Here is a 66,252-nt window from a genome sequence, read left to right as displayed (position 1 = left end):
CTTGAGGGCAAGAGCTGAGAGCCAGGGCCCAGGGCCGAGACTGGCCTGCGTGCAGGCACGGCTGAGAATAAGCTGTCCTGATAGAACTGTATCCTGAGTCATCCTGAGTCATTCCTGTTACATCCAAGTTGATCCTGATCCTGAATTGTCATTTGTTACTTCCCTAGTAAACCCTATAATCGTGAGTATGGGTATGTGAGTTCAGTGTGGCCATTGCAAGGAATTATCAAACCCAGCAGAGTAGAGAGTGTTGTGGGAGGGGCAGCTGGTGTCAGAATTGGTAAAACGGTTGGAGGGTCTGTCCTCCACCTCACAGGAATCAGCTTTGTGCTGATGCTGATCTTGATGGTTCTCCTCCCCCCTTCCAAAGTTAAACAAAGAGGTCTGACACCACGCCGTGCCATTTTTACACAAGGGTATTCCGTTGACAAAGAAGTGAAACGCATTGCTCAAGTGGCCTACCAAGTGAACTGTGGTGGCTCTGTGGCCATCTTTGAGGAAGAAATTGAAGAACTTCTTAAAAGCCACAGAGAAACACCCATTAAAAGCTTGAGGAGAGCAACTAGGTTACATAACAATGTGTGTATATGTTTTTGTATAAGAAACTGACTTGAATTGTAAACTTTCACTTAGAGCACAATAAAAAAAAAATAAGCCAAAAAAAAAAAAAAGCTTCAGGAACTGACAAAATATTCCGAGAAAACAAAAATAAGATGAACAAGAACAAAAAATCAGTTGAAATTATTAATTTGTTGAAGCGTTACATGCTGCAGAATACCTGAAAGATTTAATTTCTGAATAAAATCCCTCTATGGAGAGAAACCTGAACATCACATGTGGTTAAACCTAAACATTTGTAATTCCCTATGACCCAGCAGTTCTTTTTTTTTTTTTTAATAGCTTTATTGAAATATCATTCATATAACATAAAATTGACCCATTTAAACTGTACAGTTCAATGATTTTTAGTATATTCACAACTATGTACAATTATCACCACAGTCAATTTTAGAATATTTTAATTAACTCAAGAAGAAACTTTATGCGTATTAGCTGTGTCCTCCTATGCCAACATTCCACTCCCCTCCTGCACTAAGCTGTCACTAGCATACTTCCTGATTTCCCTTTTCTGGACTTTTATATGAATGGGATCATGTAGTATATGGTTTTTTATGATTTGACCCAGCAATTCTACACATAGGTATGCACCCAACAAAAATGAGTGCTTAGTCCACCAAAACACTTGTATAATAATGTACATAGTAACTTTCTTCATAATTGCTAAAAACTGGAAACAACCCAAATATCAATCAACAGTTGGATAAATTATGGTATAATCATCCAATGGAATACTGTACAGCAATGAAAATAACAAGCTAGTATTACATGCAACAAGGAAGGAGCCCTGGTGGTTCAGCAGTTAAGTGCTTGACTGCTAAAGGTCGGTGGTTTGAACCCACCAGCTGCTCTGTGGGAGAATGGTATGGCAGTCTGCTTCTTCTGTAAAAGATTTACAGCCTTGGAAAACTACAAAGTACTAGTGCAAGAAAATAAAAAGGACCTACATAAGTGGAAAAACATACCTTGCTCATGGATAGGAAGACTTAACGTAGTAAAAATGTCTATTCTACCAAAAGCCATCTATACATACAATGCACTTCCAATCCAAATTCCAATGACATTTTTTAATGTGATGGAGAAGCAAATCACCGACTTCATATGGAAGGGAAAGAAGCCCTGGATAAGTAAAGCATTACTGAAAAAGAAGAAGAAAGTGGGAGGCCTCACTCTACCTGATTTTAGAACATATTATACAGCCACAGTAGTCAAAACAGCCTGGTACTGGTATGACAACAGGCACATAGACCAATGGAACAGAATTGAGAACCCAGATATAAATCCATCCACATATGAGCAGCTGTGATATTTGACAAAGGCCCAGTGTCAGTTAATTGGGGGAAAAGATAGTCTTTTTAATGAATGGTGCTGGCATAACTGGATATCCATTTGCAAAAAAATGAAACAGGACCCATACCTCACACCATGCACAAAAACTAACTCCAAGTGGATCAAAGACCTAAACATAAAGACTAAAACGATAAAGATCATGGAAGAAAAAATAGGGACAACGTTAGGAGCCGTAATACAAGGCATAAACAGAATACAAAACATTACCAAAATGACAAAGAGAAACCAGATAATTGGGAGCTCCTAAAAATCAAACACCTATGCTCATCTAAAGACTTCACCAAGAGAGTAAAAAGACCACCTACAGACTGGGAAAGAATTTTCAGCTATGACATCTCCGACCAGCACCTGATCTCTAAAATCTATATGATTCTGTTAAAACTCAACCACAAAAAGACAAACAAACCAATCAAAAAGTGGGCAAAGGATATGAACACGCACTTCACTAAAGATATTCAGGCAGCTAACAGATACATGAGAAAATGCTCTTGATCATTAGCCATTAGAGAAATGCAAATTAAAACCACGATGAGACTCCATCTCACTCCAACAAGGCTGGAATTAATCCAAAAAACACAAAATAATAAATGTTGGAGAGACTGCGGAGAGATTGGAACTCTTATACACTGCTGGTGGGAATGTCAAATGGTACAACCACTTTGGAAATCTATCTGGCGTTTTCTTAGAAAGTTAGAAATAGAACTACCATACAACCCAGAAATCCCACTCCTCGCAATATACCCTAGAGAAATGAGCCTTCACACGAACAGATATATGCACATCCAAGTTTATTGCAGCTCTGTTTACAATAGCAAAAAGCTGGAAGCAACCAAGGTGTCCATCAACAGATGAATGGGTAAATAAATTGTGGTATATTCCCACAATGGAATACTACACATCGATAAAGAACAGTGAGGAATCTGTGAAACATTTCATAACATGGAGGAAACTGGAAGGCATTATGCTGAGTGAAATTAGAGGCAAAAGGACAAATATTGTATAAGACCACTGTTATAAGATCTTGAGAAATAGTATAAACTGAGAAGAACACATACTTTTGTGGTTACGAGGGGGGGAGGGAGGGAGGGTGGGAGAGGGTTATTTACTGATTAGTTAGTAGATAAGAACTACTTTAGGTGAAGGGAAGGACAATACTCAATACACGGAAGGTCAGCTCAACTGGACTGGACCAAAAGCAGAGAAGTTTCCGGGATAAACTGAATGCTTCAAAGGTGAGCGGAGCAAGGGCAGGGGTTTGGGGACTATGGCTTAAGGGGACTTCTAAGTCAATTGGCAAAATAATTCTATTATGAAAACATTCTGTATCCCACTTTGAAATGTGGCATCTGGGGTCTTAAATGCTAACAAGAGGGCATCTAAGATGCATCAATTGGTCTCAACCCACCTGGATCAAAGGAGAATGAAGAACACCAAGGTCACGCGATAACTATGAGCCCAAGAGACAGAAAGGGCCCCATGAACTAGAGACTTACATCATCCTGAGACCAGAAGAACTAGATGGTGCCCAGCCACAACATGACTGCCCTGACAGGGAGCACAACAGAGAACCCCTGAGGAAGCAGATCAGTGAGATGCAGACCCCAAATTCTCATAAAAAGACCAGACTTAATGGTCTGACTGAGACTAGAGGAATCCCAGCAATCATGGTCCCCAAACCTTCTGTTGTCCCAGGACAGGAACCATTCCCGAAGACAACTCATCAGACATGGAAGGGACTGGACAGTGGGTTGGAGAGAGATGCTGACGAAGAGTGAGCTACTTGTATCTGGTGGACACTTGAGACTGTGTTGGCATCTCCTATCTGGAGGGGAGATAGGAGGGTAGAGAGGGCTAGAAACTGGCAAAATTGTCACGAAAGTAGAGACTGGAAGGAGGGAGCGGGCTGACTCATTAGGGGGAGAGTAAGTGGGAGTATGGAGTAAGGTGTATATAAGCTTATATGTGACAGACTGACTTAATTTGTAAACTTTCACTTAAAGCACAATAAAAATGATTAAAAAAAAAATTTACAGCCTTGGAAACTGTATGGGGCTGTTCTACTCAGTCCTACAGGGTTACTGTGAGTCGGAATCAACTCCACGGCAGTAAGTTTGTTACATGCAACAGCGTAGATTAATCTCACAGACGTTATGTTGAGAAAAGAAGTCAGACACAAAAAGAGTACATACTATATTGTTGTTGTTATTTGCCATTCAGCCAATTCCAACTCATGGCAACTCCATGTGTGCAGTGTAGACCTGCTCCATAGGATTTTCAAGCCTGTGACTTTTTAGAAGCAGATGGCCAGGCCTGTCTTCCCAGGTGTCTCTGGGTGGGTTCCCACCATCATCAACCTTTTGGCTAGCAGCTGAGTGCTTAACCATTTGCACCACCCAGGAACTCCACATACTATATGGTCTCATTTATATGAAATTGAAGAATAGACAAAACTAATCTATAGTAACAGAAATCAAATAGGAGTTACCATTGGTGGTATATATTGGGTAAAGGGCAAGAAGAAACTTTCTGGGATGCTGCAAGTGTTCTTTACTAGATCTTTATCATTGGTAGCCACATGATAAAAAGTTCATTGAGCAATTCAAGATTACCAAAAGAACCTAAACCCATTGCTGTCTAGTCAATTCCGACTCATAGCGACCCTATAGGACAGAGTAGAACTGCCCCATAGGGTTTCCAAGAGTGACTGGTAGATTTGAACTGCCGACCTTTTGGTTAGCAGATCTCTTAACCACTGCACCACCAGGGCTCCAATTTTATATATATGTTACATCTCAATAAAAATGTTAAGAAGTTAAAATTACTTGTAGCAATATGGGATATATGAGTTATTATCAACACATGTTTGAGCAGCTTAAGATTCAGTGGCAACAATTGCTCATACCATGTTTTAAACAATCAGAGTAACTGAATCTGTGGGGCCAATTTCTCAAGCTGAACCAGAGTCAGCCATGACTTAGGCTGGCTCTCTGTCCCTCACCCCTTCATCCACTAGGTGATCACAGTGTCCGGTAGTAATATTTATCATAGGCTGCTATCCAGAGTCATGGTATCATTATTATTGTTGTCACTGACTGACAATAATATCCAGGATCGGTGAGTGAGAAGTGTTCATGTTCACAGCTTTCTTTTTAATCAAAATATTGTAAAGTTATATTCTGTATATCATTGTACGCATGTTGTTGTTGTTGTCAGGTGCTGTCGAGTTGGTTCTGACTCATAGCGACCCTATGTACGACAAAATGAAATGTTGCCCAGTCCTGCAGTATTCACACAATTGTTCTTATGCTTGGGCCCATTGTTGCAGCCTCTGTGTCAACCCATCTGGTTGAGAGTGTTCCTCTTTTCAGCTGACCCTCTATCCAGCATGATGTCCATCTCTAGGCACTGGACCCTCCTGATAACATGTCCAAAGTATGTGAGACGAAATCTCACCATCCTTGCTTCTAAGGAGCATTCTGGCTGTACTTCTTCCAAGACAGATTTGTTCATTTTTCTGGCAGTCCATGGTGTATTCAATATTCTTTGTCAACACCATAAATAAAAGGTATCAGTTCTTCTTCAGTCTTCCTTATTCGTTGTCCAGCTTTCACATACATATGATGCAGTTGAAAACACCGTGCTTGGATCAGGCACACCTTAGTTGTGAAGGTGACATTTTTGCTTTTAACACTCTAAAGAGGTTTTTTGCAGCAGATTTGCCCAATACAATGTGTCTTTTGATTTCTTGACTGCTGCTTCCATGGGTGTTGATTGTGGATCCAAGTGAAATGAAATCCTGGACAACTTCAATCTTTTCTCCATTTATCGTGATGTTGTGTATTGGTCCTGTTGTAAGGATTTTTGTTTTCTTTATGCTGAGGTGTAATCCATACTGAAGGCTGTGGTCTTTGATCTTCATCAGTAAGTGCTTCTAGTCCTCTTCACTTTCAGCAGTGTCATCTTCATAACGCAGGTTGTTAATGAGTCTTCCTCCAGTTCTGATGCCACATTCTTCTTCATATAGTCCAGCTTCTCAAATTATTTGCTCAGCACACAGATTGGATAAATATGGTGAAAGACTCCAACCCTGATGCACACCTATCTCCTTGTTCTGTTTAAATGACTGCCTCTTGGTCTATGTACAGGTTCCTCATGAGCAAAATTAAGTGTTCTGGAACTCCCGTTCTTCACAATGTTATCCATAATTTGTTGTGATCCACACAGTCAAATGCCTTTGCATCATCAGTAGGACACAGGTAAACATTTTCCTTATATTGTCTCCTTTCAGCCAGGATCCATCGGACATCAGCAATGATATCCCTTGTTCGAAGTCCTCTTCTGAATCTGGCTTGGATTTCTTGCATTTCCCTGTCAGTGCACTGCTGCAACTGCTTTTGAATGATCTTCAGCAAATTTTTACTCGTGTGTGATATTAATAATATTGTTCAATAATTTCCACATTCTGTTGGATCACCTTTCTTTGGAATGGGTACAAATATGGATCACTTCCAGTAGGTTGGCCAGATAGCTGTCTTCAGAATTTCTTGGCAGAAATGAATGAGCACTTCCAGCGCTACATCCGTTTGTTGAAACATCTCGATTGGTATTCTGTCAATTCCTGGAGCCTTGTTTTTCGCCAGTGCTTTCAGTACAGCTTGGACCTCTTCCTTCAGTACCATCGGTTCTGATCATACACTACCTTCTGCAATGGTTGAACTTCGACCGATTCTTTTTGGTACAGTGACTCCCTGTGTTCCTTCCATCTTCTTTTGATGCTTCCTGAGTTGTTTAATATTCTCCCTGCAGAATCCTTCAATACATATAATGCCACTTTTTTTTTTTTTTTTTTACTTAAAACTAACATATGCTGTACATAATACATGGGGTAAGTTAAGGGATTTTCAAGGATGATTTTGACTACGTGACATAATTGTGACCTTACCCCTCATGACCCTCTATCCCCAAATCATGTGAAGCTTGTAGCATAGTGTCTGGCACACAGAAAGTGCTAGTCCAGCCCCTGCAGCCTGGACTCCCACCTCACAATCCCCACCCATTCTCTCACACCAAGGTTTCCAGTGACCTCTTGTAATTAAACCTAAATTTTCTGCTGTGCTATAGCCTCCCTGACCCTCTTCTCACTCTATGCACTCTGCCTGGATTCCCTCATTGACCCTCATAGTTCAGCTCCTGACTAGAGGCTGATGCCTGTTATGGATATATGTTTTGTAAATCCTAACCTCTGTGCCCGTGTTTATAATCCCATTTGGGAATGGATTGTCTTTGTTATGTTAATGAGGCAGCGTTAGTGTAGGGTGTATTTTGAGTCAATCTCTTCTGAGATCTAAAAGAGATTAAACAAGCAAGCCAGTAAGCAGAGATGGGGGAAGAGAGATGCTAAGCCACTTCAAGATTGTTCAGAAGCAGAAGCTCAGAAGAGATGAGGAGCTTCCTCCAGAGCCAGCAGAGAGAGAAAGACTTCCCCTAGAGCTGGTACCTGAATTCGGATTTCTAGCCTCCTAAATTTTAAACTGTGAGAAAATAAAACTATCCACTTGTGATACTTCTGTTATAGCAGCAGCTGATAACTAAGACAGAATTTGGTACCAGAAGAATGGAGTGCTGCACTAACAGATAACTAAAATGTGGAAACTGTTTTGGAATTGGGTAATGGGTAGAGGCTGGAAGAATTTTAAGGTGCTTTTAACAGTAAAAGCCTAGACTGCCTTGAAGAAACTGTTGGTAGAATTATGGACATCAAAGGTGATTCTGATGAGGACTCAGGAGAAAGTGAGGAAAGCTATAGAGAAAGCCTCTATCATCTCAGAGAATGCATATGGCACCAGCAGCAGAATGTTCCTAGAAATGTGGACATTAATTGTGTTTCTGGTGAGGCTTTAAAACAAAATAATGAATATGTGATTAGACTATGGAAGAAGGGTGATACCTTTTATGCAGTAGCAAATAATTTGTCTGAATTACCTTCAAATGTTTGGTGGAAGGTAGAACTTGTAAGTGCTGAACTTGGATAACTGGCTGAGAGATTTCTTTAAATAACATCTTAAAGGGACTGGATGGTTCCTCCTTGTCGCTTATAGTAAAATGTGAAAGAGTTGGACTTAAAAATGAACTGCACAAAATGAAAACAGAACTTAAAGATCTGGAAAATTCTGTCGTACAAACTAAGGACACATGTCCTAGAATTTTTACCAAGGATGTGGCTACGCAATTTTTTGTTAGAGATTAAACCTGTGACTGATGGATCTAACCAACTACCACAGCAGAAAACCCATCAGCTTAGACTGAAGGGGACAGAGAAAGAATGAAAGGGAAGAACGCTGCCTGCCTTTTGGAATTCTGCAGGCAGGAAACAGTTCAAAGGAGCTACGTCTGTTGTCCTGCAAGAAAAAAAAAAAAAAAAGGATCGTCTCTGGAGCAGCTCAGAGATCAGCAGATCTGTTGGAAAGAGCATGGGAAGTAGGGCCTTCTTGGTTTCAAAGGGTAGGACCACGGTCTCCTGGATCTAAAAGAGTGGGGCCACAGTCCCCTAGTTTCAAAGAGTCAGATCTTAACCAACTTGGTTCTGGAGTGTGGAACTGCTGTTAAGGTGTGCCAGAGGAATGGGGCCACCTGCCAAAGCTGAGGGGATGGGGCTGCCATGCCCAAGGGGCAGAAGAACAGAGCCTGCCGGGCCCGAGGGGATGGGGTCATCACTCAGATGGGCTTGGAGAATGGGGCTGCCCAAAGCTGAGGGAGCAGAGTTTTTCTGTCCCTGTAGGCCCGAAAGGTGGAGCTGAAACCCAGGGCTGAGGGACCTCTTGTCATGGATTGAATTATGTCCCCCCAAAAATGTGTGTATCAACTTGGTTAGGCCATGTGTGGTTTTCCTCCATTTTGTGATTGTAATTTTATGTTGAGAGGATTACAGTGGGATTGTAACATCACCGTTACTCAGGTCACCTCCCTTATCCAAGGTAAAGGGAGATTCCCTTGGGTGTGGCCTGCACCACCTCTTATCTCTCAAGAGATAAAAGGTAAGAGAAGCAAGCAGAGAGTGGGGGACCTCATACCACCAAGAAAGCGGCACCAGGAGCGGAGCACGTCCTTTGGGCACGGGGTTCCTGTGCCTGAGAAGCTCCTCAACCAGGGGAAGATTGAGAACAAGGACCTTCCTCCAGAGCTGACAGAGAGAGAAAGCCTTCTCCTGGAGCAGACGCCCTGAATTTGGACTTGTAACCTACTAGACTGTGAGAAAATAAATATCTCTTTTTTAAAGCCATCCACTTGTGGTATTTCTGTTATGATACCACTAGATGACTAAGACACCTCTCTAATCAGAATTCAGAGGGTATGGCCAACACCCAGAGTCTGGAGGGTGGGGCCATTGTCCAGACGGTCCCAAAAAACAGAAGATTATTTTCAAGTCTTGAGAGCTAATGTAACTTGGTCTGCTGGGTTTTGGAATTACTGGGTGCTTGTTATCCTTTCTTTCCCTCCAATTTCTTCCATTTGTAATGGAAATGTCTACCTTGTGCCTGTTCCACCACTGTACTTTGGAAACAGGTTACTTGTTTAGATTTCACAGGTTCGCAGATGAAGAGGAATTTTGTCCCAGGATGGAATATGCCGAAAGTCTCACCCATATTTGATTTAGATGATTCTGAATCAATCTCATCATCAGAAGATGAGATTTTAGACTTAGATTTAGGACTTTCGGGATGACGTGATGGGGTAAATGTTTTACATGTGATAAGAAATGAATTTTGGGGGGCAAAGGGTGGAATGTTATGGATTGAATTGTGTCTCCAAAAAATATGTTGTAAATCCTAACCTTTGTGCCTATGGTTATAGTCCCATTTGGGAATGGGTTATCTTTGTTATGTTAATCAGGTAGGATTAATGTAGGGTGTATTTTGAGTCAATCTCTTTTGAGATATGGGATTAAACAAACAAGCTAGGAAGGAGATGTGGGGGGAGAGAGATGACAAGCCATATGAAGATTGTCCAGGAGCCAACACTCAGAAGAGACAAGGAAGGACCTTCCTCCAGAGCCAACAGAGAGAAAAAGCCTTCCTCTAGAGCCGGCACCCTGAGTTCAGACTTCTAGCCTCCTAAACTGTGAGAAAATAAATTTGTTTGTTAAAGCCACCCACTTGTGGTAATTCTGTTATAGGAGCACTAGATAACTAAGACGCCTCCCAAATTTTTATCTCTAGACCTGCAATTTTCCAGTGTGTTCTGAATGGTTCCATCTGGTTTTTGATCAGGCACCTCAAAAATATATCCTGAACTGAACCCCCCAGTTTCTGTCTCCCATGTTTCAGACTCTGCCCCTAATTGCCCCTCTTTCTGTCATCTCCATTTTGATGGGTGGCACCACTTCCAGACGAGTTTTCTAGGCTAGAAACCTTCCTTTCTCTCTTCCCTTTCCCTGGCTTCAGCATCTAATCAGTCACTAAAATTTCATCAGTGTTTCTTGAATTCTTTTCATCCTTATTTCTGCTGCCATAGTTCAGTTTCTTAACACTTGTCACCTGGGCTGCTGGAACTGGGCTTCTTTCTTCCAGTCCTCCTTGAAGCCTCCTCTACATTGTGGCTAGGGTGGTCTTTATAAAGGGCAGATCTGACTGAGCTCCTCTCCTATGGTGGCCCCCATCACTGGCCTGTTGTACAGGATAACATTTACATTCTTGGTGTGGTAGGCCTTCATCTGGCTTTCATAAACTGGCACCTACCTCTCTAGGCCTGTCTCTCATGCTTCCTTTCTTGCTACAGCAACTCTGAAGACTTCGTACTTCCCCAAATCCACCTGCTGTTTCTTGCCTTTTTCATGCTGACACTCTGTCTAGAATGCCTTCTATATGTAGCGACCCTAACTGGACCCCATCCTGCAGAATCACCTCTTGGGTCAATTCTTAGTCATCCTTTAGGATTCAACCCAGATATGGTCTCCTCTAGGACACTTTTATAAATGTCCTTGTAACTTTGAGGATGCTTAGTATAAATGATTAAATTTGAAACAGAAACAATTCTAAGTGAGTTTGATATATATTGTTATTCTTAGCTGCCATCAAGTCAGCCCCCGACTCACTGGCAAGCCCATGTACAACAGGCTGGACACTTATCACCCATATGGTTTTCAGTGGCTGATTTTTTTTTTTTTAATTTTATTGTGCTTTAAGTGAAAGTTTACAAATTAAGTCAGTCTCTCACATATAAACTTATATACACCTTACTACATACTCCCACTTACTCTCCCTCTAATGAGTCAGCCCTCTCCCTCCTTCCAGTCTCTTCTTTTGTGACCGTTTTGCCAGTTTCTAACCCCCTCTACCCTCCCATCTCCCCTCTAGACAGGAGATGCCAACATAGTCTCAAGTGTCCACCTGATGCAAGTAGCTCACTCCTCATCAGCATCTCTCTCCAACCCGTTGTCCAGTCCAATCCATGTCTGTTGAGATGGCTTTGGAAATGGTCCCTGTCCTGGGCCAACAGAAGGTTTGGGGACCATGACCGCCGGGATTCTTCTAGTCTTAGTCAGACCATTAAGTCTGGTCTTTTTATGAGAATTTGGGGTCTGCATCCCACTGTTCTCCTGCTCCCTCAGGGGTTCTCTGTTGTGTTCCCTGTCAGGGCAGTGATGTTGTGGCTGGGCACCATCTAGTTCTTCTGGTCTCAGGATGATGTAGTCTCTAGTTTATGTGGCCCTTTCTGTCTCTTGGGCTCATAATTACCTTGTGACCTTGGTGTTCTTCATTCTCCTTTGATCCAGGTGGGTTGAGACCAACTGATGTATCTTAGATGGCCGCTTGTTAGCGTTTAAGACCCCAGATGCCACACTTCAAAGTGGGATACGGAATGTTTTCTTAATAGAATTTATTTGCAGTGGCTGATTTTTCAGAAGTAAATCATCAGGCCTTTCTTCCTAGTCTGTCTATTCTGGACGCTCCACCGAAACCTGTTCAGCATCACAGTGACATGCAAAACACTGATAGACGGGTGGTGGCTATGCTGAGGTGCATTGGCCAGGGATGGAATCCGGGTCTCCCACATGAAAGGTGAGAATCCTACCGCTGAAACACCACTGCTCTTTATACATATATAACCTCATTTAATCCTCACTACACCCTTATAAAAGGAGCCCTGATGGCACAATGGTTAAGTGCTTGGCTGCTAACAGAAAGGTCAGGGGTTCCAATGTGCCCAGTGGCTCTGTGGCAGAAAAGACCTGGCAATTTGCTCCTGTAAAGATTACAGTCTAGGAAACCCTATGAGGGAGTTCTACTTTGTCATATAGGGTTGCTATGAGTCAGAATCAACTCAACAGCACACAACAACGACGACACCACCACCCTGTAAAGTACATACAAATATTATCCCAGATGCAGCAGTATATCAACAGGGAACTGCCAGAAATGTAGGCTGGATTCAGAAGAGGATGTGGAACCAGGGATATCATTGTTGATGTTAGATGAAGGTTGGCTGAAAGCAGATAATACCAGAAAGATGTTTACCTGTGTTTTATTGACTATGCAAAGGCATTCAACTGCGTGGATCATAACAAATTATGGATAACATTGCAAAGAATGGGAATTCCAGAACACTTAATTGTGCTCATGAGGAACCTGTACATAGATCAAGAGGCAGTTGTTCAGACAGAACAAGGGGATACTGCGTGGTTTAAAGTCAGGAAAGGTGTGCTTCTGGGTTGTATCCTTTCACCATAGCTATTCAATCTGTATGCTGAGCAAATAATCCAGGAAGCTGGACTCTGTGAAGAAGATCGGGGCATCAGGATTGGTGGAAGACTCATTAACAACCTGTGTTATGCAGATGACACAACCTAACTTGCTGAAAGTGAAGAGGACTTGAAGCACTTACTGGTGAAGATCAAAGACCACAACATAAAGAAAACAAAAATCCTTACAACAGGACCAATACGCAACATCACGATAAATGGAGAAAAGATTGAAGTTGTCCAGGATTTCATTTCACTTGGATCCACAATCAACACCCATGGAAGCAGCAGTCAAGAAATCAAAAGACACATTGCATTGGGCAAATCTGCTGCAAAAGAACTCTTTAAGGCGTTGAAAAGCAAAGATTTCACATTGAAGACTAAGGTGCGCCTGACCCAAGGCATGGTGTTTTCAATTGCATCATATGAATGCGAAACCTAAACAATAAATAAGGAAGACAGAAGAATTGAAGCCTTTGAATTGTGGCATTGGCAAGGATATTGAATATACCATGGACTGCCAAAAAAAAAAAAAAAGGAACAAATCTGTCTTGGAAGAAGTACAACCAGAATGCTCCTTAGAAGCATGGAGAGACTATGTCTTACATACTTTGGACATGTTGTCAGGAGAGATCAGTGCTTGGAGGAGGACATCATGCTTGGCAAAATAGGGAGTCAATGAAAAAAAGGAAGACCCTCAACGAGATGGATTGACACAGTGGTTGTTGCAACAATGGGCTCAATCATAATGATTGTGGGCATGGCGCAGGACCAGGCAGTGTTTCTGTTGTGCACAGGTTCGCTATGAGTCCGAATCAACTTGACAGCACCTAACAACAACATTACCTCTGTTTTACAGAGGCAACAGCCATGGGGAGGTTATGTAATTTGTGCAAGGTTGCATGCATACTGGCCCTTAGGTATTCACACCCAGTTGATCTGGCTCCAAAGTTGGCATCCTTCACCACTGTACTATACTGTTCTCTATAGAGTTGGAACTCAGTAAATGTTGATAATGACAGTTACACTTAGTGAGTACATATTATGTACCAGGCTGTCTGTGCTAAATGCTTTATATGGATTATTCAACTCGACAATAACCCTATGAAGTAAACAACATCATTTTCCCATTTTACAAAACAGGAAACAGGTTTAGAGAAGTCTAGCAGTCTCCCCAAGGTCGCACAGCTAATTAGTGGCATAGCTTCATTCAAAACCATGCTCCTAATCACTGCACTACACCAAATGAGACCAGCAGTTCAGGAACGGATTGACGTCCAGTATGAAGACTAGAACATCATGGAGCAGATGACATCTGAAGTTCAGAGAACCTGAAACATAAGAGTTTAGAACTTCAGACACGGCACAGGCTGACCCACAACCCGGGGCAGAAACAGACCACCCCAGAAGCAGTGACCCAGAATCGCAGAGAAATAAAAATTGTTGTTAAACACACGGAAGTCCCTCCTCGGCCCATGCCCTTTCGCCCCCAGGGGCTCAGAAGTTGGTTGCCCGGAGGTGACTCAAAGGTCTTGAAGATAAGAGAACAGACCCTCAGGGATCCAGCTTTGACCACGACATCAAAGGGTTAATTCCGAACCTTTATCGCCAAGGTGCCGACTCCGATGAGGCAAGGGATAGGTTAACTGCCCCGGTGTGCCTCCCCCGCGGGGGCGGGACCACGGGGCGGTGCGCGGCGCGGAGCGGTGATCAGAGGGTTAACCGCCTCGGAGGTTCACCCGCGTGGGTGGGGTCTCGGGGCGCAGTGTGTCTTCCGCAGCTGCGACCGCAGTGTTAACCGCTGCGGAGGGGACCTCGCGGGTGCAGTGTCTCGGGGAGGGGCGCGGCGAGGAGAGGGTTAACCGCCCCCGGATGGCCCCGCCCGTGGGCGGGGGCGGTGCCTAGGGGCGGGGCGCGGGCTGGGGGCGGTGCTGGAGGCGGAAGCGGCCGGCTGTCTGCGCCCGGCGCGCATCTGCTGCCCTCGGATCTGCTCGTCCCGAGGGCCAGCTATTTACGGGGCTGGAAAATTGACCGAGGTTCGGAGGCGATGACCGGGATGCGGGAGGGCAAGGGGGACGGTGGGGGGTGCCCATGGAGAGGCCCAAAGGGAGCGAACTGGCGAGAGCCTCGAGATCTGATGAGGGATGAGGGCAGGGTGAGGAATGGGCCTTGGAGCCCTGGGGGAGCAGAGGAGGAGCAGACAGTGGGCAAACATGGGGCCAAAAGAGGGCGGATGAATGGATGGGGTGCCTGGGTGAGGTGAGGCGCCCCCGCCAGGATTTCGCGGTTCACATCTTCTCTTCCAACTCCGCTCCAGGTCAGCCCCGAATTGGAGCTCAACTTTAAGAAGAGAGACACCCCAGCAAGACTGGGGAGTCTCCCAACTCCTCACCTCCATGGGCCAGTCGGCCCTGGCAGGGGGCAGCAGCAGCACCCCTACCCCACAGACCCTGTACCCTGACCTCTCTTGTCCCGAGGGCTTGGAGGAGCTGCTGTCTGCGCCCGCTCCTGACCTGGGGGCCCAACGGCGCCACGGCTGGAACCCCAAGGACTGCTCAGAGAACATCGAGGTCAAGGAAGGGGGATTGTGCTTTGAGCGGCGGCCCGTGGCCCAGAGCACTGATGGGGCCCGGGGTAAGCGAGGCTACTCGAGGGGCCTGCACGCTTGGGAGATCAGCTGGCCCCCGGAGCAGAGGGGCACCCATGCCGTGGTGGGCGTGGCCACGGCCTTCGCCCCGCTGCAGGCTGACCACTATGCGGCGCTGCTGGGCAGCAACAGCGAGTCGTGGGGCTGGGACCTTGGGCGCGGAAAGCTGTACCATCAGAGCAAGGGGCCAGGGGCCCCCCAGTATCCAGCCGGCCCTCAGGGTGAACAGTTGGAGGTGCCAGAGAGGCTACTTGTGGTTCTGGACATGGAGGAGGGAACTCTGGGCTACGCTATTGGGGGCACCTACTTGGGGCCAGCCTTCCGCGGACTGAAGGGCAGGACCCTCTATCCGGCAGTAAGCGCTGTCTGGGGCCAGTGCCAGGTTCGCATCCGCTACCTGGGCGAAAAGAGAGGTGAGGCCTGGGGCAGGTGCTGGGAAGAGGGTTCTGTCACAGGTGGCAGTGAATTGGGATAGGAGCTCAACGTCTGACAAGAGGGTGGGCCTTCATCTGGGCTGCCTCCTATCCGTATTCCGCGCTAGGCTTGGCTAAGGGATGTTGCTTAATTTAATCCTCCCAAACAACAACGAGGTAAAACTGAGGCTTGAAAAAGCAACTTGCTCAAGTTCTCTTGGCTAGTAAGTGGTGAAACCTCAAAATGGAGGGAGTCGCTCCAGGGATTAGACTTTATAGGAAACGTCAGCCCCTGGAGCAAGAGATGCAAGGGTTAAATGGGGTTGGGAGAGGTGTACAGGTTCCAAAGGAAGAGAGGGCTGGCAAGGCCAGGCACCCAGGGTGTATACAGATTACCTGGGTTCTGACCCATCTTTGACGCATACCTACTTCCTTCCTCAGTAGAACCTCCAGAATGGAGCTGTGGGGCCCTGGGCACCAGGAAGGAGCACAGAGGAGGCAGGCCTTGGGGAGGAGCCTCCTTGGAGGCAAGGGCTTGGGACTGATCGAAGTTAGCCTTTCTCTGAGTTTGCAGTCTCCAGCAGAACTTAGATGCCTCTTCTCCCATCACCAGTGGCAAGCTTCTATAGGATGGAGGACCATCCTTCCTTTACATAGCCCCAGCTCCGAGGCACCTCAGGAATCAAAGCCTGGCTAGCTCCACCACTGTTGGAGCCACCTTGGCCTGTTGCTTTCAGGGCCTTAGCTAGAGCTTTATTACCAGCTCTGATTGGGAATGTGTGACATCTAGCTGTGATGCCCTACCCCCAAGAGCAGATGCAGAATTCTAGGGTGCCTTAGGTTTCCCTCTCAGTCAAAGTGGGAGCAAGTTTAGAGCAGGAAAGCAGAAGGGAACCTGGGCAGGGCCCTGTAGTTTGAAAATGTCTGGCTGGTGCTGCATCTCTACTTACCTTCCCCTCCTTCTCTCCCAGCGGAACCACACTCCCTGCTCCACCTGAGCCGCCTGTGTGTACGCCACTCCCTGGGGGATACCCGTCTTGGCCAGGTATCTGCTCTGCCCCTACCCCCTGCCATGAAGCGCTACCTGCTCTACCAGTGACCCCTGTGCTACCAGACAGTGCAGGGAGGCCTTGCCACCACCCACCCTGTGGAGGATGGGAAGCCGGGCATTGCTGGCCTAGACCAGCTACTTAAAACCAGTGAGGCTGGGGGAAGGTGAGGCTGGGCCCCTACCCCAACATTCCCAACGTTCTGGGGAGCTCAACCATCCCAGAGGCACCCAGAGGGGGTGGAAGGGAGGGAGCTGTTATTCAAGGCTGTGGCAGCCTGGTACACAAGACTTTTTTTGAGTAAAAATAGTAAGAGATATGTTGTTATAGAAACCTGTTCATGGTATTATTTTTTTTACACAAGGGATAAGGTCCTGTGGCTGCCTCAAAAAGCAAAAAGAGAGGAAATTGTATGGACAAGTATAGCAAAGAAGGACAAACCACAAGGCTTAGTGCCAGATGTTTATTTCCCCCACATGTGGGACAGCGATACACACAACACACACAGGCGTTGGAATCATGGGAGAGGGTAGCACCCCTGGCCTCTGAGGGGAGGACAGGGGTCTCTCTCAGACCCTGGCTTCACAGTGTAAGAGGGGAAGAGAAGTAAGATTTCTCTCTCCTGCCTTCACTGGGGACTGAGGGGACCCATGGGCAAGCTCCACACCTTCCATCTCTCAGCCAATGAGAAGCCACCTTGGTGACATGTTTATTTCCAACCATGACAGTAAGTGGAGAAGTGATTGGCCTGGTCCCAGCCATTACAGGGGAAGGTGTAAACAGTAAAGGAAGGTACACTTTGGATTAGGCCATGAGACGGGGCAGGTGACACTATCAGAAGCATGTAGGGGGAGGGGGTTGTTGGGCTTCTGGGCTGCCTAGTCCCTGGCTCAGCGGGAAGGGGTAGGGGAGATGGATGGGGTTTATTGTTTGGCATTGATGATGTCCACGAATTCCGGCTTGAGGGACGCACCACCCACCAGGAAGCCATCCACATCAGGCTGGCTTGCCAGCTCCTTGCAGGTGGCCCCGGTCACAGAACCTGGGAAGGAGTGAGAGGGACGGATCAAGAGAGAGATGGACATACCCCATCCCCACTCCATGTCTGAGGGCTCCATCTAGTTGTCAGCCCGCCCCACCTCAGGCTGGGGTCAAATCCACTTACCTCCATAAATAATGCGAGTGCTTTGAGCCACCGCATCAGAGACATTAGACTTGAGCCATCCCCGGAGTTTTTCATGCACTTCCTGGGCCTAGAACAAGAGCCAGACTAAGTAAAGCCCTTTCTACTTCCCATTCAAAGGGGAAAAACATTGGGCACCAGTGGAGAGAGGAAGTGTGATCTCTGAACACCAGGGCTTTAATCTCAGCCAGGCCCTGGAATGGGTGACCTTGGACCAGTCACTCTTCCGCTTTGGACTTGAGGGTTCCTCATCTTTAACACGAGGGGTACATAGATCAACAGGTAGGACTGGATGATGGCAGGGCTCCTGGGCTAGGTCACCTGTTGGGGTGTTGCAGTCTTGCCAGTACCAATGGCCCACACAGGCTCATAGGCCAAGACGACCTTGCTCCAGTCGGTCACATTATCTGCAGGACAAAGATCACAGATGGAGGGTGGGTGAATGCGAAGGAGCTATCCAGCCACCCTCTCCAGGGTATGAAAAATTATGGTGGCCCACTGCTGCCACCTGGTGGCTATTACAGGAACCCCAGGTGGCAAGGCAACTGTACTGTCGGGGAGGGGCAGAAGTCAGGGAGGATGCAAGACTCTCACCCTCCCCCTTCCTTTCCTGGATCAGCATGGGGATCAAAGTCAGGCTGCAGAGCATCTGACTCCACCCTCTGCAGCCCAGGCTAGGCTCAAAGGTCCCTTCTCCAGAGATACCTGCGATGACCTTGGTTTGTTCGAAAACGACCTTCTCCGTGATGCCAGCTTCCCTCTCATCTAGCTTCTCCCCAATGCAGGCGATTACTCCGAGGCCCTCTGCCAGGGCATGGGCCACTTTCTGCCCAATCAGCTGTAGGAGAACAGGCTTGGTGACACAGCCCTCTTGGAATAAGGCAGCCCGTATTTCCACTCCTGGTTACTAACCTCATCTGACTCTCCAAAGATATGCCTTCTCTCTGAGTGCCCCAGGACTACCCAGGTGGCTCCACAGTCTTTGATCATCCCAGGGCTAAAGGAAGAGAGGAAGCTATGGCTCAGGAGGGAGCCCACCCTGTGGCTTTCCCCTCAAATGAAGAAAGTGAGGGCAGGGTCCCCACACACCTCTCTCCTGCTTGCATCTCACCTGATCTCCCCCGTAAAGGCCCCATTAGTCACTTTGTAGCAGTTCTGTGCAGCCACAGCAATCTTGGGATCTAGCTTCTGCCGGGCAAAGTCGATGTAGGCAGTAGGGGGTGCACAGACTACCTCTGTGGATGAGATGGAGGCACATGGGGATGAGATCACCAAAAACCTGCGTTCTCCAGACTTCCCATCCAGTGCTCCAAAGCACTCAGCCTTCATTCTCTTCCTTAGTTCTGCTTTCCCCCTTTTTCACCCCAGCAAGATGACCTCTGTCCACTCCCCAGCCTAGGCTGGACCTGCACCCAGCTCCTAAAGCCTTCCGGGTGCCCCTGAAAGGCCATGACCCTAGCCCTGCCCTTTGCTCCTTTAATAGCTGTGGCTCCGGTTTCCCTGGGACTATTCTGGGCATGGGCACCTCCCGGACTCAGCATTCTCTGGGGGCCAACTCCGCCTTTCTTCTAAAATAGCCCATCCCCACCTCCCCCAGCAAGGCAAGGATTTTTAGCGAAGGAGAAGGGGCCAATTCCTGGGGTTCGTATTGGGGGTCTTTAGAAAATACACCAGAAGGGAATACCGCTTTTGATCAGGCACGTGGTTCTGTGATTTAGGGGGGTGGCAGGCAGCTGACTAGCTCATAAAGGCCTTGCGCTTTTCCCTTTCCACGTTGGGGAATGCCGCAGGATCGCTCCTCACTCCCAAATGTCTCAGTCTGTTTGGCACCTGCTCAGCTCTGCCGTGGAAGGCAGGAGCAGCTCAGGCTGCCGAAGTGAAAGGATCGGAACGGGTGGCTCCGGAACCCAAAGCAGCTTGGCGGCGGGAAGGCCGGCGCGCCCAGCCAGGCGTGGGGAGGAGTCTTGGGCTACGTGCGGCCGCGCACGGAGCCGGAGCCCAGAGGCAGGTAGCCGGGAGCCCGCACGCACGCTCGGCCTCCTCACCCGTACAGGTCGCCAGCCTCTGCCGGTCGCCCTCGGGGGCTCGGGCTACGCTTCTACCCCACGCTCCTGGCTGGTGCAGCCCTAGTCGGCGCCCTGGGGCCATCTTCCTCCCGGTGACCTAAATCCTTTCCCGCCCCAGAGTCTGAGGGCACCATTAAATGGAGCCCCGCCTTTCCCCTTCGACACACCCCCGCGAATGCTGCTGCGAGGCCACCACGATGTAGGATCGATGCCCTGACACTCAACGGCCCTTATACCCCGGCCGGGCATCCAGGTCCGCTCGGACACCCGTCTCAGGGAGCTCGAGCGAGGGCAGTGCCACGCCCGTCCCCCCTTCCCGGCCCCGGCCTCTCCCTGGTGAGGGCCTACCAGTATCGGCCGGCACCTTGGCCGCGTTCAGAGTGGTGATGAGTTCCCCCAGGCCCTTCTTTCGCCCGTTCATCTTCCAGTTCCCCCCCACGAAGAACTTCCTGGAGGGCGCCATTGCGCTAGAGTCGAGACACTGAAGGTCAGTACCACGGCGCAGCCGCTGCCACTGCCCGCTTATATAGAGCGCGGTGAGGCAGAACCCCGCCTTCTCCTCGTCCTCAGCCATAGTTAGCCCGGCCCCCTGCCTGGAAGTCCTTCCCCCTGGCCCCTCCTGCCGCCTGCAAGCCCCCGCCCGCCTGCGGGCCGCCCGCTGTTGCAAGGTTCTGACGTTCCCCCTTTCTTGTAGCAACGTTCTAGGAGCGTTGGGGACTTGGTAGCTTTAGTAGCCTCAATTGCCTGGCAATAAAGGAAAGGCAAGAACTGTGAGCCCCTGCGCTCAGGGGCACCCAGACCTCATGACTACAGCTCCCCAGAGGGCCAGAGAAGGCTCTAAATGGAGCTGGCTGGCAGGCCAGACCATTCCCACCGCTTAGCCTTAAGCCAAATTGCTCTCTAGGGCTGAGCTCTGAGGGGCATGGCTCCAGCTCAGGGAAAGAGTACCCCTTCCCATATCAAAGCTACGTCCCTGGCTGAAGAGTAGGCACCCTTGACCTGCCCAGGGAGATGTGTAGCCCCACAGTTGCTGGGCAAATAAGGTTCAGAGGTGGAAGGACAGCCCACATTAGTCACTCTGCAGCCCAGAGAGGCAGATCAGAAACCTGCAGCCCCTTCTCCGGGATATCCCACTCTTTACTCCAGCTGGTCAAGGCCTCACAAGACACTGAAGGGCCGAGAGCCCAGACTGAGTGCCCCCCAGCCACTAGGGACATTTGGGAAATAGCCACTCAGCCCCTCCTATGACTGCTAGGAGGAAGAAGGGCTCTTCACCCCCACCTTTCCTTGCTCTGTGCTCTGTATTTAGGTCACTCCACTTTCTTGATCTGACAGGCCCAACTAGTGGTCAGCTCCTTTCTGCTCCTGCCTCCACCGCTTTTCTGCTCCAGGGACCACCCCTGATCTGTCCCCCTTTCACACCCAATTTTCCAAGAGTTCTAGGACTAGTGAAAATTAAAGAGAAAATTGCCTATGGAGGAGACAGAGGAAGGGCAAAGGGGCTGGGAGCTTTCTGAAACTGGCCCTCCCACTAGTTCCAGGGAACAGAAGTCCTTCCCAAGGTATCAAACAGGACACAAGTTAGCCATTGTATTTTTATTCACATCGTGTATTTTGGCATTTTCAGAAAGGACGAGGAAAAGACTGAGGCAGGAGGGTGAAGGGAGGTCCCCATTTCCCTCATACCCCTCCTTGCCCAACCACACATAGAGCAAACACAATGGGGGAGAGGAGGCACAGATGCTCCCTCCCCTGGAAGAGGATGCACAAAGCTACACCCACGCACACACACAAATAAGACCCCCCCCTCTGACACACACACACCAGGGGGCTGGGTGAGATTACACAGAGAAGCAGAGCACTGTGGATTCAAGGGGCAGGGGAAGCAACGAAGTCTCTTACAGACAGGCAGCTGGCCCCTCCCTTCCCCTTCCCACTTAATCCCCAAAGTCTATAGAGTGCCCCCTTCCCTTTGTTTGGCCATTCTCCTATGGCCTCCAGCTTCTTCCCTGCTGCTGGGGACAAAAAGAAACAGGGTATAGAGCAGGGGGGCTGAGGCCCATCCCTCAGCCCCTATCCCTCATGCCAGGTGGTTTGTCCCCTGTCCCCAGTGGTGAGGGGTGAGGAGGGGCCTCTTAGCTGGCCACTCTCTGGTAGAAGTAGATGTAGCCCAGGTCCTTGGGTGGCTTCTCAGAGGCACACACTTTCTGGTCATTGTAGATCACCCATCTGGGGAAGGGAAAGAAAAGGATGGACATCCCAATTTGCATCAACTTAATTAATCCCTAAGACACAGCCCTAGAGTTGATTCTGGGGGAAAGGCTCCGAACATTGTCTGCCTGGGTCCCCAAACCTACAGTCCACTCGCTATCTCTCTGAAGGGAGCGTCCCAATTCCACAAGGGTCATTTCTCCTCCTCTGTGTCTTGAGATCCTTCAGTATCTTTACAATCACCCCCTACCCATTCCTGTAGGGGTTGGCAAACTTTTTGGTAAAGGCTAGATAGTAAATATTTTAGGTTTTGCAGGTCATCCAGTCTTACAACAGTGACTCAACTTTCCTGCTGCAGCACGAAAACAGCCATAGACAATACATAATTACTAAGTGTGGCTATATTCCAATAAAACTTTATTTACAAAAGCAGGTGGCTAGGTTCAGCCCTTGGGCTATATATAGTTTGCTGTTCCCTGTTGTAAGGCATTCTTCCAATCTCTGGTGTATTTGTGCCCCTATCGCAAATATACTAAGAATTTCTTCCAGAGTGCCCCTACTCATTCCCACCACCACTTCCCATTCAAAATGCACACTGCCAGCCCCTCACCTGCCCTCCTTCTTGATGTGGCAGACGTAGTGACCACACATGGTAGAGGTGCCCATGTGACTAATGAAGGCAAAGAGCTGATACTCTAGGAAAAAGGAGAGATAAGAGGGCAGAGAAGAAAATGGGCAAGAAATCCTTGAGCACCAGTCCAAAGATTGATCTAGCAGCTCAAAGTGAGGACATGAGTTTCAGGGAATGTGGAACATGTACTGGACCAAAAGGCTATCTCAGCCTCCTAGAATCCCACCCTCAAAAAGTCACATTAATGGAAGGTAGCTTCTGACGCCTCTGACCCTTGAGGAAAGTAGAGCTGCCTTCGAATGAGAGATCTGGAGTAGCGGATTAGCTAGATTCTCTCAGTTCTGTCCTGTTTTCCAGGGACACTCACTTCCAAGACCATCCCGGACTTTAGGTCCCACAGGCACAGACTCAGATATGGAGTCAGCAGCTGAGCGGCCCTCTGAGATGTCCATGGCAGCTTCAGCATCCAGGTCATCGATGTGACTGAAGATCCAGTCCACAGCCCGTTCTAAACTGTTGTTCTTGGAGAGGAAGGAACTGTTACTTTTCTAAACAAGTTCTGGGGCAAGAAAACCACCAGTGAAAGCTCAGCTCCTTCATCAGAGCCACGTAAGGGTGGAGCCCCAGCATTGGCCATACTATTCCCATTGTGCTTGGTCTTAATCGCAAAGGATAGAATTTCATTCCTACCCCTTTCCTCCCCCATAGGCCCCAAGTCCTTAGCTGGGGCAGCCCATACCGTGGCCCGCAAAGCTTTCAGGGCTTGGTCCTGGGAGAAGCCCATGGAGACAATGGTGGTCACACAGTCATCTGGTGGGGGGTCGGCTGCTGCACTTGTGGAACCAGGTCCGCTGGAGCCAGGCAGGATGAGGGGGTTTGCAAAATCTGTCAGGATGTGAAGGGTTGAAGTGTGTTTGGGGGAAGGATGGTGGCCCTGCCCTGTCCTGCTGCCCCACCCTGCCTACCTGGATCATCCATGTGTGACATGACCCAGTTCATGGCAGCCTCAGCCCCACTGTTGCCGGTGTAGTAGACAGCTTTGCGGCAGGCATCCATAGGGAAGCCCATCTCCACCAGCTGGATGATGACCGACTCATCCAACATGGGTGCTGTGGGGAGGGAGGATGGGAATTATGTGAACAGTGACCCAACTCCATGGGGCACCAGCTGCCCCTCCTCCTTTCCACAGTGCACCCGCCAGCCCTTTTCCAACCACCCATTCCATGCATATTCCTCAATTTTATCCTAAAGTGACCCCACAACATAATGTAGGTCCAGTATTCTAAATGCACAGAACTGAGGTTACAGGTTCCATTTATCCCCTTCTCTGTCCATTCTCATGGAATGGCCCTGTTTCTGGAACATGATACTCCCCACCCCCATCCAAAGAGGTAACAGGGTTGAAGCAATTAGCCAGTGCTACTGCCATCCACATGCAGAATGTGGCTGGGAGTGCTCTAGTCAGTCCCCAGGTCCATCAAAAGAGGACGGAGGAAATTTGAAGGGAAGACAGGAGAAACACGAAGGACAGGGTCAGGGGGGAGGCAAGGCAGAGAAGCCCCCCATCAGCATGGAGAAAGACAGGCAGGAAGAGTCACTAACATGTTGGAGAGGAGAAGTGAGGGGAGCAGAAGGAGTCTTCGTCTTCGTTGCCATAGAAACCAAGGCTACCTTTGGGCTCATCCGGAGTGACCAGGGGTGGGGCAATGTCAGGCAGCTCCTCCTCTCCAGGCTGCAGCCCTGTACCCCTCAACTGGGAGATGTCTAGCTCCTCCGGCATCTCAATAGACACATCTGCAATGGGAATGGCAGGAAAGGGGTCGCCTCAGCAGCTCCCTGAGGCCCTCTCTGAAAAATCACTTTCGGGGATCTCAAGCCCTTGCTTCTCATCTTGAAACTGCTCTGTAACAAGGAGCTACTAAGAACAGGACCAATCTTAAAGGAGTCCTAATGTAGTAAAAATAACAGTGAGCCTGGGAGTCAAGACCTGGATTCTAGTCCTAGATCTACCACAATGAGCTACAGACAAGGAATGGGACCTCCAACTTGTACAACTGAGTCCTTTTATACTTCTGTGGATCTCAACTTCCTTATCTAGAAAATGAAGTTTAATCAATAGTTCTCAAATAGCTCTTACAGTCATCAGAGGTCTGTGAGAGCAATGAGAATTAATTGTTCAAGATTCTCAAAATGAAAACATTTTACCAGTTATGAAACTAAAATTAGGGAAATTGTTTGTAAATCTTTTAACATTTTTAGTCAAGTGTTTTTCAAACATATTTCGAAACATCTAAGATAACTCTTCCACTTTCAGAGGAAAGTCTGAGAAACACTGGTTTGCATGTGTTGAGGCCCCTTCTGGTTCTAGCATTATCTGCTTAACCTCCCTCATCCCAGCCACCATACCCAGTTTCTTGGGCACCCAGTCTAAGCCGAAGGTGAACTTCTTGATCTGGATGACCAGGTAGTCAGGGAATGAGGCAAATCGTGTGGTCCTAGGGAAGAGAGAATGTCCTGGTACCCAGAGAATCCCAAGGTTCTCCTCTCCTGACACCCCAACCCTGGGGCTCCGACTCTCATGGGCAGAAGACCTAACAGCCAGAAGATACTCCACACTCTTCCCTGGGCAGGCCTCAGCACCTCTGCAGACAGGAGCAGCAGAACCCTAAAGGATGGCTGTTTTGTTGCCAGTAGTAAAGGGGTGGATGGCCAAATTCCCTTCAGACCAACGCACTCTTTCACATCTCAATCCTGTGCCCATGATAGGGCTAGGCCAAAAGTAAGGCCGTTTGCTGGAAATCCAAATTCTGTCTATCCTAAGTGCCTGTGTGCTCTGCCATAACTGAGGGAGGAAGTAAAGAGAGGCGGCATTAGAAAGCAGACCCTGTACCATGCGAGAAGAGGGCATGTAGGAACAGGACAAGGTAACGGGTGTAGCAGTCACCCATGTCTTCCTATGAGGGCCTCTTGGTTCCCTCATGGCCAAATTACCAGCCCCAACTGATTCAACCCCGAGATTCTAACCACAAAGGAATGCAAGAATGGGAAAGACACGCAGTATCTTTTGGGATTACCCTGACGTAGGCCCAGACTAATGGGACTTACTTGATAGCTACTGATTTGGCCTGTAGGGCTGTGCTCCAGAAGTCATCCACCTGCTCAGGCGCCCCGTAGGCCTCTAGGCAGGAGTTGAAGGGCACCTGAGCCCGGACCAGTTCTGGCAGTGGCAGCTTCTCCTCCTCAGCTTGCCGCTTCTTCTCTTCATACTCCAGAAGCTCCTCTGGTGATAGAGTTGATCCTTCAGAGGGTGCTATACCCTTCCGGACTTAATCTCGCCCTGCTGGTTCTATGTCCATGACTATTTCAGCTCCTTTACGCTCCCAAAGCCCACTAGATACGTATCTGTTTATGATCTTGCCTCTCTTTGTCCACACAGCATTGCTAACAAGATGTGGGCAAGGTTAATCCTACCCACCCCCAATGGCCCAAGAAACAGGGCATACCATAGGCTGGTCCGTGAGGCTAGGCTCTGCTCCCATAATGTGCCCAAGCGCTTTTCATAGACCATGCATTCAACTGCCTTAAGGTCTTGCTGAGAGCGACCTACCTTTGTTCAGGGCTGCATCCATGGGCACAGGCAGCTGCATGATGTAGTCAACTCGTTGGGTGTACTTAACCTTCTCTGTGGCCAGGCACTTGATCTTTTCCTCCACCAAGAAGCGGAACACTTCATTAGGGTTTTCAGAGCTCCGGCAATTCCTCTACAGAAAACAGGCAGGGTGGGGAATTCTGGGTAGCCAGGTACAGAATTGGGGGCTAGCAGGTTCATTGAGGGTCAGGGAGAGAGAGGAGTGAAATGGAGACTGCCACTAAGGGGCATGGGAATGCAAGAGTAGAACAGAATTACTTCAATTAGTCTAATTTACCATCCCCTCCCCAATTCTGGTTCCATCAGAGTGCTGTGCTACTGAAATGTGCTTGTATTTTTCTTTATAAGCAATAAGCATTCTCACATCATCTTCTTTGGTTTATCTTAATTAGGCTGCAATCTCATCAAGTGTGAGGATCACTGCTTGCCCTGACTATTCTCCTCAGGTGCAAATGCTACTCACAGGGCAGGCTCAGTGCATGTAGATCGTCTGGGGACAAGGGTGGGACTGGGTTGGGGCTGACAGGAAAGAATGGGCAGGAGGGAGAATGGAGGGAAGTGAAGATGGATAGAAGGATTGTGAAGCAATTCTCCCTTTTGCCCTTACCTCCACCATGTTGATAAGGTGAAGGAAAAACTCCTGGGCATCCTGCTGCCGGTTGGTGGAGAACTCAGGGTGGCCCTTGCCAATGAGGGCTTTGAACATCCGAGGGGCAATGCCATCCTGAACTTCCTAGGCAGAACCAGGGCAGGGACTCAGCTGAATTTAGAGGCTCTCTGAGGCCTTCTTTAGACAATCCGGTATGTTTTATACTTCCAGACCTCAGTTTCCCCATAATTCCAGAGCCCGAAAGGAAGAGAGTCCCAGACTCACTTTCTGTTCTGGCACCTGCTCCCCATCACCTGACTCCAGCGCTGGCTTGGAATACTCTCCAGAGAGAAGGCCATGGCCCAGCTTGGCCCTATGGTAAAAACCAAGAGAACATTTAGCTCCAGTTAACTAATGATCCTCTGACATCTGTCTATATCTCCTTGGCGCTGCTCCCCCGGCCCCACAACTCCTGCTCATGGCTGACCGTAGACAACTCTCCAAGTGTGAAAAACCTTTCATTCCACAGAAACCCAGCTCAAGGCAGACAACATGCCCAGAAGGCAGTCATCCAAAAGCTTATATGTGGCCATAGGCCAAACTGCTGCCCACCCCCAGGCGGCCACAGAGAAGGGAGTGCACACACCGGCTGTGAGTAAGGCTCTCAACAGCCTTCGTCTGGAGGGCCTGGCTACCTACACCTGGGTGCTGAAGTCCTGGGTAGGGTCCGTTGGGGCGTTCTGGAAGATCCTCTCCAGCTTATCCACATACCTAAGAACCAAGGAAAGATAAATGGAGTGGCTTTGGCCTGGGCTCAGAGGAAAAGAGAAGGGAACAACGGTCTACTAACTCAGAGAACAGGCTTTCCCCAAAGTAAGGAGTTACTGATGGTTGAACCTGGGAGCCCATATCTCTCCAGCAGCCCGCTCCCTCTCCCTTTCTCAACTACGCCAGCGTGCAGTATATTCTGAGGTGTTCTTTCCCTGCCTCCTCCGCAAGACAGAGCCAGGGGAAGGGAAAAGGCAGCCTGGGATTAGGATGAACAGAGTTCATATTCTATTGAACAGAACTTGTTAACACATTCTGAGTTTTCACATATGTCAGATCCTTCCCAATTAGACAGTAAACTCGTTTATGCTAAGAATCTGCTTTTCTTCTATCTTAGTGTCCCAAACCCTCCCTCTCCTCAAATGCTACATGTCTATGTTAGATGTTCATCTGACGTCACTGGCTTAAAATAATGACCACCTGCTAACCCTTGAGCCAGACAGGAGGCATGGAGAGCCCTGGGATTTGGTGTTCTGTTCTATCAGTGGGATTTGTGGGTGTTTGGGTGGTGGTGATAGTTATATACTTACCCCCTCACAGCATGCCAGCCATAGTGTAACAGAAACTATTCTGAGACTGGGATAAAATGCAAAGGTATCGAGGGCAGCTGGAGGAGGAGGGTGCCCAGAGGCTGGCGACCGGGAGAAAAGCTGAAGGGGTTAGGGGTTCACAGCCAAGGGGCCATAGAGGGGAGAAGGCACCACTCACTTTCTCTGGAAGTCGGGGATGCTGAAGAGCACCTGGACCACGGAGTTGAGGTAGCAGCTGTTACCCAGGTTCCGGATGCCTGTGTAGCCAGGCCCAAACAGGGGCTTAAGTGGCACACCTGACTCCTGGATCAGCTCCCATTCGCCAATCCGCTGGTTCATATCTATCTCCAACTCAGTCATCGTCTTGTCTGTCTGCACAGGAAGGGGCGCTTTAGACTGGGCAAGACAGTCGGCCCTGCATTTTTTACATTGACCTCTCACAGGTCTAGTATGACACCCAGCTGGACCCTAGAATTTGTTGAATTATGCACTCAAACATGGGAGGCGCTTTAGATATCATCCACTCCAGGCCACAGGCAATCCTCTCAGAGGCCCGTTAGCCATCAGGCCTGTTAACCTCTGCTTGAATGAGGGAATGAAATGAGTGAGATGGGCCCCTTCTCCTCTACTGGAAGTGCTCTTCCCATCCTGAAGTTACTCCTGCTCAGCCTTTAGATCCCCACTCAAACAACACCTTCTCAGGGGAACTTCCCTGATGCCCTCAACTAGGCCAGGTCCTCCTGCTATAAACTACTTTAGCACCCTCTACCTCTCTTGCATAGCACCCATCAGTTTGTGATTATTCACTTGTTTGTGTATGTGATTAGTGTCTACCTTTCCCTCCAGAATATAAGCCTATGAAAGCCAGGACCACACCTGTCTTATTCACTCAGTGACTGACACGTAGTAGATACTCAGTAAGTATTCACTGAATGAATAAATGATTCTAGAAAGTTTTTCAAAGGAAACCCACATATCTTGGCAACTGGATTAATTGTGGTAGCTCTCTTCAAAACCCTACCCTTGGTCTCAGGCAAGGAAACAGAGCCTCACAGGGGCAGGGATTAGAGTTTGAAGCAGCAGGGCTCTCACCTTCTGCATCTGCAGCATGTCGATGCCAAAGTGCGACAGGTGTTCAGCCAGGTTGGGGTCCAGGACCATGTCATCCTCATCGTATGAGTACACATCTAAGGCAGGGGGCAGGAACACTATCAGAGACAGTGGCTCAGGACTATTCTGGTCACCAATCCAACTTCCTGCCCTGAAAGGACCTCAGTGGGACAGAGCTAGCCTGTAAGGGTAACTCTCCTGAATATCAGTGAGGTCGCAAGCCCTTCTGGTGTTGGCTATCAGAGAAGTTGGGATGAAACAGGGTGACAGCTGAATTAATTGTGATTCTGTTCGGTAAAGGACTAAGGTAAAGATGGGTCTGGAAAGATAACTAAACAGACAATGGTAGTTACCTCTAGGAAGAGGACAAGGACTGGGAGGTTAATTGATGACTCAGTCTTATCTTTTATCAAGAGAGTATGTTCATGTGTTGAGTATGTCATACAAAATTAATAAAAATGAAAACACGTACATGTGAGGGTGGTGGGGGAAGGAAGGGAAGGTCATACCAGCTCCATCAGGTGTGATGGTGCCCAGCTTGACAGCCAGCGGGTAGCCCGTCTCCCTGTAGTGTTCCACAGCGTGGTTGTTGCCCCCGCTGCCATCGAAGTAGCGACGGCCGCAGAGGATGGAGCCATCTGTCAGGTTGAGCCACAGGTTCTCTCTCATGTCACACTTGGAGCACTTCCAGCCACTGACCCAGGGAGAAGAGAGTTAGCTGAAATGTAGGTTGGGGGTATACAGGGGTAGAAGAGAAAGGGGCCTCTGCAAGCCCTCCACCAGTCTCAAGATCCCTCCCGTCTCCTCTCCTCCTGATGTGCTCCTGCTTTGCTCTCCTCCCCGCAAGGCTCCCTCCCTGTCCTACTCCCTGCCCTCTCTCCCACCAGACCCCTGAGAAGGGTGGCCTCTTTGCCTCTTCCCTGAGAGTTGTGCCCCAAGGTGGAAGGGCCAGGCCTCACCAGGGAGGGATTCGAGCAGGGTTGTCCAGCTGCTTGAGGTTGAAGGCATGCTTAGATACCTGCCGCACTTCCCCATCCCAGGCCTGCACCTCCTGCTTGCGGGAGGCAGAGTCAGCCGACAGTAGGGCCTCCACTGCACTGGTCACCTGGGGGAAGCAGAGGGTCAGAGACAGGACCCAGCCCCACATAGCCCTCTCCCCCTTGCTCTTCAGCTCTGTCAGTACTTGCCCAAGACATCACTAGTCCAGCCCCACTTGCCCTAGAATCTTCGGTAGGGCGTGAAGGTATTCATACCCGATCTCTAACAATGTCAGGCAGTCCTCCCAACCCATCCCGGGCAATCTCCAGGTAATCTGGCAAAATGATGATCTTCACGTCCTCGTCGTATTCAAACTTCTCTTCAGTGAGGTCAAACCCGCCTTCCATACCTGTTGGGATAGGGAGGAAGAGGAAGAGTAGGGCAACCAGCATAGCTAAATGTCCCTTCTGTGAAATAGCACCTCCCTTTGTCCCCTCCAGAGCCCTAGGACCAGAGATCAGGCCCATTTTGGGGGGTTTTCCTAGTGCCTTTGAGAGTAGGAAAGACCAGCTCAAGGAGAAGAATAAAACTTCACTGGTGCTCACCAATAGCCAGCCGGGTGGGCTTCTTACGCGGGGGGTCTCCAGTTCCTGTAGTGGTATCCTCCTCTTTCTGCAATGAGGCAGGAGAGCAGGATCACCCATGGGTGCCGGATACCAGGGAAGGGAAAAATTGGGAGGAAAGGTGGGGTGGGTTAATCTGGGAAGAGGATGCAGCTAAAAAATATCTGAACTGAGAGAGTGTGTGTGTGTGCGCGCGCGCATGTGCATGTGATAAACAGTTTGTCATTTCAACAGTCTTGACACGTACAGTTCAGTGACATTAACTATGTTCATCATGTTGTTCAACCATAACCCTCACTAGTACCTGTTGCCACTGGGTCGATTCCAACTCATAGCGACCCTACAGGACAGAGTAGAACTGCCCCGTACGGTTTCCCAGGAGCGCCTGGTGATTTGAACTGCCAACCTTTTGGTTAGCAGCCGAGCTCTTATCCACTGCACCACAGGGCTCCATTATTCATTCCCAAATTTGTCCATCTGAACTGAGTTTTAATGACAAAAACAAAACGGGGAAATTGAGGACAACAGGTCAGAATGGAACAGAGGTTCAAAATGGGTGCCTTGTGGAGTATGTCTGCTGTAGTAGCCCCAGTCTTTGCCCCTACCGGGCGCCGGGTCCGTCGCAGGTGCAGGTAGACACGCTGGCCCGTCTTGTTGTAGTGCCTCTCCACATACTGTTTCCCAAAGCCCAAGAACGTGTTCATGCAGATGTAGAGGCCGCCCTCAGACTCCTGCAGGGCAAGAGGCAGGGGACGAAACACAGGATGAAGTCTGGCCAAGTAGGAAAACCAAAGACCTGGAGTCAGAAACTCCTAGCTTCCGAGAAGGAAGGCTCTGTTCTCTAACACTGTGTGGCCCCTCGTAAGTTATTTAATCCCTTTGGACCCACCTGGCTAAGATTCTCCCCCATATACTCTTAAGACTTTGATAAGAACCAATAAGGACACCAAGGGGCTGAGTAACACTTATCAGTCACCTTTCACCTTCCTTCTGCTCCTTCTTTGGGCATTGGAGCCCTCCAAGGGATTGCAGAGAACTCCCTTCCCTCCCTCCTTATCTGGGGCCAAGAGATCCAGAAGGTAAACGAGGATCAAGTACGTGGACTTCCAATGGCAGAGATTACATTCAGAGGGAAAAGGTCCTTTCTTGGGAGAGGAAAGATCTGCATGTCAAACACTGAACCCAAACCATGGACACCTAACACAAACACTAATCGCTCTTAATGATCAGGAGGAGCAGATTGTAGCACCTGAATGGGACGCCTAACCCCTGAGCTCCCCAGCAAGTCCAGACATTTTCTTTACCACATTCTACTAGGTGGTCAAACTGGCCCACCCTGTGAGTCTTCTCCCTCCTCTCCTGCTGATGCCAGGCTCCAGGGGGCCAATGCCTTATTTGGGGCTCACAGCTAAACCTAGACCCAGTCTGGCAAGGGCATCAAGTCCAGCATTCTCCAGTCACCATCCTGCTCCCTCCCATCCCCTCTGACCCATAATTTTGATCCCCACTGAAGTCCCATCTACCTCTAACCTCAAAAGCCATCCCCTTCCTAGAACAATCTCACAACACTTGCTGAAAGAGCTAGAACATGTACAACCCAGGAAGAATACAGGGTAAGATGAGCGCCCACCCTGAATCACAGCTGAGGAGGGAGGGTGGGCTTCCCCCAAGGCTCAAAAAGTTCACAAGAGCCTTTGTAAATAGAGTGATAGATAAACTGGAGGAGGAAATTGGAGACAATAAGAGAGTCTTCCCTCAGATCTAAGGCTTTGAATAACAACAGGCATCTTCTTCCTGGAATAAAAGCCTCAGTGGCCTTGAAAAAATTCTCTGCTGTGATATTAAAAATAGGACACTGTCTAAGGCAATTCTTGGTCCCATAGATTGTTCTGTACCACTCTCTAGAACAGTGTGGACTGCAATGTTCATAAACAAATAGATCATTTCCCACCACTAGGTAAGTCACCTAAGCTCTTTCCACCATAAGCCCAATTTGAAGATAATAAAATATGCCAGGAGCTGGTTAATAAAGCAACTAGGTCACACTGGAGACCTCTTGACTTCGGATGAGAGAAGGAAAGTGTCAGAAGATTACAAAAACCTCTTTTGGATTATTCAAAGCAGTCACTAAGGAGAGAGACAGCAGTGAATAGAAACATAAAGAGGGATTGACTGACTTCTATCATATGCTGAGAATTAAGAAAATCCTTTCTCTTCTGAGGAAGATGGTGCTTCACCAATTCATGCATCTGATAAGCTGGGAGGAATGTGGGAGCTCTGCAGTGATTAAACTCCTCTGTTGGAACTAAAAGATGCTGATTTCACCAAGGATTGGGAACCCTGGAGCTCTGCTCTGAGAAGTCCTTTTACCTCTGCCAAAGCTAGACTTCAGAGAAGCAGCACATTGTCTGAGGCCCAGATCAAAGCCTAGCAAATTAAGCAAACCACAAATCACAGTGGTGATCCTGAACTTGGCCTTAGATTGCTATACTCAGCACTGGTGTTGCATTAGTGAAGCCTTTCCACTCTGACTTGCAGTTTTCCAGCCATGAGCTGGTCTGGCTGAACACCCTGGGCAGGGCCCAGAAGTGGCTTGAGGGGAGGGGTGGTGAGAGGGGCGGATCCCAACCAGACTGCTGCCCTCTCTTTTCAGGCTCTGGCCTGGCTAGAGGCCTGTCTTTGCTTGAGGGTGACACAGGAAGGCAGAACTGCAGGAAGGGAGGCACCGGGTGGAGCATCCAAAACGTGAAGTACGGTGTGGGTGGCGGTTTTGTCAAGAGTGGGAGCCCAGATGGGTAAGACTCCTCAGCATCCACCACGAAAGAAATCATCTCTCTGGGAATACCTTAAAAGAGGTTCCCTCTTTTCTCTGTGATGGGAGGGAAAAAGGGAGGGGGCTGCGATCATAGTTCACCTCAAAGGCTAAACGACGAAAGCTCTGCTCTACTGTTTCCTCCCTCATTATCACCAATGACCCACCTCCCCGCCCCCTGTCCATATTAACCATGGGTGGAGGTTCCCTAACTCGGTCTTCCTCAGAACTAGCCTGCTTCATACCCTTTCCAGACTACTAGCCACCCAAGAACAGCAGTCCCTGCTACCCTCCGCCCCCGCCCCGCAACCCGGGCCAGAACAGTGGGGGGTCGCCCCCCATCCCTCCCACACGAGACTACAAAACCCGGAGAGCCATGCGCGACAGGCACGGCCAACTCCCAGGCTTGCGCAAGGGGTCTTTCGGGGGCTGTAGTCCGACGGTCGGGTTGCTCCCCTAGCTTACAATGGCAAAGATGGGTGTGAGCGACTACAGTCCCCACAATGCTCCACAGGCAGGGAGCGATTTTGGCGAGCGCGGTAGCTTCCGGGGGCGGTAGTCGCACGACGGCCCCAGCTAATGAAAAACAACGGCAGAGAGGAGGGTGGGAGACTACAAGTCCCATGGTGCACCGCAGGGAGGCGGTAGCTGAAACCTTGCAGGCCCCGGCAGAATGACCAGGGCGATGGAAGGAAGTCGTGCTCGCTGCGGGCGTGGGGAATGGCCTTACCGGCGTGTCGAAGGAGAAGGCGCACTCGTCTTTGTGGACCCGGTCTCCAGCCTTAGGAACCCGGATCGTCGGTAACACTGACAGCAGCGCCTCCTCACTCAGCTCCGCCATGACACCGGCAGCAGCTCTTCCACACAGCGGCTTCCACCGCCCTAGTCACCCACCCCCTACTCTTCCCGTCCAATAAGCACTACTCGTTAGGTGCATGCGCTAAAGGGAAGATGCGCGAGAATGGCAGTTGGGCGGAGCCTATCCGCTACTGCTCCGCCCTCTGCCCTACTCTCGACTAAAGCTAATGAGAAGGGTTTCTAACACAATTGATAGTCGGAAGAACCAATCCCACTCCTCCAAGGCACGTGCGCATGTAGAGCAGCCAGGCGGGCCCCCCGACATGTGCCTGCTCGGATTCTGAGACTCCTCGGTCCCTTCGCGTGCCTTTTATTGAAGAGTAGAAACTGACGGATGTTTAAACCAATCAGCCCAGAAACTTTTCTAGGGACTTGGCCGATCAGAAAGTATTAGGGCACTTGTCTTCTTAGTATTTGAAAAAGGGCTACCCAGTGAGGTGGAGTTTGAGAGGGTTAGTGTCGAGCGATTGATAACTTCTACCGGTAACGATTACTCTCCGTCTCGCCTCGGGAGAAACCATCTTTACTCCATTTCCAACTGGTTTGGTACATAATGGCGTAATAACTCATAATTTTTTTTGTTAATAAAATCATTTGTCTTTGAAACTGGAAGTTTCAAAAGCTAAGACTCAAAGTCTCGGGCTGAACCGCTCGCAGCCCCAAAGTGAACGAAAATCCCGTTATCAAGGAGGCGTCACCCTGAGCAAGTCAATCCTCTGCCCATTGGCCGCAGTGTCTTCCTGATAGACGTCCTCCCAGCCCAATACCTACCTTCGTAGAGCGGGCCTATGGGAGCCCACGTCGGCTCAGCCAATAAGGTCAAGGTAGGGGGCGTGGCGGGAGGTTTGAAACTCAGCTTCGGGAGTTAAGACTCAAGCGCTTGTGGACCCAAGGGTGGCATCGGGGCCCGGTAAGTGGTTTGAATAAACTAGAAGTCCCGGGAGGTCAAGGATGCGCCGTCTTGTCAGCTGCACCAGTCTGTATCCCCGCAGAGGCCTCTGGCACAGCAGCCGGGAGGTTCCTCATCTGGAAACTGGGAAGATCGGGTGATCTGGGGTCAAAGGTGGACATGCTCGCGGTGAGGACTGAGACCTGAGTCGCTTCTCGCAGGCACCCCTTCCTCGCCTCGGGCCGGGCCCTGCCCCACCCTACTTCTCCTGGTAAAGATGGGCTTGGCCAAGAGCGTCCCAGCCACTCCAGCGCGGCCCCCGCCGCACAACAAGCATCTGGCTCGAGTGGCTGACCCTCGTTCACCTAGTGCCGGCATCTTGCGCACTCCCATCCAGGTACTCTGGGCAGGGGTGGGGGAGCAGAGAAACTGAATTCTTGGGCCTCAGCCCCACTTGGCTCTGAGAGAGCCCTCATGCTGTCTACCATTCCTATTTTGAGGCTTTGTTTTCCACATTCTCAATCTGTGTGGGTTAGGCTGGAGGTCTGAGGACTTTGGTAATTCCTGCCTGGAATATCCGCCTGAGGCTAGGAACCTGGGGAAAGGAGAGTCAGGGCCTAAACTTGTTCTAGCTTGTGGTCCTAACAGGTGGAAAGCTCTCCACAACCAAGCCTACCATCAGGGAAACAGCTGGAGGGTCCTAGTCAGACCCAGGACTCCGATCCCCGCTCTCCTACCCTTGGCATTGTGCGGACTCCTATGAAGAGCAGCACTAGCGGTAGGTGTTGGGCTGAGGGAGTGGACTTCTAGGACTCATTCTCAAAGGGGACTCCATCCTTCTGCTTTGACCTCACCTCACTCTTTTCTCAACATTTTGCTCCCTCTCACCTTGATTTCTCTCTTTCCACTCCCACCCACCTGGGCACAAGTCCCAAGGCTCTTGTATCCTTTTCTCCTTGCTGAATGATTTGTATCAGAGGGTCACTCTCCCACTTCACTCTCTGCTTTAGAACCTCGAAGCCCACTGGCGAAGCAGCTGAGTGAAGTATTTGACACCAAAGCCCCCAAATCAAATCTTTCCCCAGAGCCTGTTCTGCCCTTGGAGACACCTTCGTCTTCTGAATTGGACTTGCTTCTGGGCACCCAATTATCCCTTGAGGACCAAATGCCATCTCTGAGCCAAACTGAGCTCACCTCCAAACAGGTGTTTTCCAAGGAGGAAGCGGGACAGCCCACAGAAACCCCTGTGGCCAGCCAGGGCTCAGACAAGCCCTTGAGAGACCCTGAGACACCCCGATCTTCAGGTACAGAATCTAAGGGCAAGGTGTAGGGAAGAGAAATTAGGAGAATGTGCCTGGGCTAATGTCCAAGGATGAGTGTGGGAGGAATAAACTGGAAGCCTCTAATTTGGGGTCCTTGCTTTAACTCCTTCCCCACCCTAGGTTCTAAGCGTAATAATAGATGGAAGCCAAATGGCAAGGTACTAGGGAGGTCCCCCCTCACCATCCTGCAGGATGACAACTCCCCTGGAACTCTGACACCACGACAGGTAAAGGGAGAGAGAGTGAGAGTGGTGACTAGGAAATCCAACCCAGAGGATGGGAGGCCCTTTTTCCTGAATCTTCCCACTCACACACTGCTTTTTTCAGGGTAAGCGGCCTTCTCCCCTGAGTGAAAATGTTAGGGAACTAAAAGAAGGGGCCATCCTGGGAACTGGACGACTTCTGAAAACTGGAGGACGGGCGTGGGACCAAGGCCAAGACCATGACAAGGAAAATCAGCACTTTCCCTTGGTTGAGAACTAGGCTCTGCTTGGCCCCATCACTGGGATTGCCTGGGACCTGATGATGTCCTGTGTCCTCTCACCCTACCTTTCCCTGGGGTACTGAGAAATGGCTTGTTGTCTTCGACTCCCCCTAAACTACCAACTCTGAGACTGAGAATTCGATTGGGCTTTTTTGTGTCTTGCGTGTTTTCTTGTATATTAAAGGAAGTGATTTAAAATGTTTTTAAATGTTATACCTAAACCTGGTGCTGGGTCTTCTGTATGTCGAATAGCAGCCTGAAGAGCACGTGTTCCCCCACTGATAACTCCAAGCCTGGCTTACGTTTCTTCTCTTAAACCCTTCTGTCCCCCAGGGTTCTATCCTTGGCCCTTTCCTTTTGCTCTCTCCAGGTGTTCGCGTCTATGGCTTTAGCTATCACCTATATTCTGGTAACTTCCAGGTCTCTCTAACCCTGACCTTTATCCATCGAGCCATAAGCACTACAAAGTCAGTTTTTCTAAAATTGAATTTATGATTTTCCCCCAAAAGCTATTCCTCGTCCCCTGTTTCCTAGTCTTGTGATTAACAGCATTATTCACCCAGTTATGCAAACCAAATCCTTCCCTCTCAATATGCCACATCCTAGCACTTGATCACTAAATCTCATTCCCACCCCCCTCCCTCTTGAATTTCTTGCCACTTGTCGTTTACCTTGGCTCCAGACTCCCCTCCCTTTGATTCATTAACCTACACAGCTGTTAAGGCTGTCTTTCAGAGGAACAGAACTTCTCATGATTAGCATAACTGATCGTAGTACTACTATGCTCAAAACTCTTTAATCGCTCCCTCTTGTCCTTATGATAAAGTCTAGACTCCTTAGCCTGGCATTTAAGATCTTTTATAATCTGACTCTTGCTCAACATAATTCTACAAACGCACACATACACACCATAGGCAGGCTGTAGTGACCTGTTGCACGCACACTTTCCCAGCCACCTGGTGAATACCTTCTGCCTCTGGGTTTTTTTTGGGTCTAACTCATCTCAGCCTTCTTCCCACTTAAGGCGTGGCTTCTGCCTCCATCCTCCTCTTTACCTCTCAGACTGCCTGGTACCGGCCTTTATCACGGCACCTGCAACCCTTTATTAACACCTCAATGCCTATTTGCTGTCTTCTCTAGCTCCTTGAGGGCCTAGCACAATGCCTCCCATTGATAGACGCTTAATATTTACTGACTGACTGGCAGAGTGGAGTCTCAGTTCTAGGCTTGTGCTAGAGACCAAGTCCATTTCTTCTCCCTGCTCTCCCATGATTTTGCCGCTGCTGAGGGTTACTTCGATAACCCATTACGCCCTGTGGCCCCAATCCTGTTACTTAGCCCTGTCTTGACTGGGCTTTACCTGCAGACAAGCACAATAAACAGGTATTACCACAGTTCTCTCATGCCTTAGAGAGAAGGGACTTATCTTCTTCAGGTGTTTTCTCTAGGGGAGTCTAGAATTGCAGTGGGGCCCCATAGAGTTCTAGTCCCAAATCTCTAATAGTCTGTGGAAAGTGGAGGCTTTAGGCTCAGGCCCCTGGGCTTCCTTGATAAGAAGGGCAAGGGCTGCCTCCCATTACGAGTGAAGAGCCAGAAGCGTGAAGAGGAGTAAATGGGATTCAGGTGTTTTGGGAACAGAAGGGGGATGGAGCCAAACATCACAGACCTACCACAGTGCTACACTTTATTGCAGGTGCTTTAGGAGAGAAAAGGAGCCCTGATAGTGCAGTGATTAAGCGCTTGACTGCTAACCTAAAGGACCGTGGTTCAAATCCACCAGCCACTCCATGGGAGAAAGATGTGGCAGTCTGCTTCTGTAAAGATTACAGCCTTGGAAACTATGGGGCAGTTCCACTCTTTCCTTTAGGCTCGCTATGAGTTGGAATCGACTCGATGGCAATGGGATTGGGTTAGGAGAGAAGAAAAGATAGAAAAAGGAGAAAGCATGAAGGAGAAGGAGGCCAGGCCCCTAGTAGTGCCGGAGGTATAGTCACAGGGTCAAAGCTATAGTCAACAGGGTTGAGCAACCTGTACCACCTAGGCCTGGGCATAGGTAGTGGCTGTTGGGGAGGAATTCTATGGCCTGGGGCCTCGACTGGAAGTCTGCTGGGCCTGCAAGGGGCTGGAGAGGGGTCAGTTATCCTTGCTCAGTAAGGGAGAGGCTGTCAGGCCATGGGAGGAGATGCCTCTTTGTCCCTGATGATGCCTCCCAAAGGCACACTCCCAATAGGCCTTAAGAGAGAAAGCTTGGTGGGAGTGGCAGCTGGAATACAGAAGAGAAAACCTCAAGGGGGTCTGCAGCTGAGTGTCCTCGTGGCCTTCCACCTTCTCTCCTCCAACCTCCTCAGTTCCAAATCTTGAGGAAGCTGTCCCAGGAACCAGTAGCCATAGCCATTCCATCAGCTGTGATCCCCAGGCAGCTGACCCTGTTGTCATGGCCAGAGAGGATCCCTGAGGAAGACAAAAAGGGGTCAACCTGCCTCCCTGCACTGCTGTGGAAAGGAATGTGTGTGTGTGTGTGTACAGGGATCCTAGGTTGGTAGGCTGAGCAACGGGCTCTTTAGCCCCTGGAAAAGCCTGAAGAGGATTATTCTAAGAAACGGGATTTCACCTGAGGCCAATCTCTCAAGAACCTGGGATGGGATGGGGGCAGGTGCCGATGGTGGCGTGGGACAGGGAAGGTTGGAAGTATCCGTGTGCTTTGAGAAAAGCAAGGGGGGCAGGGTGGTATCCCTGTAACTTGATGGGTGCTGGAAAACAAGGAAGGCAACCCTTTATCCCCTTGTTTCCAGATGAAGAAACTGAGGTCCAGAGACTCACCCCAGGACAATCAGAAAGTAAGCAACAGAGTTAGGATGCAGATCCTGACTCTCCGGCCAGTGTTATTTTCATTCAACACCTGGCCTCTCCCAAGATGAGCAGCCATACTACTTGATTCAACTTTAGGCCAGGCTGGTCCTAGATATGCCCCAGGTTGGAGTCGGGGCCCTCAGGGCCCTCAGGTCATTCCAGATCTCTTTAAGTCTACTCTCTTCCATAGTTCCTTGAGGCTGCCCTTTCTCTGAAACCTCAAGAACCTAGAACTGACTGGACAGACAGGGTCCACAGAACTGGGGATAACATGGTACTGGGCAGGGGAGAAGAATGCTTAGAGCAACTTTTCCTTGAGGGAAGATGGTCACAGATTGGGAGCCAAGGGGTACTGGACTCCAGGGGTAGGGCTCAGAGTTACCCAGTAATTAAGGGATAGCAATAAATGGGTCCCAGCAAGAGGAGCTGGTATAATGGTACAGAAAGGGGAGAGTCCTTCCAACTGAGGTGGCAATGGGGGCGCTGGCTCTTACCCACGCGCTCGCACTTCATAGAATCCCAGACATTGCAGTTGAAGTCATCGTAGCCTGCGAAGAGCAGGCGGCCACTGAGGGAGAAGGCCACAGATGTGATGCCACAAATGATGCTCTCGTGGGAGTAGGCGGTCAGCTCCTGGTCTGCCCGCAGGTCAAAAAGGCGGCAGGAGGCATCGTCTGAACCTGTGCAGATGGCCTCTCCGTTGGGGAAAAACTGAGGGTGCAGAGACAGGGGAGTCAGGGCTCAGACCTGGGGCAGCCACTGCCTCTCCTGCCAATTCCCTGGCTCCCACCCTACAGCTCCAGGGCAAGCTGCTTCTCTTGGCCTCTCTGCCTGTCTCTTCCCAACACAGGATGATGAGAAGTAGCCACCGCACTGCATCATTATTCACCACTAACATTTATCACGCACCAGCTGCACGTCCTTGGCTTCTCCTATACTCCCTCACTTGTTCCTCGCTACAGAGCTGCAGGCAGGCATCATTCCCATGTAGCAAGAGAGAGCAAGCTCAGCAGCTTACCCAACGTCACATGGTTCCTCCTATGTCACATGTGGAGCTGGATCAGGGTGTGGATTAGGGCCAGGTAAAAAAGCATAACCTGAATTCCATCATGATAAACTCATGATACACATCAGGTAAACTCAGTTTGAGGGAAAGTCTACACAAAGCTGGTTTGTACTCTTTAAGAATGTCAATGTCATGAAAGACAAAGGTGGAGAAGTGTTTCAGTTTAAGGTTGACCAAACCCTGGTGGTGTAGTGGTTAAGAGCTACAGCTGCTAACCAAAAGCTCGGCAGTTCAAACCCACCAGGCGCTCCTTGGAAACCACATGGGGCAGTTCTACTCTGTCCTATAGGGTGCTATAGGGTCACGACTATGAGTTGGAATCCACTCAATGGCAACAGGTTTGGTTTGGTTTGGTTTTTTTAAGAGATACGGCAAGGAAATGCAATACGTATTGTTGGATTGGATCCTGGACAAAAAAAAATGTTGCTATTAAGGACATTATTGAGGTAATGGGTGAAATTTGAATATAGGCTCTAGAATACAATATTATATCAATGTTAAATTTCCTGATTTTAATGACTAAGCTGTGGTTATATAAGAGAATAGCCTTGTTTTTTAGGAAATACACACCAAAGTATTTAAGGGGTAAAGAGGCATGATGTCTGCAACTCACTCTCAAAAGGCCCGGGGAGAGGGGAAATCTATGTATACCTACAACTATGTTTATATTTGTCTATTTCTCTTCAGAGAGAATGAGGAAGCAAATACATAAATGTTAACTGTTAGCGAATGTTAACTGTGGGCCAAGGGTATATGGGGGTTCTTATTAGCCCTGAAACTTTTCTGTAAGGTGAAATTATTTTTAAACAAAAATAAAAAGCACAGGGCTAGGGGAGCTGTGGAAGGGAAAGAAGCTCTGTGTGGGGTGAGGTGGTGCTGGGGAGGTGGAACAGGGAGGGGAGCTCACGCAGATGGCGTTGATGTCCGACTCATGTCCTGTGAAAGTCTGACGGCAGGTCCCCTCCCGCACATCCCAGAGTTTGGCGCTGGCATCACAAGCCCCCGAAATGAAGAGTCTGAAGTCGGGAGAGACAGCCAGGCTCATGCAGTCACCCGTGTGGCCCACAAACACAGTCTTCTGCTGCCCGGTCTCAATATCCCACAGGGCACTGCCGGGAGGGAAGAAGGCTGTCACAGAGAAAGGTCAGGACTGCCTCCCAAGCCTCATCACCCACAGTGTGGGTCCTTACCATGTGGTGTCCCCAGAGCTGGTCACAATGTTGTTGTCGTCCAGGAAGCGGCAGCAGGAGAGATAACCTGGGGGCAGTTAGAAGGACAGGGCTCTGGCCGCAGCGTTGCAATCCGCCAGGGGCCTGGGGCTGCCTGGACCCCGTGGGACTAGAAGAGAGGGTCTGCTCACCTGTGTGGGCAGAGAGCTCCCGGCTGACCTTGACGCTGCCCTCACGGGATTTGAGACTGTAGATGGAACACATGTTGTCCAGCCCCCCACATGCCACAAAGTTCCCTGACGGGGCGTAGGCACAGGTCATGACCCAGGAGGAGCGCAGCGGGATGGCATGCACCTGCAGGGAGGGCGGGTTTGGGTGGAGGAGGACCTGAGCTGAGTTCCAGGTGAGGAAGGGTACAGATGGGTAGGAACAGTGCCCCCAGAAAGGATTCAGTGGTCAGGGAGACAGGGCTATACCTTATTGGTGGTGTAGGTGTCCCACACGATAAGCTTCCCGTCTTGCGAAGCACTTACCAGCAGCCTGGGGAAAAGGTACCTACGTCACCCAGGCATCTCTTTCCCGCCTTCCCTGCCCCTCTGGGTCCTCTCAAGCCTCACTTGGAGTCAGTGGCCCAGTGCATGGCATAGATCTTGGCCAGATGCCCCCTTAGCGTCCGCCGTGTCCGCATCTGAACTCGTCCCACAACCTCTAGGCCAGACACCAGCTACAGAAAAAGGGGCATTAGAAATGGGTTTGGTTTTTGTTTTGTTTTGTTGTAAGAAAGAAAAAAATGCTGCCAATTGTACTTGTAAGGCATCATCCACTGTTGGATGTGTCTTGATTTCAGAGATGTCAGAATGCAAAAAATGTGTACCTTAGAATTGATGAAATACTGCATTAGACAACTATTAGTACTAGGGCCTATAGGGCTCTGTGATTTACAAAGTAACTTCATCATTCTCTTCGTCCTCATAATCCTGCCAGGGGGGTTGAATCACTCATTTTATGGACAAGAATAGGACAGTGTCTGCATCTTGGTAGCTTTAGCATCTAATACAGTGCCTGGCCCAGAGTGAACCCACTGCCGTTGATTCTGGCTCATAGTGACCCTATAGGACAGAGTAGACCTGCCCCATAGGGTTTTGAAGGAGCAGCTGGTAGATTCGAACTGCCTACCTTTTGGTTAGCAGCCAAACACTTAACCACTGCACCACCAGGGCTCCTTTTCTTTCTTTCCAAGTCTGTAATCTTTAGGGAAGCTGACTGCCACATCCTTCTCCTGAAGAGTGGATGGTGGGTTTGAACCACCAACCTTTTGGTTAGCAGCTGAGGCTTAACCACTGTGCAACCAGGCTCTCACTGAATGTTTGTTGAATGAAAGAATGAATGCCGTTCCTTATTCTGAGGACATGCTGTACCTCAGGCTGGTTGATGTGGTCAGGGAGTTCCCGTTCCCACCCCTCATATCCTGTCCTCAGGGGAACAGGAGGTCTCACCTCTGCCAGAGTAATATCAGCACAGGCTTTCCTGGCATCCTAGGGGGGAAGCAGATGTCAGAGGAGGGTAGGGGTAGATGGATGCATAGGCCTCTGAGGTAGGTGGGGTTGGGGCTCTGGGGTTTGAGGGTGTCTCCAACATGAGATTCAAGTTAGGAAGTTTCTGGTCATTTCCAGGTCAGTGGTCTCTAAGGTGTCACTCAAGAGCAAACCCAGCCCCCGTTCCCAGGCCACACTCCCTGGTTATGTGATTTTTGGGGCCTCTCAGTGGGAGGGGTCGGGGGTTACTGCAATCTGCTTCTTGAGCTGCTCTGCCTCCTGCCGTAGTTGCTCCATCTCCCCCATGGCTGACAGGTCAAGGAGTTGCTCCTGCCCCTGCCAGGAACATGGGGTGGGTGTTGGGGAACCTCCAGCAAGCCATGTTATGTTCCTCACACCCTACCCCGGACTCCTCACAAGGGCTGGAGCCCATGTCATGAAATAGGAAATTAACTGGGTTGTCCATGTCCCCTGCCCACCGGGGCCCTCCAAGTTTGGAGTCCTCTGCATCCAGCCCCAGCCCTGCCCGAGCCCGCCCTGCAGCCTCCCAGACCCAGAGCACAGGGCTCCGCCAGCTCCCTCTTACTTGGGCTCTGGCTGGACTTCTCCCAGGTTTCCAGCTCCGATTCTCAGTCACCTCCTCACTCCCTTAGCTGCAACGCCTGCAGGTCACCTACCTCACTCTGCTGCCAGAGGAGATGGCCTGGCCTGGCCCCTACTGGGGCGAGGGGGAGCTGGGGAGGGTGATGACAGGGAAGGGTAGGGCCAGCGACGTCAGGCAAATGAAATTAGCTGGCAGCGTTGGGGGAGAACCGGGAAGAGGACAGAGAGGGGTGGGTGCAGTTCCCAGAGACCCGGGCTCAGCCCGGGGGAGGGGTGGGAGCTGGAGTGTGGAGCTATAGAGGGGAGTAGCTCCCCACAACCAATCTGGGAGGGAGGGAGGTTGACAGTTGATGGGGTGCTTCCCTGGTCAGTCTCTCTGCAGGCACGGATAAGAGCATCAGGCCCCATGGGATTAGAGCAAAGCTGTGAGGATTAAGCATTGGGGTTTTTAGAAGGGGTGCAAAGGAACAGTAGCAACCACAGGACCGGTAGCCCCCTGGGCCTGGCCCTGAGCAGTGGTGATGATCTTGGCAGTCAGGGCCCACCTGCAACCAGGCTGTGAGCTATGCTACGATCGTGGAAGGTGGCCCTATTGTCAATACTCCCCAGTTTTGTTCCTTAGCTCAGGGTGGTAGGGGAAGAAGGTTATGGTGACTCTGGGGAGGGTGCAGGCAGGAGCCGAGATTAGAAAGGACTGATCTGGATAATCCTCCTTCTTGACAAACCCCAACCAGCTGCCTTTGGGTCTCATCCTGGAGTGGGGCAGGGAGAGGAACAGGGGATCCAGAGAGAAGGGTGGTTGGGCCTGCCCCTGCTTTGGGGGGAGAAAGGACTACAAGTGGAGGGCAACCCCATCCCCCGTTCCCAATCTGGGGAGCCCCCTCTTTGCTTCCATGACTCACAGGGCCCTGCTGGGGCTGTGACGGCAGAAGCCAGAGGGGTCTGGCTGCCCCAAGCCTTGGTCAAGCTCAGAGAGGGAAGACAGGGCTTAGAGGTGGAGGCTCAAGGAGCAGCTGTCAGGGCCTTGGGTGCATTTGCATGAGGGGAGCAGGTGGCCGAGATTTCCCTGACAAATCTCAAGCTTGAATGGCCCCACCTCTGGGAGGCCCAAGACACCTGTCTCCTCCCAGGCCAGCCACAGTCACCCCCACCTTCAGCAATCACAGAACCCGTGACACACTCAGTCAGGCCCCTGGCTGATGGATCTGCATGTTCTTTATTGCACCAGCTGGGAGGGAAGCAGGGTTATCCTTCCCCTCCCATCCTCCTCATTTCAAGCAGTCAGTCCCCTGCCTCTTGCCATTTCTGTTCAGGCAAGCATGGTGTCCTCTGTCTGTCCCAGAACTGAAGGCTGGTCAGCTGGGGCCAGGCCTGGTGAGCTCTGGGCTAGTCTGTGCAGTTTCCTCTGAGGCCTCGACTGGGGCGGCCCTTGTGGATCCCAAGATGATGGGAGTGCACGGACAGCGCTCGCCGTCTGCTCCTGATGTCACATGGGGCTTCCAGTTGGTCTTGGCATTGAGGTGGCCCTTCACACTTTAGGTGGTCACATCCTCAAGGAGCTGGTGCAGCCCTTCACAGCTCCTCCCGGACCCGAGGCGGCTTCCCAGCCTTGTCTTGTACCCGCTGAAGCCTGTGGCTGGGGGGCTCTGGGGAGGGGTCTCTGCTGGGCATTTCCTCCTCCTCCTCTTCCTCAGTGTCCTTGGGCTCCTGCAGCAGCTCCTTGGCCTCTGCCCACTCCTAGCGGGTGGTGGGAGAGTCTGAGCCAATCTCCTACAGTCCACCCTGTCCCAAGGACCCTCCCTGGGACATGCCAGCCCCTGCCCCTCACCTGTGAGTGTTCTCCACATTGCCTGCCCACCCTTCATATCCAGGAGAACCCACATCTCTTCCTACCCCAGCAACCCCTCACCTGCTCCCTGTGCTCAGGCGCCCATGTGTGCCACAGTGCCAAGGCGCAGCGCCGTCCTCGAGTCACGGCCCATACACCATGGGGATTCTCCCCACCAGAACTGAAGGCCACGAGGCGTCCACAGCGAGGGCGAACCTGAGCCTGAGGGGGAAGGGCAGGTTCAGCCCCAGGGATGGGCCCTCTCAGAGAGCTCAGCTCTTGTTCGCGAGAGCAGGGTGGGATGGGGGCAAGGGGTGCACAGAGAGGGCCTACTCTCTTGACCATCACTTGCCACTTCTTAATTCAGGCACCAGCTTGAGGCAAATGGGAAATCAGCCTCAATCTGGGTAGCAAAAACCCCAGAATAAGGCTAGGGGAGTTGGAAGCCATAGGGAGAAGGGGCCTCCAGTTGGTCTGCCCTCCTCCCCAGGTGTCCTAAATTTTCAACCTCTTGAACCAGGGTGTGAAGCAATCTGAGGGTGAGGGTGCAGTGCCAGGCCCTGGGCAGAAGGGGATAAGGATCTTCGAGACATTTTTTTCACCTCGAGGAGGGCCTGGATTATCAGTAGCTGGAGGGTAAAGGAGCCCTGGTGACACAGTGGTTAAGCACTTGGCTGCTAACTGAAAGGTCAGCGGTTTGAACCCACCAGCCGCTCCTGGTGAGAAAGATGTGGCAGTCTGCTTCCGTAAAGATTTACAGCCTTGGAAACCCTATGGGGCAGTTCTACTCTGTCCTACAGGGTCACTATGAGTCGGAATCGATTCAACAGGAGTGGATTTGGTTTTTGTTTTTTGGGGGTAAGGGAGGAAGGAGGTAATTGCCTAAGACAGAGCAATAAGCAATTAGAAATCACTGCCCCTCTCCACCTACCCAATTCTATCACCTAGTTTCTACCTGGAACTTGCCATGATCCAGGAAAAGGGAGAAAGTAATAAGAACACCTAACATTTATTAATTGTTGGTTATTGCCAGGCACTGGCTCATTTTTTTAGGTGCATTACCTAATTTACTTCTCGCAATAACCCTTTAAAATAGGTACTATTATTATCACTCCCATTTAGGAAACTGAACCTCAGAAAGGTTAGGAGCCCAAACCTGAACCCAGGTCTAGATGACCCCCAGCAGGTGTGCTACTAGCCACTATGCTTATCCTGCTATGAGGAGGAAGGAGGATTTTCAAGTTTCCCAAATCCCTAGAACAGAGACGTGGGACTCCTAGAAGGGTCCTGCAGGTCGTGCTTCACCCCAGTCTTCCTTTAGGAGCCAAGGCAAACACTGAGGCAGGTCAGGAGGGGCCACTAGATGTCTACTGCTGTGGCTTAATCAATCTCTGCCAGGGAAGCCCAGCTTCGGGCCCCTGAACACAGAGAAGTGGCAAGGAGGACTGGAGGTCCAGAAGGGAAAGGGTTAAGGTGTCCCCAACCATTTCCCTGCATTTGCCTCTGGGAACCTTCTGCTTTGAATCCTGACCCCACAGCTGGCTCCTGGTCACACCCCATATCCCCCACCCACATACCGTGACAGTGAGGGCATTGGGCTCCGTGAAGAACAGGTTCCCGCCCTGGAAGTCATCGTTGAGGTAGAGGATTCCACTGGGTAGGGAGCAAGACGGGAGCCAGTGAGACCCCCACCTGGGCCTGCTGGGGGGTACCCCTCTCTGCCCACCTGCCTGAAGCTTGGAGGGGCTGCCCACCTGTAGTCACGATAGGTGTATGCTGGGGGCTCCCGCCAGCACTCTCCGGTGTCAGGGTCTAGGACGCAGTTGTCTGCGTGCACTGGGTGACTCAGGTCCATGCGCTGCTCTTGCTCTCCTAGGAAGCAAAGGAGCCTGGGGAGTGCCTAGGTGCCCCATGCTCACCCACCGCCCCTGTGAGCTCATCCCCCTACAGCTCCCGGGGTCACAGCTGGCAGAGAGGAGCCAGGCCCCACCTGAGCAGGGGAGATGGAGTCTTTCTGGAGTAAGGACTGAAGCCCATCCTGATTGGGGGGTTGATGGTATATAGTGCCAGACAGGGGCCTGAGGTTGGGGAGGAGCAGCTCGGGTCCCCAGCAGTTACCTTCTATGGCGCTGCGGCACACTAGGTGTGTGAAGGACAGATGCAGGGGCCGTTCCGGGGAGAAGTAGGCCTCTGTCAAGGTCCGCACACGCTCACTCACTTCCAGAAGCAGCTTAGCACCCTGACGGCCCACAGTCCCGGACCGGGCCAGCTGCAGGGGGCGAAAGGAAAGGCAGGACAGGAAGGCAGCAATGGAGAGGTGGTCCCGGTCCTAGCCCCTGCCCCACTTCCCCTGCTCTCCACCAGTGGCATCACTAGAGGGGTGCAGACCGCACTGGGTGACACTATATCAGAGGGGGCGACACCAAAGTGAGAAAAACAAAATTTTTGTGCAGTATTTCAGCAGAAATTTATTATTTTTTATAAAAATATCTCTGTAGTTAGTTATAACAACAAAAACATTTTTTTAAGCCCAGCTTACATGTATCAATATACTGACAAGGCTAAAATTCTATGCTAATTTACTTTTTGAACCTTCTAATGCACTCCAGTCGAAGCTGTCATTATTACCCAATTACAACGATGCTTCCAATCACATGGTTTCGTCTACATGCGCTACAAGCCCGCACTGTTTTTTGTTGCCGCCAGTGTTTTTATAGGAGCCCAGCGGTTAAGCGTTGGGCTCCCAACGAAAAGGTCAGCAGTTCAAATCCACCAGCTGCTCCTTGGAAACCATATGTGGCAGTTCTACTCTGTCCTACAGGCTCACTGTGAGTTGGAATCAACTCGGTGGCAATGGGTTTGTTTGTTTTATAGCCACTGACTTTGTCAAATTTTCTGGTGTTTTAGCTATAATATTGTGGTGATTAGTATTTGTGAACCTATATCAATAACTTTCTTTGAGAATAAAGTAGTACTGAAAGGAAAAGGAGAAAAATCAAAAAAAGCTTCTGCTCAGTCACCAATAATGTTGTAACTAATAATGTGATTCAACATAGAGAGATGTAACAAAACAAGTCTGTTGTTAGCATTCATGTGATCTACGAAACATTACATTTAAGCAATTTACAAATGTATTTATCACATATTTAGTCAAGATGTTCACTAAGTGTTGAAATGCTCGTGTATGTGTTTCTGTTTATTTTTATGGTATTATTTCATTTATGAATATATTCCCATATGCATTTGTCTACAACTTCTACATTATTTAGGCTGTTATTGGTTGTGCAAACCTAATCCATTAATGGATATCATGTTACAGTAAAGTTAAACATTAAAACGAGCATAATTTTGATGTAGCTCTTAAATGTTTTTACTTAGTGTTCTATTATTTTCTTACCGAATTTTCACTTTAACCACACGAAACTACGTAAATAGAAATACATTCAGGCTGTGTGTATGATATTGTAATTTAAAAGTATAATTTTAATTCTGCTAGTTGTATATGTTATTACTATCGTCATTACATTCAGTGATAACAATTTATGAGTGACGTTAGTACAAAAAACATTACTAAGGATTCTGTACAGTCTGGTACAGGAGGAGGTCCATGGGGGGATGACACCATGAGTTACTGCACTGGGTGACACCACAGACCCTAGTGATGTCAGGCTCTCCACCACTGGTTTGGAGTCTCTCAGCAACAAGCTCCCTTCCTCAGCCCAAACTGCTTCTCCTATCACCTCTACGACAACAACCCAGACCCCAGGTATTGGAAGACCCTCTTCCCCAGCCTTGGACATAGGAGTCAGGTACTACTCTGAGTCCCAGGAGAACTCCTCCACAGGGAAGCCCAAGCCCTGGTGCCCAGCATCCTGCATACCCTCTTCCCCAGTTCTGGGCATCCGACCAGGGTATGGGTGCCTCCTCTCACCTGTGCAGCCTTGAGCACCGTGAGCCCCTCGAAGCGTTCATGGGGGGTGTGAGGGGAGCGGCGGCCACGATAGCCAGATCTGGCTCCAGCCCCAGCTGCATCCTAAATGCGGAAGGAGTTTACTTAGGAGTCACTCTCCCCAGCCCTCAGGCTACTGCCCACCTCACTGCCCATGGGACTATCAGACCTTCTCTCTGGCCCTTCCACTTCTTGGAAGTGGCCAGACACTATCCCAGTCCTCTTGTGGCTCCTTTTCCTGAGCTCCTGCCCTTTCCCGTAGAATGACTATCTTCACGGTTGTCTGTATTGTCACTCTGGTAAAGGTTTGACATCCACTCACCAAGGGGACTGAGGACAGAACTCTGGAGAGCTTCCTACAGTGAGGAGGGGTCTCTAGAGGATAAGGACAGCTGGGGGCTGGGACAGAGCTGGGGGCTGGAGCAGGTAGACCTTGATCATTCATCCCTGATTCACAAATGAGCTAAGAATAGAGAAATCGCTCTAGCAATAGGCCCCTAACAGGGAGTTTGATAGTCAGGCCAGGTCTTGGCAGGAAGGTGGGGAAACAGCATCTGCCAGGGTAATCACTCTTTGGCCTCTTTCCACTTGACACCCTCTTGGTGAACCCGCAGACTCCATGGCTTCAACCACTTCTTGATGCTGAGTCCCAAATACCCAACTACGTATAGGACTCTCATCACCTGATTTGGGTGTCTAAAACTAGGATCATTCCCTTCCCCCCTCTCCATTCTTCTTTCTACTTTTTGAATCTCAGTTAAAGTACCACTACCTAGTTACCCCTATACACAAACCTCATTTTTGAGAGACGACCTAGTCACCTAAGTCATTCAACAAATTTGTACTGAGTACCTACTATGTGCCAGGCACCGGGGATATATAATTGTGTACAAGAAAAGGTCCCTGTTATCATGGAACTTATATTTTGAAATTAAAAAGTAAATAAATAAATGAACAAGATCAATTCAGATGGTGATAAATGCTATGAAGAAAATATTAAGGGTTATAACCTTGAGCGTTCTCAGGGAGGGGTCAGGGGCAGCTAATTAAAGAGGTGACATCTAAATTGAAACCAAATGATGATAAGGAATCACTTGAATATTTGAGGAAAAAATGCTCTGGGCAGAGGAAACAGCAATTGCAAAAGTCCTGAGACCAGAATAAGCTTAGTGAAAAAAAAAAAAAAAAGAAATTTTTTTTTTTTTTAATCAAGGAACAGAAAGGAAGTTAGCCTTGACTCCATCTTCTCATCATCTTCCACATAGATTTTTCTGTCTTTGATCTTCTAAATGCTTCTCATCTGTCCCCTTCTCTCCATCTTTTTGAAATGGGGAACTGACCTATGGCAGTGGCACTCTTGACTCACCCCAAGTCTCCCCTGCTTCTAGTCTTTCCTCTCCCATTGCATTCTACACACTGCCACTAGAGGGATCTAACGCAGGAACATGAAAGCCAACCCAAAACCAGACCAACTCTTAAACCAATAAAAACCAAACCCATTGCCGTGGAGTCAATTCTGACTCATAGCAACCCTATAGGACAGAGTATAACTGTCCCATAGAGTTTCCAAGGAGCGCCTGGTGGATTCGAACTGCCCAGCTTTCAGTTAGCAGCCGTAGCTCTTAACTACTACACCAGGGTTTCCAACCAACTCATAGTGACCCTGTAAGTCAGAGTAGAGCTGCCCCCATGGGGTTTCCAAGGCTGTAATCTTTACAGAAGTAGACTGCCACATCTTTCTCCAGTGGAGCAGCTGGTGGGTTTAAACTGCCTACCTTTCAGTTAGTGGTTGAGCACTTAACCACTGTGTCACCAGGGCTCCCCATGAAAGTCAACTCCTCCTTAAATCCTTCACTAGCTGTCCATCACCTAAAAATAAAGCCCAATTCTTTGGTGTCTACAGAAGGTCCTTTGCCATCTCTCTCCCCTGCCTACACCTCTGGCCTCCTCACACATCCCCTGTACTGCAGCCTGATGATAACAAAACAGCTAACACCTACTGAGCATTACATTTTTCTAAGAGTTTTACCATGTACTAATTCATTTAATCTTCACAACAGCCATGGCAAAAACACTAGCTTCATTTTACAGATGAGGAGACTAGGCTCAGAGACCTTAAAATAAATTGTCCAAGGTCACACAGGTAATAATGGCTGGAGCTGGCCCATGCTCTTAATCCCTACATTCTACTGCAGTTCCCAGAATGCATCATGTTCTCTTTCTTAGACTGACTTTCCTCCCCTTCTCTGCCTGGTTAACTCATCCTTAAGGTGGAGCTCAAATGCTACCCCCTCTGGTAAGCCTTCTAGGACTTTCCATTTTAGTGCTTCTATTTTGATTAATGGAGCCCTGGTGGCACAGTAGTTAAGTGATACAGCTGCTAACCAAAAGGTTGGCAGCTCAAATCCACCAGCCCCTCCTTGGAAACCCTATGGGGTAGTTCTCCTCTGTCCTCTAAGGTTGCTATGAGTCAGAATTGACTCAGTGGCAACAGGTTGTTCTGTTTGTTGATTTGGATTAGTACATACTTCTTTTATCAAACTTATCACCCACTTTAATTACATGTCTCCATGTCTGTTTTCTTCTCTGTACAGTGAGCTTCAAAAGGGCCGGGTCTGCATCCTCTCCACGTAACCTAGTAGTTTCTAGGACACAGCATGTACTCACTGAATGTGTGTAGAATGAACACTAGCCCAGAGTGAGGACTGAAGACTTAAGCTTCACAAAAGGGTAGACAACCTGGTGAACGTGGTCATTCAATCCAAACTATGGGGGAAGCAGTGCATGGGAAAGGAGCCCGTGTGTCTGCTAAGCAATCACCCAAGCCAATAATTAAACTCTCAGCTAACCAAGTATCCTTACCTGCAAACTCATCCATTTTTATGCCTTTCATTTTTTGTTTTGTTGCTCCTAACACTTATTAGCAAAATTCCTCTGTAAATAATATCTACTTCATGTTAGCTAAATTAAGAGGAAAAGGAGCCTGTCCACCCCTGAGAGGCATCGGCAAGCACAGTCCTAGCTAGAGAGTCAGAGCAGGGCAGGGCTGGGGGAAGGTGCAGACCAAGAGCCAGGAAGCAGGCAGCTGTGCCTGAGGGTCCCTACACCAACTGTGTCACCTACTCATCAGTCTTCTTACCTTGGCCAGCTGCAGCAGCACCCCACACTCTGCTGGGGTGAGCAACCCATCCAACACTGCTCGCTCTGAGCCATTCAGCTGTCTCGCATCCTGGGTCAGGGTCACTCCCTCCAGGAGAAGGACGTCTGGAGAGAAGGACAGGGTGGAGGTAGTTGGGCATCACCTGAGAGTGGGCCCAGCAGTCCCAGGCAGGCCCTAGGCCCTCAGGCTCCTACTTCCCATCCTTCCAGAAACTCACCCTTCCAGTGGGTCAAGGGCTTTGGCTGTGGAGGCTCATGGTCCCAAGGCCTCTTCTCCTGATCCTCTCTCAGGGGTGAGAAACATGCTCAATGGATGCACAGGACAGTATAGAGCCATCCTTCCCAGAACCAGTTCCCAGTACACCTTCTCCCACCTTCCAGCTCAGGTCAGGCCCCTCCCACCAAAAGGTATCTCCTACCTGAGTTTTTCTCTAAGTGCCTCAGGGATGAAAGCCTCTGGGGTCCAGGGATCCTGAGACAGTCAGGACAAACTCCATCACCCACCAAATCCAGCCCTTGGACTCCTTGACATTAGACTTTGAACTATCACATTAAGGGTCTGCTTCCAGAGGGGAAGGCAGAGGTGGGGAAATGCCTGGACTCACTATCAGGGACCTGGGCTCTGGGTCAAACTCTGTAATAATAATAGTAATGATAACAACAAAAACAAGTTATATAGCACTTACTATTACCAGGTGCTCTTCTAAGAGCTTATACATGGAAGTGAAATTTATCATTTAATAGTCACAATAGTCCTATGAAATACAGAGCAGTAATGTGCCCATTCTACACCTGAGGACCCTGAGACACCCAGAGGTAAAGTAACAAGCCCAAGATCACACAGTAAGTGACAGAGTTGGGATGTGAACTAGTTTCAGAGTCCACACTCTTAACCAGGTCCTCAACCAGCGGAGCTGCTGGGTGGGTTTGAACCGCCAACTTTTTGGTTGGCAGTTGAGTGCTTAACTGTTGTGCCACCAGGGCTTCTTAGAGCCTTCTATACTTTATATCAAATGATATGGTTTCGACAGCCCTATGAGATAGGTGTGAGCATTCCAATTTTACAGGTAAGGAATTGAGGCTAGGGCATGTTAAGGTCCAGTGCTTATTAGTGGCAGAGTAGGGAGTGACAATCAGGCCTGTATGACCCCAAAACTGCCCTTAACTACAGGTGCACTGTTTCTGTTCCTGTAAAACTGGGATGACAGGCTCCCCTCCAAGCCTTGAAGGATTGTGGAAAAACCAGATGGGCTATAGAATGGGAAACACTGTTGCAAACTGAAGTAACATAAATGTGGGCATTCCTATTATCGCCCTGCTTGGGAGCACTGAGGGGTGCAAGGGGTGTGATGGGAGAAAAGGGGGTTACTCACAGGATCCTTGAAGCTGGTTCCCAGGTGCTCCATGGCATAGTAGAGCTGCCTCTTCTCCCCCAGGGATCGCAGGATGAATCGCTGGATGTCCTGAGGAGGGGTAGTTGGATGGTAGGAGGAAGATGTGAGACAAGAAATTAAGTGGGGCAGGGGAGTTAAGGCTGGAGGAGAGCAGGGCAGCCCCCGGTGCTGGGGAACTGCCTGCCCCTAAACCCTTCATGTGCCTCTTGGTTCAACTTGTCTCCCTCAGCAGATTCCAAGTGTCTGGGTTCAAATGGGTGGAGGGGTGTGTGTGAGTGCATATGTGTGCGTGCACGTGTGTGTGTGTGTGTGAGCAGAAGGTGGGACAGGCAGAAGTAAGGTTAGGGGAAGAAGACAGGTTGACGGTTGGACTCAGAAGTATAGCCTGAAGTGGGGAGCAGGGAGTTGAGACAGAAGTCAGATGCTAGATGTGGGGTTGGGGACTAGCATGCTCAGATAAGAGATCACGTTATGAATTAAATTGTGTCCCCCCAAAATATGTGTTGGAATCCTAACCCCTATACCTGTTAATGGAACCCTGGTGGTGTAGTGGTCAAGTGCTATGGCTGCTAACCAAGAGGTCGGCAGTTCTAATCCACGAGGCGCTCCTTGGAAACTCTATGGGACAGTTCTTCTCTGTCCTATAGGGTCACTATAAGTCGGAATCGACTTGATGGCAACTTTTCTTTTTTTTTTAATACCTGTTGATGTAATCTAATGTAACTACCTTACATCTAATGTAACATAACATAACGTAACGTAGTGTAATGTAATGTCACCCTGAAGACTAAGGTGCGCCTGACCCAAGCCATGGTATTTTCAATCACGTCATATGCATGTGAAAGCTGGACAATGAATAAGGAAGACCAAAGAAGAGTTGGCGCCTTTGAATTGTGGTGTTGGCGAAGAATATTGAATATACCATGGACAGCCAAAAGAATGAACAAATCTGTCTTGGAAGAGGTGTGGCCAGAATGCTCCTTAGAGGCAAGGATGGTGAGACTGCGTCTTAAATACTTTGGACATGTTGTCAGGAGGGATCAGTCCCTGGGAAAGGACATCATGCGTGGCAGAGTACAGGGTCAGCGGAAAAGAGGAAGACCCTCAACGAGGTGGATTGACACAGTGGCTATAACAAGAAGCTCAAGCATAACAACGATTGTAAGGATGGCGCAGGACTGGGCAGTGTTTCATTCTGTTGTGCATAGGGTCGCTATGAGTCGGAATCGACTCGACGGCACCTAACAACAACAAATAATCCAATGAAATGTAATCACCTAGCAATCTAAATAATATCACCTTCCATAATGTAATGTAATAAAAAAGATCAGCTGAGATCATGCCAGTGTAGGGTGGATCCTCAATCTAACCACTTCTAAGTTATAAACAGAGCAGGTTAGATACAGAGGCATGCACACATGTGGTAAGGCAGGCTCCGTGTGAGGATCTTCTACAAGCCAAGGAACTAAGAAACGGTGCTACTGACAAGGAAGGGATCACCATGGTGGAGACCCTGATTTGGACTTTTAGTCTCTGGAACTGTGAGAAAATGTTTCTGTTCTTCAAAGCCACCCACTTGTGATATTTGTGTTACAGCAGCACCAGGTAACTAAGATAGACCAGAATGTGGGGGCTGGGTTCAGGTCCAAGTTACTTCTCAAGTACGTTTGTTTGATTTAGGGTTACTTCACAGGCGGCACGTGAGGAAGGGGATTACCTTTCTTGGCCCAAGGCCGCGTCTCGGCTCTCCCAGCTGGGCCTGGTACTGTTTCAGAGCCTTCTTGGCATCGTCATCCTCCGGGTAGAAGAGCAGGACACTCAGGACATTTTCCATAGCCTGGGACAGATTCCCTGCTGAAGATGGAGTAACAGTGTGGGATGGGAGGAACAGCAATGATCCTTGGGTAGAGGCGGAGACAGGTGGACAGAGGCATAACTGGAGAAGATGGTCTCCCAATGCCAACCAATTCAAGAGCCCCCTTCCCACCTGGCAGACATGCTCATCCATTGCCTCTTTCAAAAGCTTACTCAAACATACCTTAGTTAGGGAGAGTTCAAAGAGGAAGAGAGGAAAAATAAAGGAAGATGAGAAGTAGCAAGGGCAGAAGGAGCCCTGTGACCATCTCCTGAGCTTTTCGCAACGGTGCCAAAGAAGGAGAGCAATTAGAGTCCTCCTGCGGTGGTGGTTCCCACGGAACCCTGACAGTAGAACTACAGATCCAGAGACAGATGGGAGGGATGGGGACAGAAGGTTCAGGATGCCATCAGGGGAAAATATTCACTCCTCCCATTTCCAACCCCAGGCACCTCCAGGGCCCACCCTTCCCCAACTGACCCTGAGCATGGGCCTTGTGCAGCTGCCTCAGCTGGCTGGGAAGGAAGTTGGGGACAGGAGAGCTGCGACCAGGACGTGTGGCCGTGTCCCCCACACAGCGCTGCCGGCACTGCAGGACCCGAATCCAGTGCCCTGCAGGGGACACACAAGAGCCATGATGCTTGTGTGTGCTCCTTCCCCTGGCACCCTGAATCCCCACACACTCTCAGCCGCCTACCTGCAATGGCCTCGTAGAGACCCCCCTGGCTCCCAGTGCCTTCCACCTCCTCAACTTCCTCCCCTTGTTGCTCCTCAGGCCCTTCACAGCTAGCCCTGCAGCTCTCCATCTGGGCCAGGCTCTCCTGCAGGGCCTCCTCCAGCCTGGGCAGCGCCAGTCCTGCCTCCTGGCGTCCCAGCAGCTCCAGGCCCTCGTCGTAGGCTGCCTGTTGGGAGGAGTGGTCAGTCACTTGAGATCCTGGGGGGTGCCAGACAGGGCTGGGAAGTAGAAGGGGAATGGGGCGTTGGTCTCATCTGGGGAAGGCAGGAGTGGGCCTGAGAATCAGAATGTTAGAACACTGGGCTCTAGCGATCCTCTAGGATGGAAACTAAGCCCCAGAGAGGGACTCCTCATCCATGATCACTCAGGACCAGAATCCAGGTCTCCCGATGTCCAAACTACACACAGTCACTGTCTAGTGAGGTCTTTGTATTCAGCCAGTCAAAAGCTGGGGACAGGACAGGGCTGATGCTGAGGCTCTCACCCAGTGTGGGGGCGTCTCCAGGTCCCGGAAGCTCTGGGGCCGAACTCCGGACATGCGACGGTACTTAGCTATGTCCTCCCGCATTTGCAGGTGCGTTGGGTTCGCTACAAAGAAGGTGTGTGCTGCAGCTGCTGCCAGGTCCAACTTTTTCAGCTGAGCGAAGGGATGAGAGAATCAGTGCCCTGAGAGGGGGTGTCAGACCTCTGCCCTGTCACCAGCCTCTTCACACACTCTGGGACTGTCCCTGGAGCCTTATGGAAGGCTTGTCAGTCAGAACAGTCCCACCCTCCAACCTCCAGATCACCTAGAAACCAGCACGCTGGACCTCTCAGGAGTCTGGTAGCTAAGAAATGGGTGCCTGAAGACTTCGGAGTGCGTGGGAGATGGGCCTCAGTTTGGGAAACAAGGTGGAAGTGATGGCTCAGTGAGGTGAGTTAAGTGGGGGAGACCTGAGCGACCAGCAAAACCCGCAGATCTCTAGGACCCTGAGCTGAGGTGTGTGTAACCCGCGGCCTCACCCCCCTCCCCGCCCCTCCCCAGCCACGTAGGCAGGAGCTACTAGAACCAGTAGCTGGGCAGTATCCACCGCCCCGCCCCCGCCCCAAGGAAAGCCGGCCTCAGGGGCCTTTCAGCTTCGTCCCCCTTCATCTTACCTTCTCAAAGGGCTCACTCGTGCCCCAAGCAGAACCTCCCACTCAAACCACTCTCCTTAAACTTCCCGTCCTCCGGCCAGTTTCGCTCCCACCCCCTCCGCTGTATTCCTAGGAAGGAAGGGCGCTCACCTCCACGTAGACTAAAATGAAATTTCAGACCCCTTCCCTCGATGTTCAATCTACTCCTGCCCCGCCTCGTGACCGCCCTCCCATTTGAACTTTGCTGGCACCCTCCCTAGGCTTTCCCTTTGCGTTCTGTCAAAAGGAACTCGGCGTGGTCTGGGTAGGACCTACTCAATGTAGAGGGCAGCGTACGCCCCCACAGCCCCACCCGAGTCCGCGGTGCCAGCATTCCGCCCTCTTGTGGTGAACTCCATGTAGGACAGCAACTTGGGTAGCGGTTGGAACCCTGCAGCGGCCGGGTACGGCCCGCACCTGGTAATAGGCCCTCTGCAGGTAGTTGTAGGGCTCCCGGCGGCGGAAGGCGTCCCGGAGCCCTCTCCCCACGCGGAGCCGCGCCGCGCCCCCAGGACCGAGCCTCCGTGCTGTGCACTGTGTCAGGCACTCGGCGCGGCGGAGCGCGGCGCGGAGGAGCGGCCGCTCCCAGGAACCCGGCGTTTGCCCCGGGCCGGACTCGGGCCCGGGGGCGCTGAGGGGCACGGCGGGAAGCGCAGTCCCCGGCTCCGCCGCACAGCGTGCCCCGCAGTCCCGCCGCGTGCGGCCCAGCGCCTCCTGGCTCCGCAGCGCCTCCCGCAGCAGCGCCACGGCCGGCGCCCAAGCCCCGGCTGCGTAGGCGCGCAGCCCATCGGCGTAGAGCAAGTCCGGGGCCTGGGGAGGCGCCCCCGGGGACAGCAGGGCCAGACCTGGGGGCTCAGGTGGCCCCGGGGGCTCAGGGGATCCCGGGGGAGGCAGCAGCAGCAGCAGCAACAGCAACCGAAGGAGCCGAAGCATGGTGCCAGAGCCGACGGCCCGCAGCCGAAGGGAAATGCGGGGAGCGGAGAGGGAGGGAGAGGAAAGGCGGGAAGGGGGAGGGAGGGGAAAGGAATGAGAGATGGATGGGAGGAGGGAGAGGAAGAGAGAGAGGGAATGAGCGAGTCCAAAGAGAGCTGATGAGGCCATTACCGAACCTTGAGGGAGGCCAGTGTGAGAGACAGAGAAGTCAGAGGGAGCCTGGATGCCTTATCTTTAAGTGGGTCTAGTGTGAAATGGGAAACAAAGTGGAGAGAAGAGAGCAAAATGTGGGGAACTAGAGCAGGCCTGGTGGGGAGCCTGTTGGAAATCCCTAACTCCAGCCTGAAGCCCCTGATAGGGTGATGTGGGGGTAACTACTGGGGTTGTGCTTCACTAAACTCTTGGGTTCAGGAAAAGGAGGGTGGATGCCTTCCCCCTATACCGTTGGAGAAAGGTCTTTTAGAATGCAGCATGGAAGAGGGAAACTCCAGGCCCCTGACACCAGGTCAGGCCCAAATCCTTTCCTGCCCAGAAAGTGGGCACCTGGATGGATATAGGGGAAGGAGGAGAGTTAGGATATTGGGGATAGAGCCATACTCTAAAACCACCTCCACAAATCTGAACAAAGGTCACTCACATCCCAAACCAGCAAACCTATCATCTCCCCATAGTCCTCTCCCTCAGCACAACATGTTCTTATGAGCCTATCTCTGTGTATGTCTGTGTTTGAAGTTGTGTGACAATTTCTTCATATGTCTTTCTGTGCCTCTCTCTACTGCCCCTGATCCATTGTGTCCTCTATGAGCTACTCCACCCCTCATGCCTCTGACCATACTCTTTGCCACCACAGTACACTGGACACAGAGGTTTCCATGACACTTCAGACTTTAATACATTTTGCTAGGGATGACAGAAGGTGAGTAGGGCATTTGGTCACATGGATAGGAGACAACAGGGGCTCCAGGGCTCCAGATCCAGTGCCCATCACCCAAAAGTCTGGAGGCAGCTGCCCTAGGCTCAGGGCCAGAATAAGGTGCTACCCACCCAGACCCCGCCTCTGAGTTCAGCAGGCCCACTTGGGCTCACAGGGTCAGCTGGGGGAAGATGGGGTTGCCTGGGCCCCAGGATCCTCCCCAAGCCCTGGCACTCCCTTCACCCCCTGTCAGGGAGCAGCGTCTCCCTGCACTTAGCCCCAAAGGAAGTCCAATGGCTCCACTATCAGGGGATCCAAGGGAGAGTCTGCGGGGTGAAATGCCCAGTGGCCTGGGCCTTTGAGGAGAGGGCCCTGGTGAGGCAGCTGGAGAAGGCAGAGGTGTCTCATCAATGAAGGTGGTGATCTCCTCCCGGAAGAAGCCAGGACCCCGTAGGGGTCCCCCACCTGCCCCCAGAACCCCACCCTCCAGGAATTGACGGAGGCTAGCCAGCCCTCCACCTTCAGCCTCCTCCTCGTCCTCCTCATCCTCCAGCCTGCGGTGCCGTCCTAGGTATTCAGGAGGGCCTCCTAGGGCCCGGCTCTGGGCTGGGAGGACCCGGATATCATCAGAGGATGACCACTTGTGCAGGAAGGAGCCTGGTGCCCGAGGGGTAGAGAAGATGTTGGTCTCGTCGTGGGACAGACGGCGGGACAGAGGGACCTGGGGAAAGGAGCAGGTCAGACCTAGGGGGCACTGAAAGCACAAAGGGGCGGAGGTGGGAACCAAAGTGGGTCCTCTGCAAGGTGGTTCCACTCCCTTGAACTTTTGTAAAACATCCTGCAGCTGGCAAACCTGGTTCTGAAGGGTCTGAAAGGGAGCCTCTCTTTCCATGCATTTCTTTCACCCACCCTTTGGTGCCCTGAGGACGGATAACAAAGCCTGCAGCAAAGTGGTGAGTGGATGCCCAAGGTCAGAGGTGTATTCCCCAGTCCATACCTGTAAGTAGTGGACCCTCTCAAGAGGAGGAAAGAGCGTATGCCTCCCAGGCAGCAGCTTCACCTGGGTGGGGTCCAGGCAGCCTGGTCCTGTGGCTCCATTAGCATCAAAGCGAACTTTGCACACTCGGCCGTCTGCGTAGTCATCACAGCCCCCATCTAGGTAAGAAAAGGGGCAGAGTAGGGTGGTTACAGGCAGCAAACAGTCAGCGCCCTGACTTCTTTATAAGCTCTAAGAGAACCCTTCTGTTCTCATTAGTGTGTAAGCTCCAACTGGGCCGTAAGAATGGCTAGCATCTATTGCACTCAATGTTGAATCCCAGTACTTCATCAATGAGGACATTTATCTATTCTTACTTATTGAAACAACTACCACCTCACCCCTCCAAGGGCTCTCGGTACAGCTGGAGTTCTCTCTAATGAAGCTTAGCCCCCCTTACTGTCACAGCCTTCCTTTATGCTTGTGTTAGAACTGTTTCTAAGGAACTCTGCCTGGTGGGGGCAGAGCTGTGGCATTGAGGGCTTCTACATGGAAGCCGAGGCCAGTGAAGGGAACCCTTGGGGCAAAGGAAGCAATGGATGCACGTGGGGGTGTTGATTAGGATTAGAGAAAGGGGAGCCCGGAGTCATTCCACGGGCGGCGCTGGCTCTGTCCAGCAGGGGGCAGTCCAGGGCAGCCCTTTCCCAAACAGATGCAGTAGAACAACAGGCGGTAGAAGAGGGAGTCAATGCCCAGAAAAGCAAAAGCCCAGTCCCTCCTCTGACCGTCATCGCCATCCTCCTCGGACATGATAGCCACGCACTGCTCCCACACGGTGCGTACGTCGGCGCGGTAGCGCTCACAGGACCAGATGAAGGAGGGCAGCAGCAGCGTCTGTGCCATAGAGCACCATAGCACAGCCAACACCATCCACGGTGGAGCCGAGTCGGACTTAAGGGAGAAGAAGCTCACCACCTAGTGGGAGAATGAGGAATGGCACGGGGTCAGAGCCCAAAGCCAGGGAGCCACCTAGCCCTGGTAGCGCTTCTGGTGGGCAAGAAGGCAAAGTTGAAGGTGGAGAGAGGGTGAACAGAGAGAAGGGATTGATTCAGAGGAAGGTCAAGAGAGAGTGCTGGAGACAAAGCCCTGGGGTCAAGAGGGAAAAGAGCAGAGGTGGTTCCAGAAACCTGAAGACAGAGAAATCCAGGAATAGGGAATAGATGGGGATGCAAAAAAGCTGGGCTAATGGGGTTTCTGTACAGGAGTGCTGAGAGATTGGGTGGTATGGGAGGGAATTAGGAAATGGAGAATGGAGCTTGGCAGATGGATGATAGGTCTGGGGGGGCTGAAGAATGGAGCTGCAGGATAGATGATGGAGCTGGAGGTTAAGTAGTGGAACTGAAGGATGGATGATGGAGCTGGAGGAGAGGTAGTAGGACTGAAGGATGGATGATGGAGCTGGAGGACAGCTAATGGAACTAAAGGATGGATGATGGAGCTGGAGGATGGCTAGTGGAACTGAAGGATGGATGATAGAGTTGAGTAGTGGGAACGAGAAAACATATGATAGAGCTGGGCAATGGGGTAGTGGGAACTAGAAGATAGGTGATAGAGATGGGAGCTCAGAAATGGAGTGGGAGATGGGTAGAGGGAAAGAAGACGGATGATGGGACTGGAGGAGAGATGATGAAGCCACTGTATGGCAAATGTAGGTGGAGGCCAGGTGATGATACTGGGGCCTGGATATTGGGGAGGGCAGGAGGGGCAGGGGAACCCCGATCTCACCAAGATGGGTACCCCTGTGAGTGAGTCATAGAGAAAGACGATGGCGCTGACTAAGTTGGTGACCTGCAGGGATGTCTTGGCAGACTCAGAGCCGTCCAGCGAGGATCGCCGCTTCCCTCGAGCATCCTCCACCACAATGGCTGGCACTTCAAAGGCTGGCCGGGTACCCAAGCCCCCTGGCCCACCCCCCTTGGCTCCACCACTACCCCCTGCTCTCCGGGCCTGCCGAGCCCTCTGGGGCCGGGCCCACAATGTCTGGTAGAAGGTGATGGCCACACAGACTAGCCCCATGACAATGCCCCCAAGTAGCAAGAGGCTGAAGCAGACACCAAAGCCAAGGCCAATCTTGGAGACTATGAACTGGCAGCCACGGGCATAGTAGCGCTCCCCGTTGTTGTGCCAGCCGATGGAGGGCAGTGTGGAGAGGATGAAGCTGACCATCCAGATGCCCATGACTGCATGCAGTGCCTGCTTCTTGGCATTGCTGAGGCGATAGTTGACGGGCCAACGCACCATCCACATGCGATGGTAGGAGAGTGAGGCTACTGTGAAGCAGGTGGCTAGGGCCAGTGTGTAGTAGGTGGACACAAAGACCTTGCAGATGCTCTCATTCCAGTCATAGTCAGAGGAAGCCTGGCGCCGTAGCTGCACTACAGCAAAGGTGGTGAGAGGCACAGCTGCCATGAGTATGTGTGTGCCTGCTAGGAAGCAGAGCAACAACTCCAGTGGCTTGTGCTTCTGCTGCTTGGCAGAGATGCTGAGGATGATCCAGGCATTGGCCAGCAGTGCCAGCAGCCCACAGGCCAGCCAGGACAATGCGTTGGAGCGCAGAGAGGCCTCCTCTGCCCCCGCCCCGCCCCGAGCCATCCTATCCTCGGCCCCCCTGCCTCAAACTCCTGGGGGCGGGGGCTAATCTCACCCAGGAGCCTCACTCACACACACCTCCATGATGGCCACAGTCCTTGGCCTGTGGTGAGGCAGGCTGCCCCCAGGCCCACCCCACTGCTCAGCATTGCATGACTGACCCAGCTGAGGTCAGGTGTGGAAGGAAGGAAGCTGGGGGTCAGCAGAGGCAGTCCTCAGCCTCCATATTGGGTGGGGCTCTTCATAAGTATCCCTGTGGTTGATGGGGGGGGGGAAGGCGAGCTGGTTGCTTTCCCAACTATGAGATTGGCTGGGGGGACATGCCAGGATTTCCAGGTCTCTTCTTCCTCTGATTCTTGACCAGTCAGGGATCTTCTGGATGCCCCAAGGGGTTCTGGGTGTGGGGCTCAGCCACCTGGACAAGCTGCAAGGAAGACAAATGAAGGAACAGGAGGGCAGAGGCTGGGCCTGGGTTGGTCTCCAACTGGCTTCTTGTACCCCCTCCCTTCTCTTGAAACTACAGAAATAACAGATTACTAGGGGCCATGGGGTTATTCAGAACATTCCCTTTCCTCTAAATCAGATGATCCTACACAGTTAAGAGCCGTGCTCTTCCAGACCTCCAAGAAAGAAGGTATCCTTGCCTTCCTGTCTCCCATCCTTTTTCAGCCCTTCTTCACCCTCTGGCACTCCCATGTTTCTTCTTATAATATCTCCTACTTGAACCACTCAGAGACCCCTATCTTCATGTCCCTAGGAAATCTCCTTCACACAGGACTGGTTCTTCTTGAGGGTTCACAGTGACCTGGGATACAGTATTATGGCTCCCCTCCCAACCTTCCAGTCTCCTGGGACCAGTGATCTTTGTGGTCAGGCCCATTTCCCAAAGCCTAGGGAGATCACCCTCCACCTACCCAGCGATCTGGGAAGATGGGAGAGAGGAACCTAGGGCTGAAGGGGGGGCTAGGGAACCCGAAGGCGGGGAAACTGCTGACATCAGAAGCATCCAGAAATGGAAAGAGGGGAATCTAGGGGGAAGGAGGAGAGTTTGAGCACAAGAAGAAAGAAAGAAAGAAAGAAGGGACAAAGTGGTAGTATCTGAAAATAGAAGGAAAAGCCCAGAGACCTCTGGAGAGGAGGCTTTGAAGGGAGGAGGGGTTGGTTCCAGGTAGGCAGCATGGAATGGGAGGCTAACAAGAAAAGCCAAATATTCAGTAAGGTGCTGACCCCCACTGGTAGACCTTGATTTTTTTTTCCTCTTCTGGCCTGGAGCCTCAGTTTCTCCTATGATGGGAAGGAGGACAGTTCTGATTTTAGTGACGCTGAGCTTCGGTCGGGGCTACGGACACCCAGAACAGAGTGGGAGCTGTGGGGATGGACATAATGGCTTTGGAGTAAGTGAGGGTGAAAATGGGGTACAGCAGTGGGAGGGTCTATTTCCTGTGGAAGAGCCTCAGACCCTTGCCTTCTCTAAGAGGTCCTAGTCCGCCCCCCACCTTTGTCTTCCCTCCGGAGCCCAGTACACCCTAGTTGCCATGGCAATGGCCAGCCAGTGGGAGGTGGAGGGAATTGGTCAGGTGCGGGCCCCCCCACTAGCCTCCCCTACAGCCCTGGACTCCTTCCTACCCACCCCCACTCAGGCCCAGCCGGTGGGCTCAGGAAGGAAGAGATGGGGAGTCCGAGAGGGAGGGAGGCAAGCAGGAAGGATGTGAAGGACAGAGAGAAGGAGCTGAAGGACAGAAAGAGATCAGAGGAAGGTGGGAGGGGGAATCTGGAGGGCTCCTGGGCCGACAGGGGTCCCTCGCCCTTCGGGGTTAAGGGGTAAGGTCAGGTGGCTCCTCCCTCCAGCCACCCACCGTGTTCTCCAGGGCAGAAACAGCAGGTGGCTTGGAGGAGGGGCTGAC

The 66,252-nt window shown here is 50.6% G+C and overlaps 7 protein-coding genes across 10 annotated transcripts; 2 read left to right on the top strand and 5 right to left on the bottom strand.

Annotated features, from left to right (window-relative positions):
* The first annotated feature begins 14,633 nt into the window (after positions 1 to 14,633).
* SPSB2 (splA/ryanodine receptor domain and SOCS box containing 2) lies at positions 14,634 to 17,240 on the top strand. Its single transcript, XM_049882324.1, has 3 exons — positions 14,634 to 14,742; positions 15,024 to 15,766; positions 16,738 to 17,240. Exons 2-3 carry the CDS (start codon positions 15,103 to 15,105, stop codon positions 16,863 to 16,865), a joined length of 792 nt encoding a protein of 263 aa, XP_049738281.1. The 5' UTR covers positions 14,634 to 14,742; positions 15,024 to 15,102; the 3' UTR covers positions 16,866 to 17,240.
* A 24-nt stretch (positions 17,241 to 17,264) lies between these two features.
* On the bottom strand, positions 17,265 to 20,653 carry TPI1 (triosephosphate isomerase 1). The gene is made up of 7 exons (XM_049882325.1): positions 20,413 to 20,653; positions 19,110 to 19,233; positions 18,911 to 18,995; positions 18,704 to 18,836; positions 18,320 to 18,405; positions 17,981 to 18,068; positions 17,265 to 17,857 (listed from the first exon to the last, which is right to left on the bottom strand). The coding sequence occupies exons 1-7, from the start codon at positions 20,636 to 20,638 to the stop codon at positions 17,739 to 17,741; spliced, it is 861 nt and encodes a 286-aa protein (XP_049738282.1). The 5' UTR covers positions 20,639 to 20,653; the 3' UTR covers positions 17,265 to 17,738.
* A 979-nt stretch (positions 20,654 to 21,632) lies between these two features.
* USP5 (ubiquitin specific peptidase 5) lies at positions 21,633 to 34,941 on the bottom strand. 2 transcript variants are annotated; one of them, XM_049882317.1, is made up of 20 exons: positions 34,756 to 34,941; positions 31,819 to 31,944; positions 31,196 to 31,262; positions 30,866 to 30,999; positions 30,572 to 30,717; positions 30,122 to 30,306; positions 29,595 to 29,689; positions 28,681 to 28,874; positions 27,844 to 27,915; positions 27,430 to 27,517; positions 27,163 to 27,288; positions 26,514 to 26,667; positions 26,012 to 26,186; positions 25,313 to 25,401; positions 24,509 to 24,700; positions 23,872 to 24,015; positions 23,646 to 23,791; positions 23,274 to 23,427; positions 22,886 to 22,970; positions 21,633 to 22,293 (listed from the first exon to the last, which is right to left on the bottom strand). In XM_049882317.1, the coding sequence occupies exons 1-20, from the start codon at positions 34,864 to 34,866 to the stop codon at positions 22,200 to 22,202; spliced, it is 2,577 nt and encodes an 858-aa protein (XP_049738274.1). In that variant the 5' UTR covers positions 34,867 to 34,941; the 3' UTR covers positions 21,633 to 22,199. The 2 variants fall into 2 exon arrangements, with proteins under 2 accessions (XP_049738274.1, XP_049738275.1); XM_049882318.1 differs by having other exon boundaries at positions 24,578 to 24,700.
* CDCA3 (cell division cycle associated 3) lies at positions 33,920 to 37,771 on the top strand. 2 transcript variants are annotated; one of them, XM_049882322.1, is made up of 6 exons: positions 33,920 to 34,008; positions 35,994 to 36,169; positions 36,421 to 36,550; positions 36,858 to 37,076; positions 37,215 to 37,321; positions 37,422 to 37,771. In XM_049882322.1, exons 1-6 carry the CDS (start codon positions 34,005 to 34,007, stop codon positions 37,575 to 37,577), a joined length of 792 nt encoding a protein of 263 aa, XP_049738279.1. In that variant the 5' UTR covers positions 33,920 to 34,004; the 3' UTR covers positions 37,578 to 37,771. The 2 variants fall into 2 exon arrangements, with proteins under 2 accessions (XP_049738279.1, XP_049738280.1); XM_049882323.1 differs by lacking the exon at positions 33,920 to 34,008 and adding an exon at positions 34,991 to 35,793.
* A 1,536-nt stretch (positions 37,772 to 39,307) lies between these two features.
* On the bottom strand, positions 39,308 to 44,956 carry GNB3 (G protein subunit beta 3). Its single transcript, XM_049882320.1, has 10 exons — positions 44,785 to 44,956; positions 44,448 to 44,534; positions 44,160 to 44,198; positions 43,281 to 43,387; positions 43,140 to 43,203; positions 42,855 to 43,017; positions 42,685 to 42,751; positions 42,402 to 42,603; positions 40,923 to 41,139; positions 39,308 to 40,029 (listed from the first exon to the last, which is right to left on the bottom strand). Exons 2-10 carry the CDS (start codon positions 44,502 to 44,504, stop codon positions 39,923 to 39,925), a joined length of 1,023 nt encoding a protein of 340 aa, XP_049738277.1. The 5' UTR covers positions 44,505 to 44,534; positions 44,785 to 44,956; the 3' UTR covers positions 39,308 to 39,922.
* Positions 44,957 to 45,991: 1,035 nt separating this feature from the next.
* Positions 45,992 to 59,873, bottom strand: P3H3 (prolyl 3-hydroxylase 3). Of its 2 annotated transcripts, XM_049882319.1 has the most exons (15): positions 59,295 to 59,873; positions 58,207 to 58,359; positions 57,684 to 57,888; positions 57,467 to 57,598; positions 56,849 to 56,985; positions 55,111 to 55,200; positions 54,157 to 54,209; positions 53,956 to 54,023; positions 53,718 to 53,842; positions 50,561 to 50,662; positions 48,748 to 48,898; positions 48,384 to 48,501; positions 48,207 to 48,282; positions 46,711 to 46,851; positions 45,992 to 46,538 (listed from the first exon to the last, which is right to left on the bottom strand). In XM_049882319.1, exons 1-15 carry the CDS (start codon positions 59,808 to 59,810, stop codon positions 46,374 to 46,376), a joined length of 2,232 nt encoding a protein of 743 aa, XP_049738276.1. In that variant the 5' UTR covers positions 59,811 to 59,873; the 3' UTR covers positions 45,992 to 46,373. The 2 variants fall into 2 exon arrangements, 1 of the variants encoding a protein (XP_049738276.1); XR_007517116.1 differs by lacking the exon at positions 48,207 to 48,282 and having other exon boundaries at positions 46,451 to 46,538.
* An 813-nt stretch (positions 59,874 to 60,686) lies between these two features.
* Positions 60,687 to 64,600, bottom strand: GPR162 (G protein-coupled receptor 162). Its single transcript, XM_049882315.1, has 4 exons — positions 63,485 to 64,600; positions 62,485 to 62,674; positions 61,721 to 61,878; positions 60,687 to 61,444 (listed from the first exon to the last, which is right to left on the bottom strand). The coding sequence occupies exons 1-4, from the start codon at positions 64,349 to 64,351 to the stop codon at positions 60,893 to 60,895; spliced, it is 1,767 nt and encodes a 588-aa protein (XP_049738272.1). The 5' UTR covers positions 64,352 to 64,600; the 3' UTR covers positions 60,687 to 60,892.
* Positions 64,601 to 66,252: the final 1,652 nt, after the last annotated feature.

Source organism: Elephas maximus, chromosome 4, assembly GCF_024166365.1.
Source record: "Elephas maximus indicus isolate mEleMax1 chromosome 4, mEleMax1 primary haplotype, whole genome shotgun sequence".
Lineage (NCBI taxonomy): Eukaryota > Metazoa > Chordata > Mammalia > Proboscidea > Elephantidae > Elephas > Elephas maximus.
The sequence above is the reverse complement of the archived record's forward strand: the minus strand, read 5'-3'. Positions and strand labels throughout refer to the sequence as shown.

What these genes read in the sequence shown, in the direction of transcription:
- SPSB2 (XM_049882324.1), top strand. Translation starts at nt 15,103, where the DNA reads ATGGGCCAGTCGGCCCTGGCAGGGGGCAGCAGCAGCACCCCTACCCCA. An exon ending in CTACCTGGGCGAAAAGAGAG is followed by an intron (nt 15,767 to 16,737) that starts GTGAGGCCTGGG and finishes CTTCTCTCCCAG; the next exon opens with CGGAACCACACTCCCTGCTC.
- TPI1 (XM_049882325.1), bottom strand. Translation starts at nt 20,638, where the DNA reads ATGGCTGAGGACGAGGAGAAGGCGGGGTTCTGCCTCACCGCGCTCTAT. An exon ending in AGACTGCAACACCCCAACAG is followed by an intron (nt 18,069 to 18,319) that starts GTGACCTAGCCC and finishes CTCTTGTTCTAG; the next exon opens with GCCCAGGAAGTGCATGAAAA. An exon ending in CACTCGCATTATTTATGGAG is followed by an intron (nt 17,858 to 17,980) that starts GTAAGTGGATTT and finishes ACTCCTTCCCAG; the next exon opens with GTTCTGTGACCGGGGCCACC.
- CDCA3 (XM_049882322.1), top strand. An exon ending in TATGAAGAGCAGCACTAGCG is followed by an intron (nt 36,551 to 36,857) that starts GTAGGTGTTGGG and finishes ATCTTTCCCCAG; the next exon opens with AGCCTGTTCTGCCCTTGGAG. An exon ending in GAACTCTGACACCACGACAG is followed by an intron (nt 37,322 to 37,421) that starts GTAAAGGGAGAG and finishes TGCTTTTTTCAG; the next exon opens with GGTAAGCGGCCTTCTCCCCT.
- USP5 (XM_049882317.1), bottom strand. Translation starts at nt 34,866, where the DNA reads ATGGCGGAGCTGAGTGAGGAGGCGCTGCTGTCAGTGTTACCGACGATC. An exon ending in CCTTCTCCTTCGACACGCCG is followed by an intron (nt 31,945 to 34,755) that starts GTAAGGCCATTC and finishes CTTGCCCTGCAG; the next exon opens with GAGTCTGAGGGCGGCCTCTA. An exon ending in ACCTTATCAACATGGTGGAG is followed by an intron (nt 26,668 to 27,162) that starts GTAAGGGCAAAA and finishes TGTTTTCTGTAG; the next exon opens with AGGAATTGCCGGAGCTCTGA.
- GNB3 (XM_049882320.1), bottom strand. Translation starts at nt 44,504, where the DNA reads ATGGGGGAGATGGAGCAACTACGGCAGGAGGCAGAGCAGCTCAAGAAG. An exon ending in CTGATATTACTCTGGCAGAG is followed by an intron (nt 43,388 to 44,159) that starts GTGAGACCTCCT and finishes CTTTTTCTGTAG; the next exon opens with CTGGTGTCTGGCCTAGAGGT. An exon ending in AGCTCTGGGGACACCACATG is followed by an intron (nt 42,604 to 42,684) that starts GTAAGGACCCAC and finishes CCCTCCCGGCAG; the next exon opens with TGCCCTGTGGGATATTGAGA.
- P3H3 (XM_049882319.1), bottom strand. Translation starts at nt 59,810, where the DNA reads ATGCTTCGGCTCCTTCGGTTGCTGTTGCTGCTGCTGCTGCTGCCTCCC. An exon ending in TGCAGAGGGCCTATTACCAG is followed by an intron (nt 58,360 to 59,294) that starts GTGCGGGCCGTA and finishes CCCTTCGCTCAG; the next exon opens with CTGAAAAAGTTGGACCTGGC. An exon ending in TGCTGCTGCAGCTGGCCAAG is followed by an intron (nt 50,663 to 53,717) that starts GTAAGAAGACTG and finishes TTCCGCATTTAG; the next exon opens with GATGCAGCTGGGGCTGGAGC.
- GPR162 (XM_049882315.1), bottom strand. Translation starts at nt 64,351, where the DNA reads ATGGCTCGGGGCGGGGCGGGGGCAGAGGAGGCCTCTCTGCGCTCCAAC. An exon ending in TCACAGGGGTACCCATCTTG is followed by an intron (nt 62,675 to 63,484) that starts GTGAGATCGGGG and finishes TTCTCCCACTAG; the next exon opens with GTGGTGAGCTTCTTCTCCCT. An exon ending in CGAGGAGGATGGCGATGACG is followed by an intron (nt 61,879 to 62,484) that starts GTCAGAGGAGGG and finishes TTTCTTACCTAG; the next exon opens with ATGGGGGCTGTGATGACTAC.